This window comes from Rhea americana, unplaced genomic scaffold, assembly GCF_003343005.1.
Source record: "Rhea americana isolate MKP2758 unplaced genomic scaffold, rheAme1 scaffold_381, whole genome shotgun sequence".
NCBI classification, from domain to species: Eukaryota; Metazoa; Chordata; class Aves; order Rheiformes; family Rheidae; genus Rhea; species Rhea americana.
The window spans coordinates 61388-133476 of NW_028186514.1; the positions used below are offsets into that span (position 1 = coordinate 61388).

At 37.1% G+C, this 72089-nt stretch overlaps 1 protein-coding gene across 1 annotated transcript; it reads left to right on the top strand.

Moving 5' to 3' along the window:
* Positions 1-7868: 7868 nt before the first annotated feature.
* Positions 7869-35899, top strand: ITGB8 (integrin subunit beta 8). The gene is made up of 13 exons (XM_085313261.1): positions 7869-8006; positions 11201-11375; positions 13120-13366; positions 15258-15423; positions 18182-18340; positions 24390-24485; positions 24582-24671; positions 26522-26656; positions 29692-30097; positions 32280-32505; positions 33994-34097; positions 35265-35428; positions 35520-35899. The coding sequence occupies exons 2-13, from the start codon at positions 11255-11257 to the stop codon at positions 35640-35642; spliced, it is 2037 nt and encodes a 678-aa protein (XP_085169387.1). The 5' UTR covers positions 7869-8006; positions 11201-11254; the 3' UTR covers positions 35643-35899.
* The last annotated feature ends 36190 nt before the right edge of the window (positions 35900-72089 follow it).

The following is a 72089-nucleotide window of genomic DNA, read 5'->3' on the forward strand; positions in this document are numbered from 1 at the left end:
TCCTAGACAGATTTGATTGGTATTTTTCTGAATGTGTGTGAGCAATGCATATATCTCCTATTTTAGAAACCAAGTTATGTTTTGGAAGTTCTGTGTATTCATTAATTTTTGTTTTGTGTATTCAGGACTCATTGAAGGACTCATACTTCAGTTGTAATTATCAAACTGGATGTTAATAGGCTSTGATGCTATTTTATCATATAATTAGTTAAGATATGACAACTTAGAAATGTTTCTGCATTCAAAGAGTGGAAAACAAATAAAAATATCTTAAAAGAAGATCCCAGAAAATGTTTACCATGTTTCATTTGTCTCATGGCCACTGAACATGTTCTAAGATTTACAATTCTGTTGAAAAGCAAATTACCAAAATAACAAATACCAAATACTTTGTATTCCGTGATGCAATGACATTTTTAAGATAGCCCTGCTGAGTACGTCTTTTCCCAAGACTTGTGTATTAAATACTACAAGTCATTAAAGAGCAATGGTTACCCTCTCTGATACCTGTCTTCTCTTTGGTTTAATACTCTTGAAGTTTTCCAATTGTGACTGCAAACAACATATGTGTTTACTATTTTATTTTAACCCTGTAACGTCTTACTAATACATATGTACACACACACCGTTTTTGGTTTAGGGTCTGGGTTTTGTTTCAGGAAAAAATGCTGTAAGAGCGCAATTTAATTATCATTTTCTGTTTAGAACTGAGACACTGGTTCTTTTAGCAGGATAGTCTGAAGTATAGAATAATTACGTTCTAGTCACAGGATATGCAGATATAGATAAAGTAAGTATAGTCAGTTGTTTACACCGCTATGGACTGAGAAACCATGTCGAAGCAGTGAACAAGGATCAGCAAGCCTGTGGTAACGCATCTTGTGAAGAAGATGCAGTTACCACATTTTGAGCTGTTTCCCCTCCTCTGCACTCGTTCTGAGTTTCTTAATGAAAATGTAGCAGCAAGCGGAGGTAGTGCTCATGCAAAGTAGAAAGCAAGTTGGTAAAGACTCAACATGCAATCGAAAGCTTGACTAGGGAGGAGATGTAGTGTTGAGTTCCTGGTTGAGGAGGTGGAACTGTACAAGCTGATGGGAGATACACCTTGGGCTTGCCGTTTATTCAAGATCAAGCTTCTTTAAATAGGCAAAAAAAGTTATTTGTGTCTACCTTTGTATTCATCATCATCTTAAATCTAAGTAAATATTGTATATTATACCCAGGAATATAGTGATGATTCTAGGTTATTATTATGCTACTTGCTTGTATTGATTAATAATACACATGGAAATTAAACTAGCCATGAAATATGGCAGCAGCCATTCTAGGCTTTGCTATAGCAGTATTCAGTGTAGCAGACTGTATTCAAGCTGGCCAACTCCTAGCGAGATTCTAGCAGCTGGAAATGACTAGGGTATAATAATTCCCATGTTCATATTCCCACTTTGGAAACGAGAGAATTAACACAGCTCCACACATCCTGGAGTTTCTTTTATAATCATACAATCATAAGGTAAGGTTGGAAGGGACCTCTGGAGATCATCTAGTCCAACCCTCAGCATAGCCCGTATGGGGATTGAACCCACAACCTTGGCATTAGCAGCACCATGCTCTGACCAACTGAGCTAAACCTGCCAAATCAAGGGATTTAATAAAAAGAGATTTGAAGTTTGCGGTTTCATATGCTCTTCATTTCTATGGGTGCAAAGCTGTGCAAACAGGGTCATCAAACCTGTGACATAACAGCTGATGGCTGTGGGAAATGAGACCCTTCTAATGATATAATCAAAGTAAATTATCATATATGTTTTTATTTATAAAGAACAGGATAGGTTGGTTTCAGAAACTGAATAGTCTTTGACTCATGCAGGCATGGATTGCATCAACAAAATTGAACCATCCCCTGTAAAAGCAGGAAGTTTCATAGAAAGGAGAGGTTGCAAGTAGAGTTGGCCAAGAAACAAAAACTATATGTTATGAAAAATTCAAGGTTACTTTGCTTGTTTGCGTTCTGTATTGTGGCTTGGGAACAAAGTCAGTCTGAGGTAGTTGCTGCCCACATTCAAGGTCATATCTGAAGCTGTGATTTGAACATTGTATTTGTGTGTTCTAAGCTGCTCTACTGGTAGCTATTCTGTGGCAGTATCTTTTCCCAAAATGCACTATATGCACCTTTCTGTCAGGAAGAAAAAAAAAAGTCATCAAAAATGGATATATTTCCAAGAAAAACTTGAGTTTATGTGAAACAATACTTTCCCATGGAAAAAATGGTGAGACTTCTGTTCTCTAAGTTTTTGTCTTGAATAATGTCCAATATATAACTGACCAAACTTTTCGGAGAAATGAAGCAGAGAGAGACACATGTAGCCCCACAGGGGCTTCAGGAGTAGCTTTATGAAGCCTAGTGTCCGTATCATCTCTCAGTCACAAGAGTGTGCACAGTGTGTACACTGCTCGGGAACTCCACCTCTATATGCCATTAAATAACAGGTTTCTGCTATATTTGCTCTTCACCGCCACCAGCCATAAGTTATCCTTTTCCTAATGCTGTGTTGACAGAGGTCTCTCCCTTTCATCTTCAACCCACCAATACCTGATAATGAAAAGGGGGAATGATAACACTGTTTGTCTTGGTTAGCTGATATCCAGGATCACTTCTCTAGAATGTTGTTGCTTATACCTTATGAACTGTAAAAAAAAGGAAAGTCTTAATTATTTCACTGCACAGTTTGCAAAGTCGTGAACTCTGGTACACTGAGGCAGTAGATATTTTGATGGCTTTTCAAACTAATTTCTGTCACTATCAGTAATAACCCTCATGTTCATAGGGCAATTTTTTCCTATGATAATTGTTTTTCACTCTTTAGGACTCAAAATGAATTTTAAGTTTTGTTGCCATTTTCATTTCCCCTTCAAATGCAGTTTAACTGAGATATTCCAAAACAATCCGTGAGACCGTGGCAGAGTTAGGAGTGGGAACCCATATTGGTCATCAGGACTTGTTCACTAGTGATACTTTTCATGGTATTTATTTAGATGTGCATGTTTACTTTTTATTTATGCCTTATTTACATGTTTTATTTTGTTTATAACCACATTATGGTTTTATCTCTTTCAGTAAGCCCCACTTTTCTTTTAAGGAATGCTAACTTTTTTTTGAATGATTAATTGGAAAAGAACGTCTTTTTTATGGGAAGGTGTTTTTATTCACTTGCCATTTTTAAAGATCTATTTTTCATGGGCTCAGTTTTTAATAATGACGCTCATGTTTTGCACTTCATTTTGTTCATCGTCTTCTTTTTAGCAAATATGTATGTCTCTTACTTACTCAGTTTGGGTTTGCTGCTTCTTTTGCTGGTAAACAGTATTTTCAAGTCAGTATATAGCTTAACTCCTGTCTGAATAGTGAAACCGAAGTGGGTAACCATAAATACAACAGTGAAATGGATTAACAAATCAAGTATATGACAGGAAAGGGGGGAAGGAGGACAGTTGTTTGGAATTTCTGTTCAAGCAATTTAGGAATTTGTTAAGCATAATAGATGTACAATTTTCAAGTCAAAATCTCATTTTCTAGATGAGGAGAATGGCCTCTAAAATGCAGTTTGGGGGTATAGCTATGTCTTGGAAAAACTGAGTATGACAAAGCATGTTTTTAGAGCATGACATTGTGCACAAAGAGTAGAGAGCTTAGTGCTTGTTTGCTAAAGGCTGGGGGGAAACYCTAATACCAGGATTAAGGGTTAGAACTGGCAGTTAAAGAGCAGTCTCATGGTTTTTCCCCTGTAATCTGAGCAAGTAGTGTCAGACACAATAATCACGGAAAAAATTCCCCCTCGGTAATATTTTTACAATGCGTTTCATTGTATTTGCACTCTCAGACAAAATGTATTGAGAAGCTGTGTGTTACCTGGGACAGTTACTGACTGTCCCCTCTGCAGGAATCACGTGGTTTAGCTTCTCAAGAGAGAAGGCTGAAGGTAACTGCWGTGTACTGAATACAAGTTAAGTGATGCTACACCTGAGTTATTGACATTATCTATGGAGACAGATTGGTTGCCTGTTTCCRTAGAAGACAACTGGATGTAGAATTTAAGGGGAAAAAAAAGAGCTTTGTAGAGGCTAGATAATTTTAAACCTTCTTGCTTTAAATTCTGTTCCACTATGTGAGGACCATCATCAGGCAGTGTGAGCTGCTGGTTATATTTTGGCTTTCTGTTTTAAAAAARCAAAAGGTGCACCCTCCAAAAACAGCACAAACATGTACCAACAGCGAAATTAATATAAATCCAAATTCTTGGCTGTGCTTCGACAAAGTGCTGTCTGTTTGAAAACCTGTTTAACATCCACTCTTGGCTCCCTGTGTGCACTGTTATTATTCCATCTCTGAGATAAATACTCTGATCATGATAAAGCTGTTTTCATATGAGGGAGGTAGGAAGGATACGATTATAACTTACATGATTTTCGTCCAGTCTTGATCTTGTTACTGAGCCTTGAGCCTTGTTGCTGAGAATTTAGGCTTGCGACACCTGTATTCCTTGTAAATAGCTGGAGTAGTTGGAATGCAGTTCTCYTTTTGTGGGGAAAGCTGGAAAAGTGTAGTGTAACCTACTGGACTTACTTTTTATCATATGTGTACGCCTGTGCAGTTCCCAGCACAAAATTTGGGCCTTCTTTTTGAAAATACTTTTTGGCATACATCAGTTATAACTAAGCCAGTAGAAACTTGCCCTTAGCTTTGGCTGAATAGTAACTTAGTCTTGTCTGGACTCTGTTTTTGGTGAAGTGGCAGGAAAAATCCTTCTTTMTTGAGCCAACTCATAAAAATGTTTCTTGCTTTAGTGTATGATTTTTAAAAGAAACTGAGAAGTTTATACTAAATCAATATGGGTTTAGAGTAGACTTATAACTAAATAATAAATATTTGGTGAATGAAAGCATGTCCGTAAATGTTACTGCTCTAAGGGACTGTGTACTTGGGAACTATGGTAGTAATGTAGCCAGAATGTGTCTCGAGTATTAATAAACCTTTTTGAAGTTTCTCTTTATTCCAAAAAAATCAAAATTTTGAGCCAGTGGTACCAAGTTTGTCAATTGCCAATCAGTGACTTCATGTTGTGAGAACGGAACTCTTGAGACTGGAGAGTTATCAGCAGAGATTTGCATCCAGCAATATTATACATCTCGTTTGTTAAAGCATTTCATCTCCCATGATCACATTGAAAATCCARAATGGATTTTAAGATCGTATTTCCTTCTGCCTTAGCAGACACAGAAAGAACCTATGTTTTCCAATACTGACTCTATTAATTGAAATAGACTTCAAATAGATTTGGTACCTAAACTAAACRTACTGAAAAATATCTGGGACAATTGTTTTGCAAATTCAGTTTTATCATGCATCTGGAAATAAGCACTTATGCCTGTCAGAGACACTTGTTATTCCTTTTAGCATGTGTGTAGTGCAACACACTAATACAATTTTGTTACATATTCATAATACAGTTTTGTAATAGGTAGTACAGTATAACAGATAATACAGTTTTGTTACATATTTAAAGGCATTTAATTTAGGAAAGGGACAATTTGAGAGAGTTTATTGCCTGTGTTAAGTAGCTATGATTCTGCATTTTAAGCAAGGATACTCAGAAATTACTGTGGGAAATGAATTAGGCCGAATGCCATTGTTGGTTTACTTTGGTTTACTGTTGGAAGTAATGACCAGGAATTAATTTGATTAAGTATCATCTTGTTTAGCTAGAGACAGAGGTCTGTCATTTCCTCCTGTCAACTATTTATTCTAGGAATATCTCCATCCCTTCAAGGTGGATGTTACTTTATGAGTTCCCTTTTATTTTTTTCTCCTTCAGTATGAAGGAGGGAAACAACTTGTCTTCATACTCTGTCTTTATTCTTTACAAATAACATCCAGAAATAGGCCTACAGCAAACTCTACAACCCTGTGCATGATTTTACCAACCTGGCATCCTTATTCTCATTCTTATCTCTTGGGGTTGGCATGGACTTTTTCTGTCAGCTCCAAGTCTGGTCCTTCAGAGTACATTATATAAAATGCTGCTAAAAAAAATCTTATAAATGCAAAAAAGTTTTATTGTGTCAAAGAGTAGTGGTGAATGAACTTGCTCTCATTTCACATCCAAGTCAAACTTGCTGTGTTTGTTTTTATAATAAACAAACAAAAACCTTTTGGATTTTGTCTTGTTCTTTTTACTCTCCTTAGCAACTCCTCCTTTATTTATCCGTGTCCATGTCTCCCACCCTTTAATCAGTCTTTCCTCTGTTCCAGCACCTTTCTGGGCTGCTTTTCAGCTTATTCTTTCACATCTGTAATGATTTTTCTCCCTTTCATATACTTATTTCTTTTCACATTGACTGCATGACAAAAATTGTAAACAGCATTTATGTGAAAGMGAAATACAGGTTTGACCTTTGAAATTAATGGAATTCCTACCAACCTAAAATGTTACTAGTATAACACTGAAAGTGTGCTGTATTAAACRCTGTCTTGTTTATATCAATAATGATATATATATTGGAGATGATGATAACTTGCAAGCTGTGATTAGTTCTGTGGATCACCTGTTAGTCAGAGTGATTTAGAGGACTAGCTGTTCATGTAATGCTGGGTGTCCTCTTTGAATCCCTATCTGAAATCAGTAAAACAGAGATTAAAAGATATTTTAGTAAATGTTTTCCTAATACTGCTTTTCAGTGTGAGAAACTGCTGTCATTAGTATAAAAAGAGAGATGGTTTGCATTATTGCTGATTGGAAAGAAAGAATCTGACACAGCATCTCTAGTCAAAACTTCAGATGAAAAGCAAACCACTCCTCAAACTGTTGTGATTTGAGGATATGCACATTATAATAATCAACCAGTTAAGAGATGCAGACTTTCCAGTATACAGTAACTCATTTTTTCCCAGCATATTTTATAATCATAAGACTTGAATATAGCATGCTGAATATGCCACTAAGCAGTGTTGTTAAAACACTACCACTACTGTTCTGTCTACTGAAGGGTCAAATTATGTACCTTCCTTATAACTCTCAGAGGCAGATTCTGCCTTGTAGAGAAACACACTGATGTGAAAGATACTTGCRCTGAATGTCCTGAAAGAATACACTAACACTGACATTCAAGTCGAGCTGACTGAAACCCTTGAAAAGGATATCTCTTTTTCTCACCTTTTGACAGCCAAGTTGTGTAGCAAAGCTTTTTAAATAGTGGTAACTCAAGGAGTGACCTATAGCGGTGACCTGTAAAACAAAGTGAAAAGGATATAAGGTAGTTTGCTCGTGGCTCTGTTAGTAGGAGCAATTTCTGCAGTAGTTTAGTACACAATTATAAGAGTCCTCAATCTATGTCACACTTAATCCTGGATAAATTTGTATTTGCTCCTGAAAAAAAAAAAAAAAAAAAAAATATGCTTCTGGCTACAATTCTGTCCAGCAAATGCAGAGAGGGAATATTTATAGAAAGTAAGAAAACATTTTGGGTTCCATACAGAGTGAATAATAAATAACTTGTTACGGGCAAATGACTTAAAAGAAAGAATCTACAAAGAGATAAACTACATGGTAAATGTTTTCTGTTAGGCAGTTAATCAGCAAGGTCCATACCAAAAGATAATTTTTTACTTCAAAATTATGCTAAATCAGGATTTTAGAAATTTGGACTGGATAATGGATTTTATTGTAGCTATACAAAGAGTTCTAGGCTATAGTTGCAAAAACTTCTGCAAATGCCTTTATTCTGTTTTACTTCTGTTTTGCTCTGTTGTCGTCACTGTTAGTCTGGTGAAATCATTTCTGAAATCTTAGTTTAAAATTAGGTATTTACAATTCCCACATATCATCGTGAATCATGAATATTTGGTTTTATATTTCACTGCAGCAGAAAACAGATGTGCCACTTCAAATGCAGTAACATGCACAAAGTGCCTTGCTTTGGGTCCAGAGTGTGGATGGTGTGCTCAAGAGGTATGGCATATTGCTTATTTATTTTTGACCTTATATTTTAGATATCTCTGATCTTTATAAAGAAAAAATATTTTAAACTATAAAAGCTATACAGAGAAATATCAGAAAAATCTTTTTAGACAACCTTTGGAGACAGCACCTGAGAAATCATGTGAAATATATTTAGTTTCCAAAAGAGAAAATACAATATTTTATTTGGAAAATAGCAGTAATTTTAAATAAAGTGAGAACTTTTTAATGTCTTCCATCTGCTTTGTAGGCAGCTTTGGCAGACATAGTAACTTTGAGAGTTCAACCATTTTTGGCTTCAGAATCAAATTACTTATCAATAATTTACATTAAGCCCTCATTTGATACCAGAGTTAGTCTATACATATATGCCTATTGCAGTTCTGCAAAAGGTTTTACTAACAGTGGATTTAACTTTGACTTCATTGTATATTACAACCTCTGTCACAAATGGAAAAAAATGATATTCTTCTATTTTGACAATTAAAATTGTCAGTTCTGAGGCTTGTCACAAAAGATTTATCATTTTAGGGTGAATTACTCTGGAATTGTTAACRTTTTGGGAACTGTAAAAATAGGAGAGTTTCTGAGTTTGTTTGAAGGAGAAAACCAGTTGGTTACATGGCTTTGAGTAAAGCACTCATTTTAAGCACTTCAGAGGAGCAACGATTTTAAGATTGTTTCTTGACAATTAAGAGCTTTTGAAGGTCACCTGAAAATTATCTCTAGTAGCTTTCAGGTTAGCAAAAAAGGCAGATAAGGTCCTAGGGCGTGCCCAGAAGAGATAAGGAGTTACAAGGCACTAGTGTGACTTTATCTGAGATTCTGAGTCTTGGAATGATTAACTTAGTCTGAAACAAGTTTAAGGCAAGTAATTCAAGGATGATTAGAGGCATGGAGAGCCTGTTTTACAAGAGAAGTCTTAGGAAATGTGTATATGGCCCAAASGATTASGATGTAGAGTGAGCCATTACTGTGATCTCATATCCTGTGTTACAAAGGAACAGTTTTATCCAGCTACATCTGTATTTATCATGGAACAGCACTTCTTAGCTTTCTAGCACTAAAGACATAATAGGTTTCCTTCTAACCAGGCACTCAGATCACTCCGCTGACCTGGTTTGACTTCTCCTCTAGCTCTCTTGTCTCACTTGTTATGTCAGTCCTGCAAGTTGTTTGTGGAAGTCAATGATATGTCAAACTATCCTTTAAAAGTAAGTTCACATACTCAGCATCAACATTTGTGGAATGGCAAAACCTGTATTAATTCAGACAGAACTTTTCCAGAGCAAAGGTTAAAGGGATAGGTTTTCAGCATAGCGTGACTGCTTCATCTGATCAATATTTTTAATAGGAAAAGCAGACTTGAGGAACACCTGATATGTGATGACTTTATACCACCACACAATAAACTACAAAATGTTGCATATGTATTAGTTGCCAGTGATACCAGCAGAGCAGCTAACTTTGCACATTTAAAAAAATCTGTATTTTTGAAACCTGTGTGCATCTAAAAGGATATATAAATAGCAGTCAACTCAAAAAGCGATCTCTGTCGTCTACATTGAAGAAGGTTATGGAAGTACTATGTCAGAGGTAGACCAGAAGAATGAATTGGAACATGGAAAATAGGACTTAATGCCCAGAACTTAAGTGGAGTTATTCAGCTTATGGTTATATTCAGTTGTATGGTTTAAMTCTTTTGTATGAAGAAAAGATAGAGCAAATGTTGGCAAGGAGAGCAGAGAGAATATCTATCAGCCTTTCTGGCAAAAGAAATATAAAACCAAATGATGAAACAAATTCAATCTTTAAACAGGACAAGATTTCCTGCCTGTTAGAAGGAGTACCTATTGGAATATTTTATTAGTGATTTGAATTTACCAGATCCTTATCATTTTCTGGAATTTTATATGTGAGATTAGATAGCTTTCAAAATTCCAAAGACTGACTAAGCAAAAACATTTCCTCTGAAAGATATCTGCAGTTTGAATGAGCAAGGGGATGGTGGTGGTAGCAGTTGGCATCTGTGCAATGAAATCCTGTGTTTATCCCATAGCTCTGTAGGTGTTGGGGACTACAGGACGGCCAGAATCATAAACAGTGTGTTTGCAGCACTTTCAGCTGTGTTTTTAAGGCATACATGACTATCCAGTCTCATTTTTCAGGGGCTATCTCTGGTCCTTTTAGAGTCTGAATGATTATTTATTCCCTAATGCACAGTTGGCTCCCTGCAATTTTTGTTTGTTTATTTTCCCCATCTGCCTCTGAAATATTAGAGATTGTCCATTGTTTGGTCTCCAGCTGTGGCTGAGATGGACCAAGGCTTTGAAAGAGCACAAAGGATCTTATTAAGTTTTTTTTTTTTTTTTCCCTGCATGATCGGGATCTTACTAATCACCAGATTTGTGGTCAGGATTTGTGGTCAGGAAGAAATTTTGCATTGGATCATGTTGGCACAATCTTGGCAACTAGCCGTTTCACTGGAACAAAGGACATGCTGGTTATTCTGAGATCATCTTTCAGCTAATCAATTTTCTTTTGTTACAGAGGCTTCTTATGTAGGTGGCATCTTAAACTCTACAGTCTTGTAGTACATAGCTTCCTCTTTCTAGGGACTGAAAAGCTATATTCCAGTTAGTCTTTGGACTGGATTTAGGGTATAAGATAAAACCTAAATTTTTGTGGTAGACAAATTCAGGTTAGATAAAGCTAAAGCTCACTTCTGCTTCTACTTTTAAGAATTAGCTTAAGTAAAATTACTGGTAGATTCCTCTGAAAACTAATATGTTTTGAAGTAGTGCGAATGACATTTTCCTGGTGGAACTAATTCAGTGAACATAGCATAAAACTTTTTGTAGTGTCATAAATATAGTACATGATTTCCTTTTCTCCAAAGTCAGTTCATTCTGGTTGTGCAAGATCCTCTTTCTCACACAAAAGTTTTGTCMTTTGTAGAAAAGAATCATTGTAGCAATTAGGTTTAACTTCTAATTTAAATATTTTGTCATTGTCCTTATTAAAAACATATGGCTTCCATGAACTAGTCCTACAATTTATGCAATTATGTTAGCATATTTTATTGTTTGAAAGACTGTTATTTTGTTTCTTGCATGCCTTTGAAGATGCTACAGTTGTTTTTTTCAGCTCAGATTGTTTTGTACTTTTTGTCTCTTATAAAACAGGATTTCACGGCTGACACAACACAGACGGGACGCTGTGACACTGTTTTTAACTTAATGAAAAGAGGCTGCCAATCAGATTTTGTAGAAAATCCCACAGTTCATGTAGCAATACCGAGTGACCATGAAACAAATACACAAGTGATACCGGGAGAAGTTTCAGTCCAACTGCGTCCAGGTTGAGTTGTCTCTAACACATTGATCTTATACTCAGTGTAAACTAAATAGAATAATATTTAAGTACAGTTTGTGCCAAAATGGTTGGAATACTTATTTTGAAGAATGATGCTATAACATCATATTGTAGGACTATGATGGTGTTGCTCCCAAACTCAAGGACAGCTTTCAGCAAGAAGTGGTTCTGACAAACACAGATGAAGATCAGAATAATGCAGGCAATAAGTGGAAACAAGATTTTAACAGTCTTCTGTTTTTCTTTCTGTTGTGGTTTCTTGATTCTTTTTATTTAGCCACTCATAAAAATCATTTTCCCTTAAGTGCCTATAAATTGCTTTCCTTACAAACCTTTACTGTAAGTAAATGGAGCTAGAATTCCTAAATTCACCATTTGATAAGCTTTTTGATCATTTGGTCACTTTTAAATGCATTGACTAGACAACTGTGATGGTACCAAAGTCCATATGAAAGAAAGAGCTGGATTCTTAAAGGAGACTTAGCTATTCAGTGCCTAAAATTTCATTTACAAAGACTAAGTGAAAACCTGATTCCCCTAGGAGGAAAGCAGTAGAGATAGGTATACATCTACAAATGGTATCCTCAAGCTGGGGAGCTGTCTCATAGCCATTAAGAAATGTCAAGTGCCTGCTTTGGGGCTGTGCAGTTCATAAAACTTAACGTTCTTGAACCCTCTCCTATATATATATGTCTATTCTCCTTCTTTAAAAAGGCCTGATATTAAGACCACTCTTCTTTCAAAAGGAAGGGTGAAAAAAATGATAATACATCCAGTGGAGTGACTTTGGGACACATGTCCCTTCTCTCAATTAAATGAGAATAATCCATAAAGTCATTCTTGCTTTTTTTGCACTCTCTTTACCAGTGAACATTTAACAATGTCAAGTCCTACTTGACAAGAAGGATAAAATACACTGAAGTACCTTTGTACGAGGGCACTTTCTTGAAAAGTAGGTAAACTTAGATGCAGAGAAGAGAATCAGTCTGAGTTCTGCCAGGATCTTGGTAAATGTTTTGAAGCGCTGTGTAAAATGGAGCKGCTGCACACTCCCGTGCGGCGCGGGGCAAGGGCTGTCCCGTCAGGCCCATCGTGGTCAGATCTGACAGTCCAGACAGCCAGCAGAGCACTTCGTTTACGAAAACCAACTGAGCTGAGCTGACCTGTTTATCAAATTTACTTTATTTTTCTTTTATCCTRCTAAATATTCCCATTGAATCTTTAGAAGCGGACTGATATAAACTTGAAGCATAACTGACTTGAGTTTTTTGGGTTTTGGTTTCTTTGTGGTACGCATATGTAGTTTTAGACATATAYGATAAATACGTTGCAATGTGAGTTAATATACTTAAAACTGTAGTCTTGAAGTAACTGACCACGATTTATATGCAAATCTATGTACTTTTTTAGTCATTGCTGCTGTTGGGTATAATGCTAAAGGGTTTGCATAACCAGGAATTTAAAAGAGAATGGGGAAAAGACAAACTTTTTACAATAAATCATACAATACTCTTTCAGGGGAAGAAAAGCAATATATTTTACAGGGAGCCTCTTTACAGCTTGTTTTTGATCTATGCTTCACATTTTTATTTACTCTTAGGAGTTTTTCTTGTTTATTTGTTTGGGCACAAACAGCTTTATGCTGATGTTCCTGCAAGAATAAATGTAAGGTATTTTTAAGTGTACATTCAAAAATTGTAAATAAACTTATTTGTTTCTTTTGCATCAGGAAGCGAAACAAACTTTATATTAAAAGTCCGTCCTCTAGAGAAATACCCTGTGGACCTCTATTACCTAGTTGATGTCTCAGCCTCTATGCACAACAATATAGAAAAATTAAATTCGGTTGGATTTGCTCTATCTAAAAAAATGGAGAATATTTCTCTTGATTTTCGACTTGGATTTGGATCATATGTGGATAAAACTGTGTCACCCTATATTAGCATTCACCCAGGTAGAATCCATAACCAATGCAGGTATGTAGTGTTTCTGTTTACTTTAGTACTGAGAAGTTATCATACATTTTTGTTTTCAAAGCTCTTGAAAATCTGTATCTGTTTGATTAGACTTTGGTTCTCCAGCAAGATCCTTAAGAAAATGCTAAAAGTTATTATACAGTGATTACTTTTGAAATATCTGAAGAGTGATTTTAGAAGAACAGAGTTGATTGCTGTATCAGAAAAAATGTGCAATTTTTGATTTATAAAAACAAACCAAACAATATAGATATAACTTTCCAAACTCTAGGTAGAAGTGCATCTTTGGTATACTTGAGCCTGTTTTACATTTGGTTGTATAATCAACTGATATGTTCTAAGTTATTTGGGATATCTGTTGTATAGATTTTGTTACAAATTTTTGTCCTTTATAACCTAGGACTTCTCTTTCTGGTATATGGTCTTGTATTCATTAAGACTTTTGTTAGAATTTCTACTTCTGTAAATGTGATGCATTTTCTTTCTTTTAGCTTATTTAATGAACAAAAGCAATCCTTTGATCTAATTCTGAAGTTGTTACATGAACAAACTCCCATTTTAAATGAGTAAGATGTTCTGGATTGCATTTCTTTTTTTCATGTTATGTCTTTTATACATTATTTCAATGCTTTGGGAAGTGAGGGATCACCTCCTAAACCTATTAGAGGGCAAGATTACTCACAACAAATTCAAATATGCATAAACTATAATATTTTTTTTAAATGAATATTAACACTGTTCACATCTCCTTGCTAATTATAATCTTCCCAGAAGAGGTTTGATCCAAAATTCTGTTAAGTCCATAATCATCTTTTTTAATTTCAGTGAGTTTTGAATTGGACATTGGTGGAATTCATCCGATAAATACAAATGACTATTTCCAAAACGATCATCTAGACTACCTATCTATATAGTCAATAGCAGTAAATTTGCACTTCTGAGACATGAGTCATTTTGCCCTAAAGTTGATATCTACAGATGTATTACTTCTTACAGTGCCAATTTCCCTTCAATGCTTGTAAACTGAGTCCAAGGAGAATAGATTACTCCGGAGAGAGTTACTATGGAGAATAGAATACTGTGGATTTACTACACTCTGTGAAACAGAAGTTAAGTGAGATGAAGCCTGTTTAGCATCTCTAAATCAGCGGAGCACTTCAGCTTGTGCCATAAATGCCACTGCTGTAAATGGATCACAGAGCAACAACCTATATAAGTGCTACTGTACTAGCTTGCTTATGTCAAACTTAATGCTTTCTTCCTTCATACGTCATTCCAAAAAGTAATGTTTAACAACTCTAGATACTGAAAGTCTAGTTTCCCATCCATATAATGAGATAACAATCATTAATCTCAGCATGAGTTTTGTGATTTTTACATCCTAATAGTGGATGTAAGAACTTAAATTTGATTATTTTAGATTTAAATCCTGTAGCCTATGCATCAAGCATAGGATCGTAATGTTATTGTGTAGTTGCCCTTTCTCAATATAACAAAAAGTGAATCTGCATCATTTTATAGACATTCCAAAAGGCATAATATATTCTGTGAGATCACACTGTCTCCCATGTTGTATTCCTTCTCATTCTGCATAGAAATACTACATATCTACCTTACTATATTAATGACATTTATATTGTATAAATTTATGCAAAATGCCAGAAAAATCTGTTGTTCAAAAAAGATAACAGAACTGGTTCCCACTGAAATTAATTTCATGTGGAGTTATTTTTGTTTCTTTAAATATTTATTTCACTGTGTGTGTATACATCTTCATTAGTAACTTGGTTTAATGGGTTGATAGGAAATACATCTCTTTCAAATGGAAAATATGGAATTTAATGGACATATTTTTATTTTTGTGTTTGTTTGTTTGGGGTTTTTTGTGCAGTGATTATAATTTAGATTGTATGCCTCCTCATGGTTATATTCATGTGCTATCCCTGACTGACAACATAGGAGAATTCAGAAATGCAGTGAATAAACAAAAAATTTCTGGGAATATTGATACACCCGAAGGGGGTTTTGATGCAATGCTCCAAGCAGCTGTATGCCAGGTAAGGAGTTTATGAACAAAAGACCAAGTGGTAACTCAGGCATGGATAAATATGTCAGTACATCTATGTTCATTGTTCTTGAATTCAGAATGTCAGTTCAGTGCCTGATAACAGTAAGATTTCTTCTTCTTTTCTAATTATTTTCTGCTTTAGCTCCATATGTCTGTTTCCAGTTGAAACTGAAAAGACCAGGAAGTCTTTTTCAACACTAGTTAATGATGTCCTTTATAGTGTGGCTTTTTTGAAGCATGTTTGTCTAAAATTGATGCTTTTACTCCCAAAGTTTATTTTTATCCTTTTTGGTTCAACCAATCCAGCAGATCACTAGCATCRTGAAATAACCATTTCTTGCTTAAACAAGCACATATATTACTTTCAGTCAATTACAAAATTCAAAAAATCATTAAAGCCTTCTTTGTCTTCTTAAGTACGGACATACAATTTGACATTTCTGATATCTTCTACTTAAAAATGTTTTTGAAAACTGAAGAGTCAATTATTTATCTTCTTGTGCAGAAGCTGAAAATAAATGCACTTAAGCGTTATTTCTGCTTTTAAAGAGTACATACAAAAAAATCAACTAAAATTTAACTTTCCTATACTGATAAAGTTGCATCACCATCCTGCCCATGCAGAAAGGGATGGAAAATATCTGCACCAGTAATTCCCAAGCTGTAATCATATTAAGTAGTAAGAATCTGCTCAGAAGGGCTCTTTTGAATGTCATTTTCCTTGTATGCCTAGTAGTGCAATAGAATTTTGTACATTGATTGATTTTTTGGTTAAGTAGTGCTTTATAAAATACTCTTTTTGATCCTGTTGCATTAAGTGGTTCAACTCCTGTCTGAATTACAGGATTTTGTGGTGTTTCTAGTCTCTTGGGATGATGTCAGGATAATTCCTTTATCTTGTCCATCTTCATATTCTCTTTTGGAGTGGCAGGATGGGTCAAGACCAAAAAGGAATCCAAACGATGCAAAAAATGAATGATTTGGCCACAATTTTATTTTTAAAATTTGATGAGCTGTAAAACAGGTGAATAAAAGTCATTCTTCACAGACACTGATCACAGCTGCTATAAAAATTATGCTGAAGCACTAGAAATACTCCTTAAAATTTAGTGTTCCACACTTATGACATTCAAGTTAGAGAATAACATATACTTCCAAAAACAGTAAAATGGAAACATTCATGAGTGGGGAGGCTTTCCTGCTAATTGAATTGTGAACCAAAATGGATAAGAACAATGTGCAATTCATAACTACCATCATGAATGACAATTTATATTAATGTACATTCATTTTGCCTACAATAGAACTGTATAACTTGCTTCAACTTGCTGTAACCAATACATCCCTGTTGCAAGCAATAGCAGGTAAGGACATGAAGCTACTTAAACTTTTGGTTGCCATGGTGCATGTAGGTAGGAGCGTTGAACTGGCAAAGTGAAATGGTGGAGACTTAGGAGCAAGCAGGTTCTACATTTCTGGAGGAGAATTCAGTGCAGGATTTGGGATTATTTAAGGTATAATCTATTTATAAATAAAATGTAAAATACTCCTTTAGGGTAATACTGTCTAGGCTTGGCTGAATCAGGCTGGTGGCTTGATATGCAAGCTGGAAAGGACATCACACTGTTCTGCACCTAGTACCCCTACTGTTGTTCCCCAATCAGAGCTAGCAAGTAATGAGTCTGAAAAAAAAGGAGATAAAGCCCTTTCTGCAAAGCAAAGAAAGGAAGGGTAGCAAATAATTTGTGCAGCCTGGCTGAATACATGAGCTACATTGCAGACACATTTCACATGAGAAGAATGATACCTGATAAGGTGAATGGCAGAGATGCAACAGAGTCACAGGAAGGAGAAGCAAGGCAGAAGAAAAAAGGAGGATGAAATGGGATCACAGAAGAAGAAAATGGAGTAATGAGAAGAAGAATAGAAAAGCATATGAGGTTCATGTGACCCTCCCTGAAGTTTGTTTTTAAAACAGCCATTTATTCCTTGCAGGAAAATAAATGTTGTGGAAATACAAGTTGGCACCCAACCCAATTTARATATAAGCTTGCCCTGCTAGTTCCTCCACATTACTAACTTGCACATTAAATCACCCTTACTTTTGACACGATGTCATTAATCTCTTAAGAGTGGTGGATATGCACAGTCTTTTGGTACCTAATAAGAAATTTCTCAATTTGTAGATGGATGAAGATACTCAGGCTTTAGTTTATTTATTGGTTAATCGTATGTAAGTGTCCTTTCTGGAAACCTGTATAGAAGGAGAAAATCATAGGATGACAAGAATATCAAAAAAACAAATAGCAAGGAAAATAAAAGAGAGCACTAAATAATGATCTTAATAAAGATCTTTATATCTATAAAGCTGTGCTTTATAGCTCCTAGAGAATTATGCAAATGCTATGCAGTTGCATTTGTATATAATGGAGACACACGTGAAGTGGCAGCTGTTGTCCAAGCCCACTATATAATGCATAACTTGTATATATTTTAAGGGATCTTTCTTCAAAAAGGAAAGAAAGTAGTAAATGGGCCTCACAGAAGTAGTTTGCAGACTTAGGGCATGATAAACATACAATAAAAAAGAAAAAAAGAATGCTTTAAATACCCCTGTTTAAACTATGTGCTTCTAAGCAGTGCAAATCTTAAAATAGACTTTTTCATTAATCTTTCATATTGTTCTTTATTATTTTAGAAAATTGGTGGTTACTGCTTTCTTATGCTTATTTTTGATTTGTTTTCAGAGTCATATTGGATGGCGCAAAGAAGCCAAGCGACTACTTCTTGTGATGACAGATCAAACTTCCCATCTGGCCCTGGATAGTAAACTAGCAGGGATAGTAATTCCTCATGATGGGAACTGCCATCTGAAAGATAATGTGTACGTCAAAGCTACGAGTATGGTAAGGTATATGTCATGTTCTGCCTTCAGGGAAGCAGTCTTAAAATGTAGAAAAAGTGTAGACTGGTGTTAATGCATTACTTTTACTTCAGTTGTTAGAATAATATTAGCCTGGTAGGCAAGAAATGAAGAATCAGTTGCCTGGAAATACTGGTATTCTTTTTATCTGGGATAAAGTATTTTCGAGTCGAAATCAGCAGTACACAGCAAGGAGAATGTATTCCTGGGTTTTGGTGTTTTTTAGTATTACCATATCATAAAAATCATGTGTATTTCTAACAAAATGTGTGTAGGAATTCTCTGTTGTGATATTTTCCATGATATAAAGCTGGTAATATGCAAGAATTGCATGGTTCTGCAAGTAAGGCAAAAGTCACAATTATGCTTTATGGTCAGAAGATGCATAGTTTAATTAATGGAAAAGACTTTTTTTTTGTAAAATAGATGTACAATAGCAATGAACTAAAACAGCTTTGAAGGGCTAGAAAATATTCCTTTGCTACAGAGCTTTGCTGTGTTAATGTAATATCAAACACAGTTGAATCTCACACTATAACATTTCATTACTATATAGTAATGAAAAACCAATGACTGATAATATATATCTGTACAAAAAAAGTCATCAAATCTGTGCTTGCAAAATTATATCAGCAGATTTTTTAGCTTTCAGAAGAATTTCTTCAAGAAGGGTAAAATAGTCATGAGTGGCTTAAGAAAGGAATTTTTCCTAAGATTTGTAATATTTAATTACATTGACTATTTTTATTAAGTCACAAGAAATGTGAATCATTACTTATTTGCTATACCAAATAATCAGAAGAGAGATATATAAATTATGATATCAGTGAGAGGACATTGCAGCTTTCTTCCCAGTGCTAACTTCACTTTGTTAAAGGCCACCGCCTGCGTTCAGTTCYGATGCAAGCCGGGAACGTGCTGTTGCAGCCAGTGAGGGTTACGTGCAAGTTAGGTTAGGCCTGAATTTAGTCCAAACAACTGGTGTTTACGAGGATGGTGAGGCAGCAGTAAGCAGCTGCTGTGTGGTGTGTGATCATGAAATACGGAAGGTTTCCTGGAATAGATGCRTGTTGAGAACCTTTCGGAAAGGAGCAGGGAGTTCAGCAGAAGCTGACAGGAAGGTTGTTTGGATTTCTGATTATCATCTGATGTTCTGCATTAATATGCTCCCTCTGGCACCTTGCGGGTATTCCCTTTTAGGCGTCGGTATTATTTATTTCCCTCTAGCTAGTCTGTTCGGTTTCAGTGTTGTTACAGTGTTCCAGTGATGAAAGCAGCCATGCCTTTATTCTTCTTAAAGCAAGTAATCCAGAAACTTCCCTTTCCCAAAGTGGGGCCTACTTATCGGTCTCCCTAACCTTTTTCTTCCTTCTTTTAAAGAGTTACTGGTGCAATCTTTTTCTTTTTCTTTTCCTTTTTTCTTTTTTTTCCACTTCAGAGGAGTTGCAATACTCTCAGTTGCAGAGAGGAATTTGGCTCTGATTATTAAACACTTGCTGTGGATACAAATCTTTCTCTGGTGTTCAGGATTCCTTTGATAATAAAGATACTGACTGTTTCAAAACAAATTGTTTCTATTTTCTGTCCAGCTTGAGAAATAAACTTCTGTCTCAACTGGAAAAAAAATGAATTATTCTCTATGTAAGCAACCATGAGGAAAATTCAAAATGATTTTCTAGATTCAGGGCTGAGGGATCATGATTTTATTGTCCCATATAGAATAAGAAAGCTTCATGATTATTGCTATGATGCTTTCTGTGAAATTAGGTAGACCTTTTAGCCATCCAGGTAGATGAAAAAGGTAGAGATCTATGCTGGCACATTTTGGCCAATGGGTTTGTTGGCTGCTAGCCTCTATTTCTTTTCTGCCACAGGATAATTCTTGTGTGCTCATATGTAATGTTTGGTAATACATACAGAGCAGAACAGCACTCTTTCTCAATACTAGATATTTTCTGGAGCTCTTTTGGTATGATAATACAGAAGAGCCTAGAAGGGTGGTTGTACTGGTTTCCTGCTGACTTTTTTTTTCTTCTTGGTGTCATATATCCTGTAATTATTTTAGTCATATTCTCATTAGCTAGAGATCTTTAAAGAAACAGAAAAAACCTTGAGTTTCAAATGAACAAGCAAAAAACAAAACAAAACAAAAATCTATTTAAACAATATGTCATTTCCTGTGCTACAGAGCTTTGCTGTGTTAATGTAATATCAAACACATTTGAATCTCGCACTATAACATTTCATTACTATATAGTAATGAAAAACCAATGACTGATAATATATATCAGCCATGGAGAACTGGGCAGAGAGAAACCTCCTGAGGTTCAACAAGGCCAAGTGCAGAGTCCTGAACCTAGGGGAAAATAACYCTAGGCACCAGKACAAGCTCGGGGCTGACCTGCTGGAGAGCAGCTCTGCAGAGAAGGACCTGGGAGTGCTGGTGGATGACAGGTTGAGCATGAGCCAGCAGTGTGCCCTTGTGGCCAAGAAGACCAATGGTCTCCTGGGGTGCACTGGGAAGTCTGTTGTCAGTAGGCCAAGGGAGGTGATCCTGCCCCTCTACTCAGCCCTCGTGAGGCCTCCTCTCGAGTCCTGTATCCAGTTCTGGGCTCCACAGGACAAGAGAGACATGGAGCTACTGGAGGGAGTCCAGCATAGGGCTACGAAGATGATCAGAGGGCTGGAGCACCTGCCCTGTGAGGAACGGCTGYGAGAGCTGGGCCTCTTTAGCCTGGGGAAGAGAAGACTGAGGGGGGATCTTACCAATGTGTATAAGTACCGGAAGGGAGGGTGTCAAGGGGACGGGGACAAACTCTTTCCAGTTGTCCCGTGTGACAGGACAAGAGGCAATGGGCAGAAATTGAAGCACAGGAAGTTCCGCCTGACCGTGAGGGGGAATTTCNGAGCCCTGGACCAGGTTGCCCAGAGAGGTGGTGGAGTCTCCTTGTCTGGAGATCTTCAAGGCCTGCCTGGATGAAACCCTGTCTACCATGCTTTAGGTGACCCTGCTTAGCAGAGGGGTTGGACTAGACGATCTCTGGAGGTCCCTTCCAACCTTACTGATTCTATGATTCTATGAAAGGTTGTCATCTTTTTTAAAAATATAAGCGAGACATAAAGAATAAAAATTTATTTTTGCTTTTTTATTTATCAGTGTAATTTTGATTTGATATACTGAATTAAAGAGCTGTCTATAATCATATTATATTCCTACTTTCATTCTTAGTTTCTGCTGCTATAGATCAGATGGCATTTTGATACATTTTTGCATCCTCTTTGTTCTACCAGTTAAGAGGACTTTGCTTTACCTTTGCATAAACTTAACTTTTAAGATAGAAAAGTTTCTAGTTAGTCACTTTTACGGCTGTCTTCTTTCTAGCTTTTGTTAAGTAGTCATCCAAAGGTCAGTAAAAAAGCATAAGACAGGAAAGAAATCTAGTCCATTTTAATTAGATATGTGCTTGGTTCACTCACCCTTCTGAAAAACTTAACATCTGTATTAGTTATCGTCTCAGCTTAAGAACAAGTTGACTAAAATAGTAACTGGAAGAAAAAAGATCATCAATAACAGGAATACATTCTTCTGCATAGTAGTGGGAAAAGATAAGATAAAAACAGATAAAGCACAGCAAGATTTTTTCAGCAAGGAAAATGAGGCCCTTTCAGTGACCAGTAATCCATTAGGGCATCTCTGTACATGCTTAAAATGAAGAAGAAAGTGTGGATAGTTCTATTGATTAAATTTTTCAACTCTCTTCTAATAAAATGTTAAATTTTCTTTTTCATCTGAAATAAGGTTTTAATGTACTGTTAGCTAAACTGGATACTGCAGTGAGTTCTATTTGACAAGTAGATGAAAGTTTCTTCAGTTGTACTTGTAAAATACTAGGTAGTTTGCATATCTACTCCCTATGACCCTTTCTATTCTTTGCATATCACCTCTTGACTTCAGTGAGCTCCATCAGAATACAGAGTACATCAGAATACTTTTTTTCATCAGGGCTTGGAAACCCATTTCTGATACCGCTCATCTCAAGACTTTTGCCATCAGACATAGAGATGTTGAAGAGTCACTTTTCTGGAATGCAGACATATCTACTGTCATGCATTAAGCAGGAGACTTATTTATTTGACTACCATCTAATGATCCCTCAGTGCTGCCCCTGTTTTTTACACATTTACAATGCAGGAGGTAGTTGCAGAACATCTGGCTTTGCTAGTCTGTGCTCTAGGATGCATTTGCTTCATCTGTGAACTGCCGAAGAGATGCATGCTGTATGGAGGGTTACAGTGCACAAATGGGGCCCCAGCTCTGTGTTTTGTGGTCATGGAGAAGGAAGTCTCAGTTGTAGCACATTGAGAATGGCAACAAGGCAACTACACATCATCTATAATTGTGCTGTGTAATAGGACTGTATTCTCAGTTGACCTTGGTGAATGGCATATGCCCCAGTTGCAACCTTAAGAAGGCCCATTTATCACTATGTTACCTAACTTTAACCACTCTTCTACCAAAGGGTGAGAAACATGTGTGGACCCTGGCTAAGATCAAACTGCAGTAAGAGACTCTTTAGTTCTTTTAGGCTATATTTAGGCTTATATTCTAGGCTATATTTAATGGTGGAATGTGATGGAAAGTAGATTTTACCTCCTTGCATAACTTTCTCTCTGCTGCCCTGACACTTGAATTATGGTTAGGATAGCAGCTGACTTGCAGAGTGCCTTGAATAAYAAGTGGCGCTCTGAGGATTAATGAATTGTTCAGGAAAATGGAGAGAGAGTGTGTGTGTGTGGCTGTGTGTCTGTGTGTCTGTGTGTCTCTGTCTGTGTGTGCAAAAGACAGGGTGGGGGGGGAAAGAATAGGGGATCAATGATAGAGAAAATCAGAAACAGAAGGACAGCAGAAGTATATGGGCTGGAAGGAGGTTGAAGAACCTGGCACAARTGGATAGGTGTCTAGATGACATCTCTGTAAGGGGAGATATTGTCCAAAGCCTGGACTACTACTCTGCATTCAGTCATGAATTGTGAGTGTTGAATTTCCTTCCTGAGAAGCATTCACAGATGTATAGTAAAGCAATGATAACTTGCAGGTGTAGTTTATTTTAGAATACTGGAATTGGAAATATCTCACATGGCCCAGATGTACAAAGCCCACTGGGACCACACAGACACCTTTGTGCTTCCCCATACGCTTGGATGAGGTGATTGTAGCATACCTCTTGTTCTGAATCCGTGTCAGATCTCTCATTCCAGCAGCAAAYGAACAGCAGGTCACACCACTGTCACTGGCCTAGGACATATTATCTTAGACACKTCACCAAATAAGAGAAAATACTGGGAGAGACATGAAACTTATGCTGCCTCTTTCAAGCACCAAGCAAAACKGTTGTTCAGAAAATAGCAGACACATACTTGGGGGACTTGAAGGCATCACTGCTAAGGCAGGTCTTATATAGAGTAGGAAAAAAGTGTCAGTCGCAAATAAGATTAGAATCTTGAGATTGCTAGAACGTGCACCACAGCATACGCTGAATTGCTGTGTCTCATCCCCCAYGCCAAAATACGTATGTCTGGCAAACAAACTCTAATTACTCTACCACTCAGTAGCATTGCCATTCCCCAAGATATACCTCATATCAGTGCCCCTGTGTCATTCTTTCTCTCTGTTGTTAGCACAAGAGCCCTCCTGCTGTTCTCAGGAGTCCTGTCATAATTCTAGACAGATCACAGGCAATATCATATCCAGTTGATGTTTCATAAACACCAGACTCAACACCAACAAAATGGTAACAAAATGGTTCAGTGGGTCCTCCAAGCATGCAGCGCCACTACATAGCTGGCAACAGATAGGCCAGTCACAGTCTAACCTATGCCTTAATCCTTCTCTTGGATGTAGGCCTAGCATTCTTCTGTAAATTTAAAAAGAAGGATGGGAGTGGTTTTGTAATCCTGTATAGCATAATATATCAAATGTCAGATTTTTTCCTACTAAACTACAGTCTTCTCTGGTCTGTTATATTTTGCAGGAGCATCCATCGCTTGGGCAGCTTTCTGAAAAGTTGATTGACAATAACATCAATGTTATTTTTGCAGTTCAAGGAAACCAGTTTCATTGGTATAAAGTAGGTTAGAAACCTGATTTTTTCCCCCTTGATTTTAAAAGAACAGTATTTATATTAAAAATAAAAACTATACATAAATGATTGTATTTTTCATAGGATCTGTTACCGCTGTTGCCTGGTACTGTTGCAAGACAGATAGAATCACAAGCAGCAAATCTCAATGATYTGGTGGTGGAAGCCTATCAGGTATGGTCAGAACAACAATGTTATATAATGTATTTGTACAAGGATTTTTCACCATTAGTAATATAAAGCCTGAAATTGGAATTTTCATGGATGCCTAGAAGGGTCTTGACTCCTATTCAGAAAAGTAGGGACTATCATGGATTTCAGAGTCCATGTGGATAGGCTYCCTACATTCCTTCTGAATGTCCAGGTTGGTGGGTGACACTGTCTCATGATGTCTGTCAAATCCCCTGACTGTTGACTTCTCAAAGCCAAGAATTAGCACTCCTTTCCTAAGTAAGGCTGCTCCTAAATATGCTGTTTGATTCTCTGCGCTTTTGTCACATTACTTCACAGAAATCTCTGACTTACTTATTTGTATTTTGGCATCTCAGATCTGTAGTTAGGGGCCATACACCACTGTCTAGGCAATATATGTGTGAAATGTATGAAATACTACTGGTTCCATTTTTTGAAGATTGTGGTCCTTTTGCATGCTATAGGATGAATGCATTATTTCTTRTTAAAGTGCCACTGACCATCCCATTCCCATTTCTAGAGGACAACCCAGGGCAAACATTCAAGGAAAGGAAAGGAAAATTTATAAAATAATCACTTAGTTATATAGAAGATTCTTTGGGACTTTCCTGCTTTGGCCACCCACACTCTTTGTTCTTGCCTTATTTTCATTTTTTAGACATCATCTTCCTTCTCAACCCCAATTTTGTTGCATTTGATATTTAGATTTTTTTTTCCATGGTTTTAGTGACCTGTAATTTACAAACACAAGGTTAACTGGGCTTCAATGCTTTGCTCTTTTGAAAGCAAAAGTACTTACATAAGAAAAGAAGTTTAGTGTTGGTGTTAGATGATAGTGGGCCTCTTGCACTTTTGTTCTAAACAGGGAAACCTATTGGCTTAGTTGCGGAAAACCCTGGCTGAAAATCCCTGGCTAAAAAGCCAAAGATGAGTCACTACTTTTCAAAAAGTCAGTAAGATAAATATGTGTTCAGACTCATGTAATTAAATTTCCATTTGTAAAAGTAAAAATATACCACTAACCTGATATTTTTAATTCTAAAATGTAAGGWATTTTAGTAATTTCATTGTGCAATTTTCAGCTCACTAGCTTGTACAAGTTTTAATAAATTTGTAAGAGGTCAAGAAATAATACTTCTGTCATAATTCATAAGTTGGATTTTAGAGGACACAGCAAATATTATTCACAGAGTTTTCATTATTTTATGTTGTAACAAGCCCTAATGGATATCAACCACTTGTTGATTTATACAGTCGTAGTTTTTACCTGAATAAATCACTAATAAGAATAATCCTGTAGCCTTTAGATCTCCCTGAGGTTTGTTCAGAGGAAATTTTTCCAAGGTAGATGTAAAATATCAGAAGTTTAAAGTATCAAGTCAATCAGGAATCTTTTCTGCTGGTTAAGAATAGCTCTGCTATTGTACATATAATTGTACATTGTACATAGAATTGTACGTTATATTGTTGTAATGCTACAATATTTACTGTTTCATTTTAAATGTATGGCTAAAGGACAATATTCCCTCTCAAACAATAACCAGTTTTTGTTGCACATTGTTTTTAGAATAAGTTTTTAAATTATTAAAAAAAAAGCCCCAAAATCACTTAAAATAGCTGATAATTTCAGAATTACCAGTTCACTGGTCGTATATATCTGGAATGTTACTGGGTCTTTTTATGGAATACAATAGTTGAATTCAGTCCCTTATTCAGATAGACAAGCTTTCTTCATTTTTAATCAGATGTAGTAGCAGTACTTAGTATTAGCCACTAATGCATATTATATGTTGAGAAGCAATGCAACTAAAAGTTGGGGTTTTTTGTTACAGAAACTAATCTCTGAAGTGAAAATTCAAGTGGATAACCAGATCCAAGATCTTAATTTCAATATCACTGCAATCTGTCCTGATGGAAGTAAAAAAACAGGCATGGAAGGATGTAAAAATGTGGGATATAATGAAGAAGTATGTTGAGATTTCTCRTTCTTTAAGGAATTCAAATGCTATTTTTTTCTCTTTGATTGGTTTTCAATAGTGTGAAATCTTATAGGATTTATTTCAACTGAAAATGGAATTTTGTGATTTATGGTCACAGACTCTCTATTATTCTCTTCTGTTCTGTTTTTCCTGAGTCTTATTTTAATTCTCACTAATCTCATGGAACTAAGACTCAAAGCTTTACCCAAAAGCTAATGTCCATTAAAACTCTCCTCTGTAGTCCATCACCAGACACAATGGTCGTGTTCATTGTGACGAGATTTGTATTTTAAGAGGTTGAAAGATGATCACCAAGTGGAAAAGAATCATTGGAATTCTTGCTCCTTGGCTCTGCATGAGACTCTACCTTTAACTCTCCTTGTCTTATGAAGGAGTCTTCTATGCAGATAATCAGTGTATTTTCTAAATTAATAAAATGCTTTATCCCCGTTTGGGCCAGTGCCACCTACTGAATAAAGCTAATTTTAAAACTGGAGCATCACACCAAGAAAATGCAGGGGAAGATAATGTCTAGCTAATATAAAGAACATGGTTTTCTTCCCAGAACAACTTCTCTTGTTCTGTTGATATATTTATTTGATTGCTTGGCCTAGCAGAGTAACTCGTTTTGCTTGCCAGGAAGAGGGCTGTGTTTCTGGAGTGTAGGGTCAAGGAGCTTTTTCCTTCTTGCCATGTACACGTGGCTCAGCTGACGTGATGTTATTTGTGTCTATGTGTAGAAACAACCTCACAAATAAGTAGATTAAATGTGTGAATTTTGAATATGTTAATTTAAACGTATTTTATGCGTTTCTAAATTTGTCTGCATGATTTGCTGCTGTTTGGCTCATATGGTTTAAGGAGAATTGCTATGTTTTTCTTCTTAATTCATCTTTTCTACAGTATTGTGTCCTGTGCAAGTCATAAGAAATAGGACTGGAATTTGTTGTGTTTAATGAAAAGAAAAATATTTATATCTGTTTCTTTTTAATAAAAAGCCAAGCCAGTTGATTATAAAAGATTACATGTGGTTCTAAAGCTAACAGCAGTTGAAAGTGAGCCATCCTCAAGAGATTAATTTATTTTTAACCGTAAATCCTCCTTTCAGTATTTGTTTACAGGCAAAATGCTTTTCCTTAATTCTAACATTCCTTTCATTGTCTAATCCTTCTTCCTTCCTTTTCTAACCAAAGCACAAAAGTGTATTATATTCTAGAAGAGTCCTACARCCTCTTTAGGGGTTGCAAAACTAAKTTTGGCTATTAGTGAGTGTCAGTATTCACATTGTCATAACTGTATAGTTGTAATATGTTTAATCTTTCTGCTACTGTGTTCAGACCTGCAAAATTTCATGGTTTATGTGCAAGATATTATTTGCATTTCCCTCCCATTTCCTGGCCATTCCTCCAGTACTGTGTTGTACTTGAAGACTGTGTTCTCTAGCAGCGTTCTGTGTTGAATAAAAAGGATATTCTCTAGCTGCAGGCTTTTCTCCCCACACGATGTGCACCTGCCATATGAATTAGTGCATATCCACACTTTTGCCCTGTAACCTAATGGAGGAAGTCTGATGCACAAGGATTCTAGGGCAGCTGAGAGGTATGTGCATAGGGACGCATTTTAACAAAAAGAAGAAAAGGGAGTGACAAAACCTTTATGTACACTCAATACTACAGTTAACGAAGTGCATGCCTTTCTGCACAGCAGTCTTCTGCTGTTGTTCATGTATGCTGCCACGGCCCGGCTCGTCACAAAGATGCCATTGTCAAACAAGAGGTTGGCTATTCTAGTGTGGGGGCGCAGCGGGAGGGGGAGAAGGCTGCCAGAAATGAATGGGCTTAGTCTTTGCGGATAGTTTCAACCTCTTCTGTAATCAGTTCCTATGTTTCCGTATCTGCTGTATGATTTGGAAAATCTTTGTCCTTAGATGATAAAGAGTAGAGTGAAAATACTCACTTCTCTTGGGCTTTCTTATCACCTTTTTTTTTTTCCTTTTTTTTTCTTGATTATATTGCTCTGTGAGGAGTCTAAGAAAAATAAAAATCGTTTTCAGTCAGCAGGCTAAAAGGCTGTAGTGAGAAGATCCTTTAAAAAGCCTACCAGTCCCCCCCCTCAAAAAAAGACCCACCAAAAACAAACAAAAAAACCTAAGTACCAAATACAAAGACTACTCTGCCGTGAACATATTACAGATGTCAAAGATGTCAAAGAGTTTTGGTAGTGATTGATACTAGCTTGATGGAATTTGCCTAGAGCTCCAAAATCATCCGAGATCCCATGCCAGAATAGCAGAAAGCTAAGGGGGCTGGTGGCAGTAGCTGTAGAAGGGGGACGTGGCTAGGRAATAGGCACTGGATTCACCCAGAGCAGCACTCGCTATGCCCAGGGCTGCACCCAGAGCAGCAAGGCCAGCTAATTGCTCTTGATTCCTATTCACCCTGTGACCTCTTCTTCTTACTCTCTAAGTGGCAAAAACTCAGTGGCAAAAATAAACTGCTGATTCAGCCTGAGCCATTCCTCTGTTTTAGTAGAAGTAGAGAGAACTGGCCTAAARATCTGGTGTATTTTACATTGGCATGGTTTGTTTCTGCAACAGGACCATTCATTATAGAGTCCCTTTATTAGGAGTATCTCTCCTTCTGTGTGCGTATTGTCTTGTACAATCTAGCCCCGGTTCTGATCAGAGTACTTCTCTACACATAACAGACATGTTAAATTAAAACAGGATAATGATAATGATAATTCTGTGAGTATTTAATATGTACTTAACTTGTCTTCTGCAGCCATGCCTCCTTAACGTGAAATGTAGACTGTTATCATTCTTTTACTATTAGGGTTTTAACTCCATTTGTGATCCCTGCAGTTACTAATGTGTCATATTTCTCAAATAGCCACCATGTGTTTGGTCCTTACTACCTAGTACACATAACTACATAATGTAAAATTCTGATTTACTTATGAGTTAAAAATGTTAAGCAATTTATAGGAAATAATAATGATGTAAAATCTGTATTTCTTCTTAGGTGCTTTTCAATGTCTCGCTTACAATGAAAGGATGTCATACAACTGGAGGAAGAAAATATGCGATACTTAAGCCTATTGGTTTCAATGAAACCACCATCATTAATGTACATAAAAACTGTGCCTGTCAGTGTGGAGACAGTGCAAGGCATAAAAGGGTTTGTGTTGATGAAACTTTTCCTGATGGTGAACAGTCCCGTTGCAGTGACACTAACTGTAATCCCAATAGAGATACATTTTCTTCTGAGAGGTGCAGACGACACCAGGATGAGCCCATCTGCAGTGGCCAAGGAGACTGCGTAGGTGGAAAATGTTTCTGTTACAAAAACAAGCTGGGCAAGGTGTATGGCAAGTACTGTGAAATGGATGATTTTTCCTGCCCATATCACCATGGAAACTTGTGTTCTGGTAAGCTGCAGAATTTAGGTGGATTTTTTGTTTTGTTTTTGTTTTGTTTTGTTTCTCTAGCTTGTATTATATACAGTATATACAGCTGAAAATCATGATATAAGGCTGCCAAGGACAAGATTTCTATTGCAAGAGCACACTCCTGGGCTTTTTTCTAAATTTTGGCACTGTGTTTTAAGGGTTTTACTGAGATTGTCTCTAATCTTAGCCATTTCAACACTTCAGTCTCAAATTTCTTCAAAGGTTAACGATACTGATATCTTGGGTAARACAGTTATATTATTCCAGAAAATGAATTGATCCATTTCAGTCTTATTGGGAAAATAAGATAGTAGATTATGAGGACTAACTTCCAAATGAGGTTATGATTTTTTAACATCCTAAATCAATCTCATTAGAGATAGATTAACACTTGATTTCAAATATTAAAATATATGTTAACACTGTCCAGAATATCTGCTCTAAGTATAACTGGCACATAAACAAGGAGAGTTATTAGAAATGCTTATTCCTTTTGTGGCCTACTTCCTATTCATAAACAAAAGCATGCAAATGAAAATTGTGTGAGACAAGTACAACACATGTACTTTTCAGTTAATATTACTTAGAAAAATGGGACTGAATCAGCATCACTACTATATTTCTACTAGAATATACATATTTTTCCTTTTGAAGTAATATTTTAAAGTATTTTAAAATCTGCACTACTTTCTTGCGTCACTGTATTTACCAAGGAGTAAATTGCGGAACAGGTTTTTTAGTTACAGTAGGATAAATTTAGAGTAATGCTATTGACTTTAGTAGAGTTGTTTGCTCTGCTCTGCTTGTGACTGTGAACTTTGAGTAGAAGGAAGAGAAGTAATGTTACGTAATCTTTTAAATGCTTCATTATAGCACAAAGAGTTATGGTTTGTGTTCTCACTCTTCTAGGTTTGCAACTAGGTTGCAAATTTAATGTTTCTTAACATAAACAGACCTTTCAAATTTATAAACCGGTAAAGCCTGATATGTGGTGCCTGGGTCAAAAGATGAGACAGGGGAATCTTTGTATAAGATGTATTGGAAATCCTCATGCATGAGGTAGTCCTGCCTAGCAGAAACACAAGGGGAACCTGCGCCGCAACTGAGCAATGGGCCTCTCAGCGGGGTGTTTTTCAGAGCAGAGCCTTGCTGTGAGATGTCCTATGAGACTCTTCCTCCCCAGCCAAAAAAGGGGTGGCCTACACTTTGGCTTCACTCCTTCATTCCTGTTTGGGGGATCCTGTGTGTTAGATTCAACTGTCTATCTGCAGTTGGCCTGCGAATCCCTGGAGCACAAGACCATCACACTGTGTCTGAAATTTGGGTACGGCCAAGGCATAGTGGAGGTCTCATGAGGTTTGCTAGATCCACATGTGTTTCATGTGCTATTTCTGTATTTCCTGAAGGTGCTTTCCCACCCTGTGAAAAATGTGTATAAACATTATCAGCCTGTCGCTTGTACACCTACTTAAATGTAATAGAACATGGAAAAATATGGACTTCATCCTAAAGCTCCCACTGCTTTGCCTGGAAAGATATAGAGGCTACCAGGGACTTTTTATAGCTTTTAAACCCTTGAGGCTGTGCATTTTAAATTCTTATTGAACAACCTACAGTTCATAAATACAACACATCCACTTATACAGCTCAGTCTTCTTTTCTTTGAATAGTAGAAAGATATTGTTATAATGCATGTTCCTAAGAAGAAAAAAAAAATCCAAACTGGCATGTGCATGTGAACTTGAAACTCCTTCCTCCTCAAATCTTGTAGTTTATTTGAATTGAATGCTTTCTTGCTAAAGAGGAGAACTTTGTTTAGTTTGCTTGAAGACTGTTTTCCTGATAGTTGTGTAATTTTTAATCTCAGCTGCTTTGATGCAAGTGCAACCGGGAAAATTCTAGTAAAACATTTTACAATGAGATAAGGTAACGACTTTAGCTTAAATTAACAACAACCAGCAGGCATAAATCTGTATCATTCTGGAAATTTCAGTCTAAAATGGTAACACTTAAAAGGTTATTAGCAAGCCAAAGTCTGAGTTAGCTCTGTTAGCTAAGTTACCTTAAGACTCAAGCAGTAATATTACAAATATATGCATATAAAAACTGACTTTCTATATTTTCATAAAAGCATATGATTTAAGATTATCTGATGTTGCAGGTAATGGCGAATGTGAAGCTGGTAAATGTAGATGCTTTGCTGGCTGGGAAGGTGACCGTTGTCAGTGTTCGTCGCAATTAGCAAAACAGTGCCTGAATTCAAAGGGGCAGGTTTGCAGTGGAAGAGGAAATTGTGTATGTGGAAAGTGTGAATGCACTGATCCAAGAAGCTTTGGCCGTTTGTGTGAATATTGCCCTAGTTGTAACAGTGCCTGTGAAGAAAACTGGTATGTTTCTTGTGCTACACTTGACTTTTTGACTATATACTTCAAAGAGAAGGAATATTCCTGGTGGCCTAAGTGCGTACTGTATTTCTTAGATGTTTAGCCTGTGTGAAGTTGAAACAGAATTCCTACTTGAGAGATTTTTCATGTGTTTGAGGGATTTGCACTAGCAATCAAGYGAGTTGCATGTCCACACGTATTCACCAATCTGTGTTCAACTTTCAGCTTTCTACAGTTAAAGGAGGTGCGTCTTTAGAAATATGACTTTTTTATATTATCGTCTCATCATATATATTTAATGATGATTCTTTATACAAAATCCTCTGGGTAGGAATTAAAGCTCATAAATTTGGAGTTTTAAAGGTGGACACTAGATCCTACTCTTGTATGCCACAAAGTCCAAAAGTATTTTTCTATTTGTTTTTGCATACAGGTCATTCATGATTCCACTCCTTGTGCTTCCTAAATGAAGCAAGGAGTTTTGGAACAAGAGTGGTGCCTGCTCATTGCCACTCTCATGGGTCAGCAGAGCAGAACTAGTCTTACCCAGAGAACAACACTGTCTGTTACTCAGTTTCAAACCAATTAGTCTTTACTGTGTAAGTTTTAAAATGCATCATTTTTCTTTATCCCTGCCCAGGAAGGGGCAATGTGGAGGCAGAAGCCAGCAGCCAGAGAAGTTCAGACTGCTCTGTTGGTGGTCCACTGATGGGTGCTGATTTAAAGAGCACACGAAACTTTCTCCCTGGGCACAGTTCTAGGCTCTCCCGTGCGAGCACGTAATCTTCTGAACCTCACTGTGGTCAAGAAGGTGACAGATCAGCTTTTAGTTGGAAAGGGAAGCATGATCAAAGTCGAATTATTTATTAGTACTCAACTGAATTACGGTTCATCTGGTAAATACAACTGGGGAGAAAAGCTGGACCACGTCTAAAAAAGTAACTGCTAAGACCTCAGTAGATAAAATGCATTTAGGCTTGCTGGCTCTGATTTGTTCAAAGTCACTGTGAAATACGTGCCCTTAATAAATTCAGAAGATGGCATATCTTCATTAAAAAATCATTTTCAATTTAATTTGTTATGTCCATCTTCTGCAGAGCTGTAAGGTGAAATTAGTAAGAATGAATCCTATAGATAAGAGGGAGCCCTAAAACTGAATTGGAGGCTGACAGTTGAAGAAGASGTGCATCCTGAGCTACACCCCCTGAAAAACACACATCATAAAATGTAGAGCAGAGACCAGATGAAGGTGGCTAAAAGCCAAAGATATTTGTGTTATTCTACTACTTTTCACCAGTTGGTTTTGAGAAGTATCACAGGGAGAAAATGCTGAGAGAGGCATCACATTTCAGAAAAAGATAAATAAAAGTCATACTGTTTTTACTAACAAAAGGAAAACAATGTGCAAATGATACTTCAGCCTGTTGATATAATCTTTCAAGGCAAATGCAGATGAAGACAAGGGTTTTTAAATACATTTTTCTTTTACAGGAATTGTGTTCAGTGCCATCATCCTAACAATGCATCTCAAGCTATACTTGACCAGTGTAAAACCTCATGCAGTTATATGTTGCATTATATTGACCAAACTTCAGGTATGTGACATTTTCTAGATAATTTTAGTAAGAGATTAAAATCTGTCAGGATTAATAATAGAATTCACTACTGTTTTTCAAAAGTGTATTAGTATTAATGCAATAACAAAGCAGGAAAAAGAATAAAACCACTCTTAGCTTCAGGGAAAGTGAAAGATAAATAATAACAGGAAATATGATTGGCAAGCATTGCTACATCAGATTTCCCAGCTCCTTGAGAAGTCACATCTAATAATAATGAATCCTGCTGGAGCAATGCTTAAAGAAATATTTATAAAAATCTATTATGGCATCTGTATGTTTTATTACTTTGGATATGTTTACATTATTTGACATTACCAGAAACAAAGAATAATAAAGTAGAATGCTTACTTCACTTTCAGTAATGTTTAAATATGCTTTTCAAGTACACACAACTGTACATTTACGAGAGCTGTGAAAGAATATGGTCATTTTTAATAAAATCTTGTAAATCTTAATCAGGTCCAGACTGGAACAAAAATGTAGATATATGGGCACTTTTTGTTAGCTAACATTTTTCTRTGTTTTTCATTTTACAGAAGCTCATAAATGATAATACATATTGAGAATACTAGTTTCATGACCTTAGTATTAATTAGAGAAAAGYGTATTGTGTGAGGCCAATGAAGAGAGCACTGGACAAGGAATCAAGGAAATCTGTTCTCTTCCATACAATGCCTGTGATTTGCTCTGTAACTTTGTGAAAATTAAACTGTCTTGGCTCCTTACCTCTAGAACAATTTGTGTTTTTTTTATTTTTTAAGCTGTAAACTCATAGTTTTACAGATAATTTATGGTGGCTGCCACAATGAAGCTTTAATCTTAGTTCTGTAGAGTAAAGAAGTAATAGTGTTTGATCTTCTTTCTACAGCTCATCTTAATTGAAATTACATTTCTTTAAACATACTAATTTTAAAGCCTCTATATGGCAACATGTGTTTTTTTTTCCCCCTTAACTTTTAACATGATCTTGTTATATTTAAGTTAACRTGAAATGTAATTTAGATTTTAGTTAATTGAAATTAAATGCAATTTAAATTTCAGTTAATTTGATAAATTAATGTGCAGCGAGAAATACAAAAGTATTTTAGGACTGTGTCTATTCCATATTTTAGACTTTACATTTGTGTTTTCCTTTTGTTGCAGAATGTTTCTCTGGACGAAGCTACTTTAGAATCTTTTCCATAATCTTTATAGTTACATTTCTGATTGGATTGCTTACTGTACTTATCATCAGGCAGATAATTCTGCAGTGGAATAGCAATAAAGTTAAGTCTTCAGCTGGTTACAGAGTATCTACAACAAAGAAGGTAATTGATTTCAGACCCATCACATTCAGTATTTTTTCTTGCACATAAAAGTTAGCTAATTGTTGATAAAAATTGTATCTTCTCCTTCAAGGATAAGATGTTTTTGCCTACTGTTTGTACCAGAACGGTAACATACAGACGTGACAAACCAGAAGAAATAAATATCGACATCAGCAAGTTACGATTAAACGAAACCTTCAAGTGTGAATTCTGAAGACAGTGTTTCCTGCAAATGTCTATTTCCATCATTTTCTACTTTTAAAAAGTACTTTTGTACTCTGTAAGAGTCTTGACTGTTGCTATTTGATTTTGTGTCATGTATTTTGTTAAATACTGTAACAAAGTGACATGCAAACATAGTCACATAATGTGACTCTGTTTGAAGTGATAGCTGCTGTTTTTTGGGGGGTTTTTTGTTTTTGTTTTTTTGTTGTTGTTGTTTTTTGTTGTTTTTTTTTTAAGAGAAATGTGCATTACTACTGTTCCAGAACATTAGTGTTGATGTAGCACTTTAATGTATTCTAATTTATTTAGTTATGGCATAGAATGTAGATTTGAACAGGTCTGACAAAGCACTGATCTCACTCTACATGTAGCTAGTACTGATATGCTCTGTGGGAATGGACAAAAACTGTGACTGAACTAATAATATTGCTGTATATTGTGGCAATAGATGAAACTTCAAATACTCTTAAATAGAGTAAATGGTACTTTTATAGTTCTCTCATTTGACTAAATTCCATTAATTTGTTTGTTTTAGCCTCTTAGGTTTTTCTCATTACTAAATRAAAATGACTAGATTAAATGAGTCCTTAGTTATACTGATGTGTGTATAGTTGTGTGTATGTGTAGATACATACATACACATACACACATGCACACAAATACAGATAAATATGTATATTATACCATTTTTAATCTCTACATGATGGTGTCCGTTATAGTTTCTCTCTGATAAAGAGAATAATTTTTAGCCTTTTACTTATTTCAAAATAAAAAATTTTAGATATATGAAAACTGAGTGCATATAAAAAATGAGAGAGTTCCTCTTACCAGCTGCATGATCTACAGAGTAATCACTGCTGGYTAACTTCACCTCCAGAGTTAGCAGCATCAACTCTATTGCAATCAGATAAATTACACCAGAGATGTGTTTGGTTTTGCTAGCTACATGTCAGTGTTTTGCCAAATAAGGGCTCTGTTCTTTTTGAATGTCAGACATAAGTGTGATTTTCCACATGGGCTCTTTTTTCTGTGTAAAATTAGTTGACAGAATTAGTTTTCTTGAATCCTTACTTAACCACTTCAATTTTTTTGACTGTGCATTGAGAAATGTGTCGCGTTTGGTATGAAAAGGTAACTGCAATTCAAAAGGAGGTGTGGAAAATAGGAGTCTCTTTTCTCAAGAGAACATGTTAGTTAACTTCRTAAGTGTAGTATCAAATTCTACCTTCAGAAGTGAGCAAAAACTCTTCAAAACACAGTGGGACCAATATAAGCTTATCTGAAAGCAGAATTTAAGCTACAAGGTCAGCCAGAAACATTTTTTTACCCTGAAGCAGGCTGTAGTGCTGCAAGACATGTTATTGCCATATGCTATTTGGAARGGTCAACTAACAATTTGATTGACTTATTTTATGCTGCCAAAACCATAGGAATTCTGATCAGCCTTTTGGAAATACGCACTAAGATCTAGCTGGCGAAAAAATCATCTCAGAAGACAGTATGCAGTATATAATTTTAGCAGTGTTAATTACTGAAACTAAATATTGATCTGTATTTGTTACAGGTAAGAGTTACAGAAACATCTTTATATGCAATTTCTACAAATGTATAATATTACTATTTCCTATTCTGTACCTTTTCTATACTGTAAATTCCCACTGTAATCTGAGGAGTATATGTGCGAAAAGAAGGCAGGATGTAGAACAGATACTGTGTGTTATACAGGGGTTCACAGTGAATTGCTTGGGCTAAGGATAAAGTGACTGATTAAGAAAAATAATATAGAGACAGTTGGCTTTCCACTGAATTTTCCTCAAAGATTTAGATTTTAGGATTTGTTTTTAATAATTTTATAAACTGCACCATGAAATGTTTCTAAAGCAGTCACAGTTCACAGTAGAACCTGAGCTTCTTACCATATGGTTAAAATTGTCTCATTTAAAGAAAAGAGGAGTTCCTTACACAGACACTGATTTCAGTGGTAGCCTCACTGTCATGTTATTTATAGATTAATTCAGTATGAAGAATTATTCTGTAATGTATCAACTTTATTTTAAACTTTATTTTATTTTTAAAACAGAACAGCATAGAACAATTTTCTTCCTATGGAAATTAAGAGATTCCAGACCATTGGTTCCAGTGGGATTAAGATGATAAACTATCTGTAAGAGATTACTTAATATTGTCCTTGTCACAATTGGTATTTTTAAGTGAGTATAAAACAGAGTGCCTGGTTGTCTGGTCAGCGTAACAACAACAACAAAAATATTAAAAGCTCAACTGAAAATAAGTCAGTTTAATAAAAGATGTAGCTGTGTTCTTCAAACAATGGGATACCAATTTTTTAGCAAAAAAGACTCCTCAGAATTGTACATCTCTCATAGCCCTTAGACCAATTAGTGAAGTGATAGCTATTGTTTGTCTTTAAAATTATTTTTCATCATTAGACTTAAATGGGGGGGGGGAACCTGCCTGAACATGTCATAGGCTCTGGTAAGTGGAGCTGGCTTACGGGGCAAACTGCGCTGTAAGCTACTTGCTGTCCTGATTTTTTTTTTTTTTAAGGAAAGGAAAGGAAAGAAAAACAAAGAAAAGAAAAGGAAAGGAAAGGAAAAGGCAGCGGGTGGGGGAGGTTCTTGCATCTCCCTCATTGCTCTGCTATATTGTGGAGGGGGTGATGAGTGGGCTAGTGAGAAAGAATAAGCTGCTGCTAATGTGACAGGTCAAGGCTTTTAGAAGGCCCATGGGGAGCTTACACAGAGCAGAGTCCTTGGGAGAAGCTTTGTTTCTATGGATGGAATCTCTCCATGAGAAACTGTGGCTTTACTTGGTACTTGTTTCTCTCTGCCTTTGACCATGTTTTTTAGAAGAGCTGCTGCAGGAGATGAATAGCCCAACAAAAACCTCACTATTTAGGGAGCTGTGTTCCCTCAGCACATGACCTTAAATGAGAAAGCAGCCTGTAATTCACAAGGAATTTGCTCAGCAATTGCAGAATGACTGCGCTTCCTATAGTGCTTAATATAGGAGATGTTACAGACAAATTAGTTCGTATTAGTTTTCAGTGTATTCTGCATCAAAGATGCTCATAAAAACAGGAGGTGGAGGAACCTAGCATCTAGCCTCAGAATAGATTGCTCTAAAGTTTTTAAATAAAACTTTTAATACTAGGCTCCTACAAAAAATGAGGGGAGAAAAAAAAGAATAATTTGACTACATGCCTATACCCCAAAATATAGCACCATACAGTGTGGTACTTCATTGTTGTTTTGTTTTGTTTTGTTTTGTTTTTAAAGATTTTCATCCCACAAGCCAGAACATTTACATACCTCTTGTAAATGGTAAAAAGTGTAGGTAAAATTTTCTAATTCTAATTCTTTTTTTTTTTTTTTTTTTTTTTTTTTTTTTTTTTNGTATAACATTTCAGAAATGGCACAGGTTCATACAATGAAAATGTGCTTTCTGGTTCAGATTTTTAAAAAGATACAGAACTGAAGAAATACTATGAATTGATTATATCCAAGCATCATGGACACATTAAAAACATCACTACAGATGGGTGTGGGAAAATAGCTATTTCATCTAGAAAACGTGCATATGGTATGCAAGGAATTTTCATTGTGCCCGGCTGAAATTCCCTTACGTTCACAAGCAATGTTGAAAGTGGGCTTAAAAAGGAAGGACTTTTCTATAGGCATAGTTTACATTTTACCCATTATTTTCAACTGGATTCATTTTTTCCTCTCTATGGTGTCATGAAAGTCTGCTATGTGAAGTATTCTTCAAACTACATAGGAAGAAATAGTTTTCCCAGTCTGATCAAATATAATATTTACTTACTGCTTAGTGTATATACATAAATGTACACGTATTGCAAACTGTGGGAGAGAAGCTGCTTCAGTCAACCCTTAGTCCTGGAAGCAGCCACCAGGACTAGTGATGCCCAAGACTGAGAGAGGTACAAGGACCTACTGCTGCCTTTGCAGGAACCTGAAAAGCGATGGCATCTTAAGCAGGCATAATACATCCTAGAGTGCATCCTAGGTAGCATCCTTAAAGAGATCACACTCTGAGGCCATACTTCTCTATTTGTCAGGACAGGAAACCTGTTGAAAGCAGGCTGGCTTGACAGAGGTGACACCTTGTCTACCCTAGGTGCTTAGCCAACCATTGGAAATGAATTATATGCAGTCTSTATTCCTCAGCCATGGAGGCTTTTTGCATCTTTTCTGCTCATTGACTCCCTCCACCTCCCCAGAATCTGCACTGGCCATAGGTAATGTGAGCTGTAGCTGGGAAAAGGTACTTATAGACGAATCTGCTTGGAATTTTTTTGGAAAATATGAAGGGATAGAAGCTTAGGGAACTTTTTCCTAATTAAGTAGAATATGGTAAATCAATGCTGAATGGTCTAATTATATGAAATGTAGTTACGGTGTTCTTGYAGTACATTGGAAATGGAGATTTATGTGGTAAGCAGGAATAGAGCAGTAGTTAAGAAGAACACTACTTTTTAATCATGATCTTGACACTGCTCAGTGGACAGAACTCTTATGGATATTACATAGAACTGAAATTCATGAGGAGGAAAAAAGGTTAAAMTTAGTCAGCATGAATAAATTTCCATAGTGAGCCAAATTAATGGAGTTTCAATGAGTACAAGCCAGCTTTGAATGATTGGTATTTCTAAAATAAATAGAATTAAATTAAACTAAGACATTCTTAAGCTTTAGAAATGGGTTACATGTTCTCTTTGTTTTCTTTTGTGCATACTCTTGAAAAAAGTACCTGCTTATTAAAAAAAAATACTAAAATGCCTGGCACTTGTTAAAAAAATGTATTCAACACAGATCTTAAAGTTTGTCCTGATGTCTATCTTGTTTTGAGGCTGTTTCAGTTATATTTTGAAAGGAGATGGTGAAATAAGAAAGATTAAATTGGGAAGGCATTAGTGTTGGATGAATCCTCCATGCTAACATCTTTTTCATTTTTACCTACTACTGCTTCAGAAAACAAAACTACTTTAACATGTCTTATTTAGCAATGGTGTGACAACTATTAATAATACTACATATTTTGTTTTTAACTTTCTGTTTAACATATACTACCTTTTGTAAGAAAATATATGCAGATAAATAATGTTTCTCTAGATTTTTATGCATAGAGAATGTTAGTAAGGGAARAGGTTTTAACTAAATGTATAGCTTCTTACTGTTCTTTTCCCGTTTTAAGTGATACTTTTAAATCACTACTTTTGTTTGTCTGGAAATATACTGAATATTTTATTATTTAAAATAGTATACTTTTATAGCTGTTTATTAATTTTGGTTGACTACTAACTTCTATTTTGATATTTATTAATGAGTTGACACTGTAGTATATTGAGATGTTTATTTTTCTATCATCAGAGCTGTAACAACTATGACATGGCATTATTTTAATGCAACATCATTGTACTTGCTCTCTAAAAAATAAAATTGATATTTAATCCATGTGGAATTTTCATATTTTTAATGCTTAGTATATCTGTGATAACTTACTTAAGAAAAAGATGTTGGCCTCTTTTTTGTACTGTAAAGCTGTTTCAGTAAGGTGTGTAAATATGTCCACAAGAAGAAATATAATGARGTATATGATTACAGCAGTTTTAAAGTGAAATAAGACTATCAGGAGAGATGAATCAAAATATGGAAAAGTCCTATGTTTATCAGATGTAGGTAAGCAGGTGAATGTATGTTCAGGACAAACTTTGAAAAATTGAGAAAAATAGGCTAGCAGTGAGCACTTTGGAAGCACAGCTGCTTTACTTTGTGCTACCTAATGGACACATTAATGCACCTTTTAGGGGACAAGAATATCCTTCTTATAGAAATATTCTATGAATTAATAGGTAGTTACAGTATCCTTTCTTCTGCTTTGCTCTGACTGGGCRGTAGAGGAGCTAGTGCTCTGGGAATGAGTGAATTTCTGAGCAGATACCTCATCTCTGCCACCTACTGCAGCCTTACATTGCTTTATGAGTACTGGTGGAAAGGCATCAACAAATTGGGAAGGCACCTGCATTCTCGTCTTGTGTAGAATCAGCCATACCAGTTGCTTTACACAAATTGCCGTGAAATTTCTCATGAAAATGACTTCAGAAGTACTGTGTGTCAGGACATCCAGTTTGTGCTATAAGAACATGCTGCATCACTAAGAGACAGCTGTGGCACTAAGAACATGCTCCACTTCCAAACTCCTAAGTTACATCACGGGTAATGCTAGCTGTTTGGACTCTCTGGTGCAGAGGAAAATTCATATTTTTAACATGATCTAGCTTTTGCTCTGGGGATGAGAGTTAGAATCAAGTGACAACTAACATATGTGCAGTCATTAGGTCACTTAGTCTCCAGCACTTACCAGTACAATAGAAAAACCTAGGAAAAGAAGTACAGCAAAACTAGGAAGAAAAAATAAATACATATTTTGACAACAGCCTGTGCATCCTTATTGCTTTTTCTATCAAAACAAGGAACATCATCTCAGTATATGAGACATGTCCTTTCATGTCCTTGTCACAGAGACAAGAGATCCATAAGCGTTCACCGACACACAGAATAAGCACGTATATCCAGGTCCACTGACTGAGAAGTAAACACATTTTCCCATGAAAGCTCTGTGTAGAGGGAACGTTAATATTTTCACCAACTCAGGGTAAACGTAGGCCCAAATTTGAATTTCAGACATGTAGTTTAAGCATGCAACTTGAGCTACAGACATAGAGCTTCTTCTCTGCCAGTTGGTATGTAATCCTGAAGAAGCCAGTGTTAAGATTAATCTTAAGTTCCTATAAACTGTGATCCTGGCACCAAGCTATGTTGCATACCCTGTATGTTGTGGAATAATGGTAAGTGAGCTGTATGAAGTCTTCCTTTATTCCTGTGTCCTGAAATCCAGTTATTAAAACATACCTATATACTTTAATATGTCTAGGTAGTGAGGGTTTTTGGCACTATCCAGTGATCCCTTGTCTTGAACCAATTTTCATTCACTTCCATGAAGTTGTCAAGTGAGGGCACAGCAATGCCCTCATTTGGCTCTGGTGTAATGCAAGTACTATTTTATTGCAGATACCATTGACAAGAAAAAGTCTTGCTGCTCAAGCTCTCAGAAGAGGAATGAAACCTAAATTACAGCCTCTAGAGCTGGAAAAGGAAAGAAATCCTGATTTCGGAGACTTTTTGACAGTAGTCATGTAGGTGAACACTATTACAAATTTTTTTCCCTGCGTGAAAATTTCTTCCCTGTGCACCCCTTGTGCTGGGTGCACAATTTGATCTGATATACAGAGAGGATGGGAGGAGAAAGAAAGGTTTGGCATTTGGGACCATTGTGCRTAAGCTAGCTGCTCAGTTTTAAGTGAAGATCTGAATATGCATGATGACAACCAAAATGTGATTATTAGAATTAGGAATKAAGACTTTGTTAACAGGCAGATCTTAACTAGTAAAATGTTAATCTGAAAGACGGGTGGTTCTTTTCCTTCCAGGTCTACAATGAAGACAAGAATATTGGAAATACACTCCTGCTATCCTGGATCTAAAACAGAACTGTTTAAGTATACTGAATGAATTAAATAAAAAATCGAGTTTTTCAAAAAACCTAAATAGTCTGAAGCTGTGTTTGGAGCAATGATATCATTAGTGTGGTGCTGGAGCTTCTRACTGCTCTGTTTTGTTTGGGAGTTTTGATGTTGGTCCAAATTCTGATTGTTCAGTATTCACATTATATAGACATAGGCTGCAAGTCTTATTTATTAGGTCTAGAAAGCAAACACTATCAACTCCTGGCCTTTCACCCTGAAGAAACTGTGCTGGATGGCAGAAAGCAGGTTTTTCCTTTTTTTTACAAATCATCTGTCATCTACTTAGCCCAGAGCGTAATGTGGCCTGTAATTGTTTTCTGGCCTTGTACTGCATGATTCATAAAGAACAGTTGCTGTTTAATTGATAAATTAAGTTGATAAAGTTAATAAAGTTGATAAAACTAAATGATTAACCACAAAAACATAACACTGCCAAATTATGTCACATTATGCTTACTGAAATCAGTGTATGTGGTGTGTTTCATTCAGCTTTGCAGCTTGACAAGTCTTCTTCTTGACTCCTAACCAAAATTACATCCCAAGCTTCTGTTTTATGCTTCTGAAATTTGAATTCTGAAGCCTGGGACCTGTCCCTCTTTGGGGTTCCAGTGCCCTCAGAACTGCTTGCAGGACCAGTCCTTCCCACAAATCCACCTCTGATTCCTTAGCCTGTGATCATAGCCCTAACTCAGTCTTTCTGAAAGCATCACTGAGGGTTCAAAATATGTGGTTTAACTGCTAAGGAGCAGGACACATCAGCTGATAGGTTTTACACAGAATTTTTACGCATTCCTTTGCTTTACTTAACAGACAAAGCAGGGGTTTTAAAGACTTCTAAATCTTAAATACAGGGCTCTTTACCCTTGTCATTGGTGTCTTCAGACGTGTTTAAAAAGGTTGTAGTTTGTAGCTTGTAGTTTGACTTCTGTTCTTGAATCATTCTGCAGCTGCCCCAAGTGCAAAAAACCCCCCAAAACAACAACAAAAAAATAGTTAAAAATAAACACTTTACATCTTTCTCAGCTCCTTATGCATTTCTCCCTATCTAAATTGGGCTATTGGAGATTTCTCCCCCTGTGCCTTCTTGAAAAATTGTAGGCACTGAATCAGAGGACTTCTTCAGCAAACAGCTGATTTATTCTGAAGAGAACTTTTTTATTATTTTGGGACACACAGGAACAAGTTCAAAAAAAGTCTTAGAGCAAAGCTGAGCAGTGCATCTCCCAAAATTGTCAGATGCAGCCAGCAGTCACATTCCTCTGGTGCTTTCCAATATTAAGAAGTCAGAGTTATTTCTTGGTGAATTAGCCAATCCTGAAACACCCACAGGGATTCTCTGGCTCTAAATCTGGACCCCTCACAGCTTCTGCAATGTATATATAACAAAGGCATATTTCCTATCAAGTACCATCATTTTGATGACAAGTTTTATTTATAAATACTTCTATATGTAGGTTTTTATATGTGAGTTGTTGAGTGGGAATATATCATCCAAATCACCTTTTCTTCARTATCAAAGTGTCTGTCACACATTGCTAAGTAGCCTGTCAGAGGCTACAAGCTATATGACTTACTTTTTCTACATTTAAGATAATTGTTCTCCTACTTTCTCATGCATTATCAGATCTTTCTTTAAAAATTCCTTCACATTTTCAAGTTTCTTTTGTTGGATAGGCTGCTATCACAGCAAAACCATTATTTGAAGTGCTGTCCAAAATCCATCTCCTTGATTGCACTTTCCTGTTTCTTTTTTTKTTTGTTTGTTTGGTTGGTTGKTTTTTTTTGCCCGCTGTCTTGCATATTAAACCTAAATCATGGAAGACAGACAGCACCTTCACAGTACATTCTTGGTTCATGACCAGGTTCTAATCAKGACGTTACAGAGAATAAATGAATATGCCTTTAGCCAATTTATTGCTCATGTCTTTCTTTAAAAAAATGAAACAATCAAAAGAAAGAAAAGATAATGGCTAATGTGTCGAGTCATTTTGCAAATCAATAAAAAGTGACATTCTCAGAAGGGAGATTCATTGTCATATGACAGAATTTTTTGCTGCCTAGCATGAAAACCTGTTAGATCAATTTCCAGGCAAAAAATAGAAACCTTTGGTTTCAACACTTTTGTCTGAGGTTTGAGTCTTTAGAGTYGCAGGGCCCATGCAGTTCAGCTGAAGACCGTTACGAGGAAACATGATGAGCACCTTTGTGGATCAACTCCTTAAGCTCCCCTTTGAGAACAGGCGTAGCAGGTTYGGAAAGATAATGTTAGTAACACATCTTGTATCCCTCCACTGAAAAACTGATTATTTGTCTTACAGGACATATTTCACAAACCAAAACAGAAGAATTTCTATTTATTGTCTTAGCTGATGTTCCCTCTTGCCTCACAAAGAATTTATTCAAGTGACTATTGTATTCTTGTATTTTGTATTTATCCTCTTTCATTYACCAAGACTAGACTCTGGATTTGAACTGCTTGAAAATAATGCAGTGTGCAACTCACTGGGCTAGTCTTTCCTGAAAGAGTTTTGCTTACCTTGTTAGCTGTTTTCTGTTAAATGTGTTAGTGAAAAATGTACTTGATCTTTATGTGAAAAAATGAATATTTAACAAACAGCTCCTAATATAACTTCAAACATCTTGAAAGAAAGTGTATTACTGACCTTAATTGCTATCATTCAAGTGGAATTCAAATGTTTTTATCTTGCCAAATTTTACTCCCTACTTGTTCAGTGCTCCGTTGCCATTGCCCTTGTGTAGGGCAATGCTGGTGGTTGCCAACAAAGTGAAGCTTGCAATGTTCTTTGAACTAGTGAGATAACAGAACTAAGCTTGAGTAAGCTTTGGCAGAGATGACTATTATAATTTTTTTAGATTATAACACCTGGATTATTGCAGTTTTATCTAATATAAAATTAATAGTGGAATTTTTATCCAGCTACTCCTAAAGTCACCAGTACAATATATCTGAAATCTTGCTAATTCTAAGGATTATTGTTCAATGGGTAATTTACTTGAAGAGTCAAATTTTTTTTTTAAATTAAAGGCTTCTGAGATGTCCCTTGGAGTAATAATTCTCAAGTATTAGCATTAGTTTGATTGTAACAATGTATTTCATTTTCCCATAGTGCCCTCCTATAAGATCTTAAAATAAGATTTCATTTGCAATATTCACAAGGACAGTCAGAGGCATTGTGCCATCCATTAGGGATACATAAGTGACATTAGCTGAACCACGTTCTCCAACAGTGGAGAAAATGGATGCCATGAAAAAAGTAAGAAAGACCAGCACAATTGTACAATATTTTCAAGTTTCCTCAAGCCTCCAATCACTTTCAGCTCAGGGAATTTCCTAAATCTGATTAGTTTGTTTAATCAGTAACTCTCTCTTCTAAGTACTTGCCCTTGAACACACCTTTCTTTCTTTTCTTCTTCCCCCCCCCCCCCAATACATTGAGGTTAAAATAGCTGCATAAAGAACCACTTCTTTTCGTTTTGAACCTGRCACTTTGCTTGGTGGTCCCTACCTCCTGTGTTCAAATAAAATAGACATTGAGCCCTATCAACTCTATTCTTACAGAGCTGGTCAGACCTGTGCAAGGCATCTTTTCCAGACTGAAGAGTCCAAGCTTACAGAATCATTCTTCATAGTAAGACTTTTCCTTAACTTTGGCCATCTTCATTGCCCCTTTTCCAATGCTTTCCAGTCCTTGGTATTCTTTTTTTCCTTCCTTTAGGATGAGAAAGTAGAGCTATATACAGGATTTTAAATGTAGATGAAAGATTTATTTATGTATGGTTATACACATTTTTCACCCTTATTCCTTTTATAATAGATCCTAATACTAGTTTGATTAATGGCTTTAGGACACAGCTGATGTTTTTGTGGAACTATCATAACATCATGATCTCTTGCCAAAGTAAGAATGGGAAGTAATATGACCTAACCCTTTATTTTCCTCATTTAGCCCTGAAATTTCAATCCATGTTGCTTGTAGCGGTGATTAGATTGGTAATTTTATTGTAAGATCCTTTCAATTCTTTGTAGTATTCCAAGAACTTTCTCTGTCTTTCCTGTATTTTAATTAAGTGATATTACAGTAGGCCACTAATGGAAGCCTTTATTTTATAGTTTTCATGTCTTTCTCTCTGTCCCTCTCTCCATTACAGGCTCTCTTTGGTCTGCAGATAAACGAGTCCTAATGAATCAGACATCTTCTGCCACATACCATCCTCTTAGCCAGGCTTTAAAACTCTGTCTTTCTGCTTTATTCTCCAGTCCTGCATAGGATACGGTAAATATTTCAGAGAAAGTTATGACAAAGCAAAAGGTTTTGCCTTCAGAATTTCATACGTTCCCTCTTCTGTATGTAGCTGATGTTCACCCGAATAGTAACTAGAAGCTCCAACCCACGGTTTCTGAGGTTTATTGCCTTTGCACCAAGTAGGCAAWCCGTGTGAATCTCTGTAGGCACAAGCCCCAGCTATCTGTTTGTTGGATGACAGCATCTTCCACGTCTATACGCAGTCACTTCCTTCTTGCTGAACATCCTGACTCCAGAAGGGTACCTTCAGTAAGTGAGGGTACATAGCCACAACCCAGCCGAGAGAACCTTGTTGCTGCAGTTCCGTTTCCCTTCACTAGGCAGTACGATGTTYCTGGACATCTCTTCCATCAGCCTCGTTCTCAGCAGACGTAGGATGCTCTTTCTGAAAACTAAACTGCTCAGCAATGTAAAGTGTCYTCTATGAACATTTCCATAATCTTGGTTTTCTCTGGTCAGCTGTCCTACCCTGAATATTCAGAAATATGCATACACTTGCCGGTTTCTCTATAGGATAAGTTCTCATGTAAGTTTCCCTCTCTTGCTGCAAGAAAAGTACTTCTTCTAGAGCTTTCCCTTCCTTTTATCTTTCAGAATAGATGCAAGAGCAGCTCCCAACGCTGTCTTTTTGGCCAGTTGATCCTTCTTCCATTAATCTCCCTAGGCACAAAAAGCAAAGACTAGCCAACCTCTTCTGCTACTACTTCTTCACTAGAGCCAAAATTCTTGTTCAATTACTTCTCAAATCCTCCTCACTCCAAGCTAGAATTGTCCTTAACTGAAGAATACATCATTGCCTTGTCTCTGGCTTTATATCTGTAGCTCCGTGGCCTCTTCTCACTCACAGCTGACCCCAACCCCTGGATGCTTCCCTGACAGGGTTGCTCTCCCTTAATACCCTTGATTGGCTACCTGACTAGTTAAGGATGGGAAATTATGATTGTACTCCKAGGCTTTGTTCAAAAGCTAAAGCTCTGAACTTTTGCCACTTAAAAATGTTGGCAGAGATTTCTCCAACTTTTGGCACAGCACAGCACAGGTGCAAAACCACTTCTGTGTTGGTTGAATCCCAAGAAGCAGAAAATTTTATAACAAGAAAAGATTATTAGGACTGCTCTGAAAGTAAGGCTCTGCATCACAGAAATCTRTTTTGAGATTTTCCATAGCATTGATGTCTAAGAGCTTTTCTGCATGTGGGTGTTTATTTCAATTAAGGTAGACATCTTTACAGTCTGGAGCAACAAGCCAACTTGAACTTCATGAAACCCAACAAGGACAAGTGCCAGGTCCCACACCTGAGGCAGCCTAATGCATAGCACTGATCCAGGCTGGGAAGCTCCTCTGCTGAAAAGGGTCTGAGGGTACTGGTGTCAGGGAGCTGAACATGACCTAAGAGGGTCTCCTGGCAGCAAAAGAACKCTAACAAAATCTGACGCTGTTTTAACAGGAGGAAAGCCAGTACCTCAAGGAAAGTGGTTTTCCTTCTCTAATCCTTAGATGATATCTAGAACACAGCATCTGAGTTTTGAGACCTGCAAGACAAGAAAGACATTGATAAATTGGAGTGAATTCAACAGAGRGCCCTCAGGGTGATCAGATGCTGGAGCCCTTGCCTTGTGAGGAGAGGCTAGGGAAGCTGGGCTTGTTCAGCCTGGAGAAGAGGCAGCTTTGGGTGGACCTACCTGTAGGCTGACAGTGACTATGGGGAAGTTATCAAGAACACAGAGCACAAGCTCTTCACTGTGGTACATGGTGAGATACTGCACATTAGTTGAAACTGGAGGTTCAGACTGAATATAAGGAAAAAGGAATCATTAGGAGAGTAATTAAGGTTGCTCAGAGAGGATGTGGCATCTGTTCTTCAGTCCTCTCAGGAACCAACTGGCCGAATCCCTGAGCAACCTGATTCAATACAGTGTCAGCCCTGTTTTGAGCAGGGTGGTTAGAATAGAGACCCTGCAAGGTTCCTTCCAACCTGAATAGGTCCGTGAATCCATGATAAATATGGAGTCTAGTTAACTCTGAAGGGGACATTGTTGTGAGACCATCCCCTTCTGTATTACCTGAATTTCCTTCCAGAAGCCTGCTGTGTGGAAGTGAGCAACAGTACTGCAAGCAACAATTTACTAAGGATTTGTTAGGAAGAAAACAAACTTTCAAACTTCAGTAAAAAGCAGACAGCTCCTCTTCAGCTGAATGAATAGCTATGTTAGGAAATTTAATACATTGAAACTTATAGCATATGTTGATTTTTTAATGTATGTTTCTCATCTGGCTATGGGAGAGCTTTGTCATCTAAAGCAGGGGACCATATTCTGTTCTGAGGCATATACAAATCCCCTTAGCTTCAATGAGAATTGCATACACATAGCTGAGGGCATGGCTTGGCCCGTGGTCAATGTTCTCCTAAAAGCCAGCCAGCCTTCTTCCTGTCTTTTTTTTTTTTTCTTGTAGTATGCATCTTTTGCTTTCCAAAGGTTCTGATGTCATTTCTATTGCTGCAATTACAGAGTTCCTCTACTTCAGTGGGAATATCTTTGAAGTCTAATTAGATTTCTCGAGAAAGACCTTGGGTAATCTGAAATACGATTCCACATGATCACTTCAGGCCAAAAGTGTCACACAGCAGCATTAGATCAAATACTATGAGACTGCTCTGTAACTCATGCTCTCTTGCCACCCATGAGTTGGATTTGAAAAGCTTGTGGAATATATATGACATATCAGAGAAGTGCCAAATATTCTTCATATATTCCATACTCACATTTCATATGAAAAATTTCCCTTTCTGTGATCTTTCCTTCCCATATTAAAGTTTGTTTGTTACACTAGGGTTATATCATTGATGTCAACAAAGTTGCAAAGCATAACTTGGTTCACTGTAATTTATAAATACTAGGAAGGCTCTTTTAATTTATGAGCAATCTAAAGGGGATTTATTGCAGATGTAAGAGAAACAACAGACTGACATCCACCATATGTTAGCAAAGCATAAAGTACCAGGGTGGAAAATTTTCTATATAAGGTCAATACCGGCCAGAAGTGAAGACTATCACAAGGCATAAAGAAGTAACAACACTGGACAAAATGCTTTTAGGCCTTCTCTATCAGGGACCAGCTTCATAGACAGGATAGCTCCTGTGACTTTTCCAAGGAAAGCCTCGCATGCATCTGAGATCTGTTCTGATACTAGTGGTTCAAGGCCAGGTACACGCTACACCAACAGAACTAACCAGATAAAACAAAACAAAGTAAGCACAGCTGTAGTCTAAGCTCCTTTTCTGAGATATGCATAAATGATTATGCAGAATTATTCGTATACTTAAAAGTCAATCTTACAGCCTTTCTGAACCAGTACTGCCTTGTCTGTCTGTCACAGTGTTTACAGTGGGTCTGAAATTAGATGTGATTTGCCTTTGGAGGCAAGGAAGGAGTTCAGGGAGAGGAGGTGTACATGACCATGCTTTAATCAGGTGGCCTATCACAAGGCACATGGGAAAATCCTGTGGAGTGGGGAGAGATGCTATACCCTGTCTTCAGGTATCTTACAACTTTCCTCATGCCCAATATATAAGTGCCTCTGCTTTGCAATGCAGAAGGAATCCTGCATTGGATTCCTGGACTGTTTGTGGTTGTTTGTTTTTATATATTATAGCGACATTTTGTTTACAGTGATGATATTTTCAGCTCAGAAAAAAACAATGTGTATTTATAAACCTCGAGTTAAAATTTATTCTTAATAGTTTACTGTTAAGCCATAGTTATTCCTTCTTCAGTGGAATAATGATAGCAAAGCTTGAGTCAGGCTTGTCCCGAGAAACCTAATTGCTGAGCATAGCCATTGAAACACCACAGCTGTTTAATGCAAGTTAACACTCCACTGAGACTTAGGAGAGGGTGCTATAAATAAATTCCCTAACGTCCCACCTGATTGCAACTGCTGAAAGAATTTAATTAGCCAAAATGTAATGGCACACACTGAACTACAGCTGACACAGTGGCTTTAATAGCCCTACAGCTGAAGAGAGCACCAAGGCATCTTGGTGCAGGGGGTAAGTATTTGGGGTTATTCCTGTCTCCTCAGTATGTCCCCCACAGCTCTGCTAGGGACCAGGGTGTCACCTACACCTGTGCCACTTCCCACCAAAGCCTCAATTTCCTTGGAGGTTTCTCCYCGAGGCCCTGAGCAAGCGTGACCCTAATACAACATTACGAGAGCGTAGCCTGGGGTTGTATGGCCATAAGCCGTTACTAACATGCATTGAACAGACTAGGAAAAAACAGTTTAGTTTTTCCATGTGAAGACCTTGAACCAGATACAATAGGAACCATAAAATGAGTATGCGTGTTGCTCAAGGTCATAGAGATTTTTTTTTTCCTTTTTGCTTTTCTTCCCCCCCTCTGGGCTTCTATAGTATTGCTTAAACTATTGTGATGTAGCAGTTATATTTTTCTTATTAAATTGGAATCCTAAAGGGAAAATTCTTCTCTTCTAAATTTCTGAGGTGAAAACAACTGTATGGATGCCTGTAACTGAAGGGAGTCCTTAGCTGCTGACTGATAGTTTGTAAAAAAAAAAAAAAAAAAAGTAGACTTTGGCACGAAAAAGTCYAAGTACAAGAAAGCTTAATCCACTGTAGAATATTGTATTACTTTTTAGAATCAAATTGCAGTCTCCAAGCTCTTTTAAATATTGAACAGAGGAATATAACAAAGTGATGCTATAAACTAGGTAAAATGTAATACCACTCACTATAACTTTAGACAGGAAAGGCATTCTGATACCACAACAGTGAAGGTAATTTCATTTCATAGGCAAAAGTACTAGATGCATTTTTTATTAACGATTTTATTTTATTTTCCTGCAAAAAGATAGGCTAATTGACAATCTAAAGTAAGACTATGCTAATGTTGATGTTTTGGAAAAAAGAAATGAGTGAAGTTTGGATACCTCAGTTTAATATTTAATGTTAATTTCCTATATTGTGCAAAAAAATGTCAAGATTATGGTGAAGTTTTACTGAGTTTTACTTAACTCATGTGCCTTTTTTGATGTTGCTTTTTAACTTAATAAACAAGAGCAAAGGTAGAAGTTTGAGATACAAACTCAGCATATTCTAAAAATATGCATTACTAGCTTGATTTGTAAAAGATGTATTTCTATAGCTCTAATAAAATGTTCTGTAAAAGAACCTCTAAAACCATACATATTCCTTCAGTCTTTCTTGAAATTCAAGATGTAATGTACTATATATGTGCAGGAACTGACTCTAAGAAAAAAATGAGCTACAATTAACTTTGCTATGGTTAAAGTTAAAATTAAACAAAACTGCTTTCAGTTGCTTTCTAGATTATATAATCATGGAAACACAACTCATTAACTTATTGTCTTGTATTTTCCCACATTTTCAAGGATGGGTGCAGCAGATATATCTGAACAAAAAACTTTATGTCTTTGCAAGTATTCCTGACTAATGGGCCAATGTATACTTCCTTGGACAAGGTCTGCRAATGTGAAACTTAGACAGATGACCAGTAATGATGATGGCAAACCATGTGCCAGCAGTCCACAATACTTGCTTTTTTTCTTTAACTTGAACATATAAGGAAATTCAAGAATCCCAGGTGAGATACTTGAAGCTGGGGTAGTGTATCTTAAAAACAAACAAGAAAACACTTCTTTTTCATAACCTGAGCTCTTGTGTAGGGCTCTCCCTTATGCTTTAAATCTGTAGTAGGTTAGTTACCAGCCTGGGAACAGTAGATACAAACCACTCGTGGCATCCTGAAACCAATACCCTTTGTATTAGAAAGGTATAGGTTCTGGTGTTTAAGTTGCTTGCTTTACATCGAAATAATAAAAGAGAAGGGTGAGATCTGGCATGGCTTAAGCCGATAGCATATCTCTTATATTAATAGCACTATGCTGGCACCAAGGCTTACAATAAACTCGGTCAATGTTGCAGCCTCGTAAGACTGTCCTATTAAGGACAGCTCGTACCAGTTTCTTCTGCACTATTGTGTCATTGGTGTCAGAAGAACCCTTGCTTCTGAGGCCAAGATGTAGACATAGCACAGACAGGTCACTTTGACGCTGTAGGAAAGCCWACAGTAGTGTGCCATGAACAAGACTCTGTTTCCCTGCCTAGGGAGCCACTTGACTTCTTTCCAYAGGGGTGCCATCCAACAACGTGGATGCACTTTGAGTGACCAAGCAAATATGACATCAGAGCAAAAAATGAAAGACACCAACATGTCAGTACAAACTCCCTATCTATTTGCCTCCCTGTACAACTATCACACATTTGAGTTTTCATAAGAGAGATTAGCACACTAAGAAAAAAGGAGGCAAAGTATTTGGCACCCTGCCAAATATATTGCCCAGTGTTTCTGTTTTATAACATATTCCAATTCTTGGTCTGTAGTCATAGTCCGTTTCTCTGATAACTGCAGGAGACCTTCTAGTAGGCTCGTGGAAGTGAAAGTTACATTCAGCCATTATTTTTTCAACAGGTAATAACTGCCAGTTAAAGCAAAACAAACTATTAAAACATTAAACAGCCAGATTCATCCAAATAGTATTCTAATGTTACTATAAAGTAAATGCCATTTATAAAATTGGAGTTGTGCCATAATGAATCAGACCCCAAAACTATGCATTGTAAACAGATGGTTGTAACTCAATATAAATTTTAATTCGCGTAAAGGGATCTGTTGCTGTTTGTGGTTTTGTGGCATCAGCAAAGCTCTGAGAATAAATTAGAGACCTACAGTATATTTATTCTATGTGCTCTATTCTCTTGACAATTGTTTTAGAATTCTTTATGAGAAATAAGCACTAAATGTACAGAAAGGAAGGCTTCTATCCTCAGAGCTTTAATTGCAGAGACACCAAAAACTTGCGATTTTGCCTGTGGAATCGGTAGGTCCAAATAGTTCTACATGTATTTTTAATTCAGTACAAAATATCTTTGTTACTTGCACCACAGGAGCACCCCAAATCCTGGTTATTCACTCATGTTGCTCAATACAAGCCCAGAACAATATGACAAATTCTCCCTCAAGGAGGGTCCATCTAAGTCAGGATGATCCATTTGGGACACTATGGACTGGAGCAGCTGCAAATTTAGGCGCATTTTGTGGGTGCCCTTCTTAACTTACTTTCTTCCCCACCTTCTACAGYGACCATTTTATAAGTCAAGATGGGGGTGAGATCAGTATCACAGTGCCTCTGGAAAGCAGCAGCAGCTGTTCCCCCGGACCTGAGGGGTTCCCCTCTTTGCAGCAGCCTTCCCAGAGGGCTGGTGCTGGCCAGTGGGCAGCAGCAAAAGGTCATGGTGGGACAATTAGGATCTTGAGCTAATTTGTCTTCTACAGGAGATCCAAATTGCACACTAGTTATTAATGGTGTGCTACCATTTCTTTTTCTCTTTTTTTCTTTTTTTATTTTMTTTATTTATTTTTTCWTTTTTTTTTACAGAGAAGCAAGCTCTTCCTTCATGGTAATGCCTTGGATCTGTGTAGGAGTCTTTGGTAGTATTCAGTACGTGCATTTTTTCAGTTTTATCCAGTGGTTTTGGGTCTCAAGGGTACTACTCCTCTTCCCCATCAAGGGGATCCCTCCTCCACACATGAACTGGTCAGCTATTCATACAAATATTGTTTATTCTTCTGTTTTTGAATTATGCCTATTAAAGAATTTGCTTTGCTGCAAGACTGGAGTCTCTGGGATTCTGAGCTGGCCACAAGCCATGGTTTCCACATGTAAACTCTTTGAGCTACTCTCACTCTTTCCATAGATGCTTTTTGCTTCTATAGCTTTCGTGGGTATAACTGTTTATTTATTTCTTCCTTTTTTTTTTCAGTGCCTGTCTGAAATTAGGCATCCGATTGTGTCTTTAAAGATTTTAAATTAAAAATAAATAAATAAATAAATAAATAAATAAATAAAGTATGAGCAGTGGAATCGATGAAGTCTAGTTTCCCACAGATTACTATCTCCATCCACCTAAACCCTCCCCATGTTTTCCCGATAATCTCGGTATGGTCTCTCATGTCCCTTTCAGTTTGGCTGGGCAGATCAGAGGTAGAGGCAATGCATGCRCTCACTTGCAAACTAGTGTGTTGACAAGCCAACAACAGCAGGCTTTTGGAAAGAGTAATGAGACCCTGTTATTTCCTTGTCTGCTTCTGTACCATGCACCATTTTATTCCTCCCAACACTGGGAGAAACCTCGTAAGTTTAAGAATTTCATCCTGCTGTTATCTTCCAGAAATTATTGGAGGCAGGCAACCAAGTAACAAGTGATGTGATCATGTAGATCTCTTTCTCTCTCTCCCGTTTTTTTTTTTTTTTTTTTTTTTTTAGGAAACCACAATAAAAGTTACATCAGCAATTCTTAAGCTTTATTCCTTATTTGGTTTGGACAAACAATGGTGCCCACCCAGGTTGCCCACCTAGTTGCTGGTCTTATATCTACCCATGAAATAACAATTGAGATCAGCTGAAAATTAAAATAAATTCTGAGAAGAGGTCCAATATGAGTAATTGGCTGCCAGTAAAGCCTATTTGAAGGATGCTGATGATCTGTAGTTGTATTACTACGGTTGAATGTCAGCCTTGTATGACTATTCTTTTCTTGAAAAACAAGAATCCAACCAATAATACATGTCATGGAAGGCTAGCATCGTATATCATAGCCTTCCATGCTGTAATTTGTAATATCTTTCCTATTTTTCCTCAAAAGAGGAGAAAAGGTGTGGATCCAAATAAAGTCATCAAGAAAAAAAAAAAAAAAAACTAAATAAAGTGTTATCCCTGACGTTATGAAATAGAGGCCTTAAAACAAACTGGGCAGTGATGTTCTCAATAACTCAACTGAGAAATTACAGCAATTTCTATGTGACCACTGTTTAGACCTATTARTTTTAATGTATTTTTAAAACACYAATTATTTGATTAAGAAGTCTAATTTCATTTTGTTAGGGTTTTTTTTTAACTAATCTGAAGACAGTGGCAATGCATAACATWAATGAAAGCAAAGTTTGGCATTGTGACAATTACTCAAATAATTGCTTTGTTTGATCTATTAAAGTAGTGCTGCTTGCAAGACGTTATAAATTATGCAATAACACATTATACTTCCTACTTGCTGCATGACTCTGATTTTGTACTTGTGTTTATTACACTGTGTGCAAGATAACTACTTTGTACCCCAACTAAGTTATTTATTCACTTACATCTAGAGGAAAAAAAAAAAAAAAAAACAGTTTTGCAATGGTTAAATAGAGCAATTGTGCCATCCAGTGGCTAGCTCAGTTAACTCCTCTGTTCTCTTTCCATAKGATTATTTGAGTATTTCTTGTTTCCCAAATAAAAATTTTTTAATTACTTTAATTTAAAATGTTAATTCCATTATGATATCCCATTAATACATGTAATTAAAAATTAATTCTATTCACAAGTTTTTTCTAATATGCTACTCAAGATGAGGGCCTAAAAGAGAAGAAAGATGTTTTGTATATCCTGCTATATCAATGAGAGGTAATTTACAGGTTACTACACATCCTATAATCAAATGTCATGTCATTCATGAGTAGTCTAATCCATTTGAAATAAAATCCTAGGCAATTCTTTTGCAACAGATGCTGGATTGATTTTAGCCATATTTTTACTACTTATTTGACTTCTGCTTGCTGTTTCCATGGGACCATCRACAGCAACAGGCCAAGAAAAACATAGCTCTCAGTCTTAGCTAGCGTTCAGTGTCCATGAACCATGGTAGAGGCTTGGATGAAGTGATGCTGATATAACTTTGTGTAATAACAACTATAATTAAGTTTATGAGCTAGTTCATGAAGCATTAGAATAAAAGTGTCRGAGGGAAGGACTATATGATTTATATACAGTGTGATTACATTCGTATATGATCAGTTGCAGTCACATCATCACCATAATTCTGATGTAATGCTTTGGAGTAAAGGTGAGAGGTCTTTAATGCCTGAGTCTGAACTGAACAGAATGCGAAATGAGGTCATGGGTCTCAGCTTGAAAAGGTGCTCTCATTTCCAAACCAACGTCTCTYGTGACACTTATGAGGAAGAAGCACCTTCCTGATTGCAACATTTAATTAGTGAATCATAAGCCTGGGTTTGGGGAAAGCAACATTGTGCACAATTGACTTAATATTGTTAAAAAGGTTTTGCTTCTCTATTTAGTGTTGTACCAAGGAGTAAAAGGGTCCAGGGTATCAAGGTACCTTGGCACCAAGGACCAATGGTTCTCATCTTTCTGAAGTCCATATGAAGCCTCTAACTTGAATAGAACCAACACTAGGACACAAAAAACCTTCCGTACCTTCTGTTACCCAGGGGAGACAAAAGTGCAAGGAAAAATGCTAACATTCAGATATACAATTTCTAAAATCCAATTTGGAAGAAAGGAAACTAATTCTGATGGMCTGTTCTGCTCTTTTGCCTACTTCTGTGTTTTGAAAAGTTCTGTAGCCCTGAAATAATAAGCTGGTGCAGATTTAGTCACACATCCCAGAGGGCTGTTGCCTGGAGAAATAGTACATCATTGAAATAGAGTGGTAAACTTGTGCTGTGGCTACAAAGTCATTAAGAAAAATCGCACAATCCCATCACACATTTACAGCCTGGTTCTTGTAGAAGAGCACTGCCCTGTTGTTGGTCCTGGAATGAATAGGTAGTGCCTGATAGCCTGTCTTACTCTTAACATGTAGCTTATTTGTTTTTGTGGGGGTTTAAATACAGTTTTTCAGCTTTTACGTCTCTGCACACGGTCCAGCTGTAGGGAGCCTGTCCAAGAGTGGCAGATACACGAGTAGTGACCCCACACAGTGCCCCTGCTGCATGTAAAGCAGCCAGTACAGCTCCCATTTTGGCATGTCCTCCCTGTTCACCTCCTATCCTAGAGTTCAACGTAGATTATGACTTAGTAAGTCATGGTGTAATTCCTTGTGAATTAAGTATTTCCGAAGCAATTGAAAACATATTTTCTTTAAAACAAGCTGTAACTGCACGTATGCCAAGTAGGACTTCCAGGGAAATCACTGTGTAATTCCGTACTGCCTTTCAGCAACATGTAACACTACATTATTGCCTTCTATATTCCATCATGCTGTGATATCAAAGTCTTGTTAACACATTTATAACCTTTTGCTATAGAGAAAAGGTAAGGCTTTCCTGTAAGGGAGTTTTTTGTGCTAAATAAAGTTGTATTTTGGCTTGAAGTTTACAAAGTGGAAAGAGATTTAGAGAGTGTCTTGAGTTCTAATAGACCAGASTAAGAGAGACTTAAAACAGCTTTTTACTTTGCAAAAATTCAATATTTCAAGGCTTGTTAAAAATAAAGCAGCAAAATCACTGGCCAATTTTTAAAACATTGTCTGAGGTATTTTGTCCCTGATGTACATACCCCACATTTACAAAATAGTGTTTGCYCATGCCACACCCAGAAAAAATACTCTTGCTATTGTTTTTTCATTTAGATATCTCCAGSTCGCCAGAAAAAATACATTTGTGTTTGTGTGCGTGCATGTGTGTGTGTGTGTGTGTATAATTTATTCAAAAAATTCTGAGATTTAGTCTCCAAACAGAAATGAATAACTTTACTAAATGCAGAAATATTCTGCTAGATTATTTCCTTCTTTTCTAAATTATATAAAAAAACCCAAAGCCTAGCATCAGGAGAGATGGAGGGACAAGAGCTTCTCAAGCCAGATTTCTTTTACCTTCTCAGTAGTGAAACTCTGTCCTGAAAAGACCAAATAGCAATTTTGAAGACTGTGACAAAACACTTTCCTAAGAAGAAAGCCTTCTGAGATGAAGAATTCACTGTTCTGAGACCTTCTGAGGAAGAAAAATGCTGACAGTCATCACTGTTTCTCTCCAAGTGAGTGTGTATCTGCTGGGCAGATCTCTGCTGCCCCTCCTGCATGGATTGCATTGACTGAATCCAGCTGAAGTCAGGGCCAGGTGTGGATACAGATTTGTGGCTGAGAAGACCATGGTTCAGATAATGGAGAAAAATATTCAGTTTGAGCTCTCCTGAAGAAACATTATTGAATTTTTACTGTAGAGGTGATTTAAGGTGGTCTGGGAAAGCTTAACTGTTTCTTACAGCCTAAATGGATGTTTCATGAGTTTATTGTAAACTGCAGTCCTCATATGAGAAGACAACAATATTGTCATTTTAATGTGTATTATTTAGAAATTCTAATATATAGCTAACAATGAGTCAAGGGAGAATAGTGTTGGTAGGGAGATTTTTCTGTCTGCACTGTATTGCTAAGAGTGATAGCACGGCTTTTTGAGACAAATCTGAACAAAAGGAGGTAAGGCTATGATGTCTGACTAGATACAGCAGGTCCCCCTCTCAGAAACTGTTACAGTGGCTTTCCAGTCCATATGAATTCCTGAATATCAGGTTGTTGGGGGAGATTTTTCTCAAAGGTTTGGGGAGTTTTGGGAACTTTCCCGTGGTATTTACTAACCAGAAGAAACTAAGGCTGGTCCCTTAATGGGACCTAGTGGTTTTCAAAATATTAATCCTCCATCCCAGAGCAGCTCACTCATCCAAGTTCCTTAACACTGATGAAGTCCCAGTGATTTCAGAGCAGCTGTGGTGACACAGCTGCTACATTTCACAGGGGTGAGCCATCTGCATCCCAGAAATACAGCACTTCTCACTGTAAGCCTCTGTACATCCTGCCGTACTGCAGTGCGAGCTCGCAGAGCTGACAGGCTTGGGCTGATTGCACTCACAAAGCCCATCAGTTCAGGTGGCAAAAAACCCTGCCTGGTAAATCCACCCTGTTAGTGCAAACATAGTGCTAGGCCAGACAAGATAGCAGTCACTGGAGCTGAGTTTTCAGCCCATCTTAGTATGAATGGCTTCAGTGTAGATTCACATGTATGGGGTTTCCAAGGTTTCCTAATTAAGCCCCGTAAATCCTTTTCTGTTTTTTGAGTTTTTTGGGTTTGGGTTGTCTTTTGTTTTTTGTTTTTGTTTTGTTTTGTTTTGTTTGCATTTCTAAGCCCAGCTGTCCATGTCCCTTCTCCTCAGGGAGCTCTTGGCTGTGCAGACAAGAACTCCAAGAACTGCCACAAAGCTAATTTGTGGCAGTTTTGTTATGCCCTGGCCTTGTTCCAGGGTCTTGCTCAGTAAAAGCAAAAGCACAAGCATGAGTCAGAAATTCAAGCTTTTGCCCCACCTACAGCTTATCTATAGAGGAAGATAACAGCCAAGCCTGACAGCCTATTAGGACACATTTATTAGCAAAGTGCTGAAGATCTTTTTCCTTTATTATAAAAAATGATCAGGATGATACCAAGTTGGTGAGGAAAACTTTGTCAAAAGCAACATGTCAGAGACAAATTCCAGCATGTCACCTTCCACCACGGATTTTGCTGCAGCATTGCTATTTGTAAGCTACTCTGAAATAAATTGCTCTTGATAATAATTTCAGCCTTAGTGGTTGCCACCAAGAGGAGGGTACCAAGCCTCTTTTTGTGTTGTCTCATTAGTCACAAGTAATGAGCATGTGCACTAATAACTCTAATTCCTAAAATTTCTGATGTGATGGCAGCATCAGGAATAAATTAGAGGCAGTCAGAAACAAATTATCATTGGCCACACTGTTTTGTGTTCATATCCAGACCTATGATTACTTGGTTACCTGCATTCTCTTGTGTCTTCTCGCCATCTGAGGTTACAGAAAACAGACTTTTTCCTCCTTTGTAGTTCTATGGTCCCATGTTTCATTCTCCCACTGTGATTTCCAGTGGATTGTTTGTGTCTAAGACACCCTTGTCTTAGGACTTGATGTTCATTTTTAGAGAAACCATACTTGTTTTACTTTAAAAGTCTTCAGTAAGCTGTTGCATCAAAAGATSAGGGCCTAGTTAGCAGTTATTTCCCAGTTTCTGTACTGGCAGGGAGTCTTTCAAATGCAACAGCTCTCCAAATTCTTTCTGATACTCGTTTCTTGTTTTTTCTGTATTTCAGTCCCCAYCACTGCTAATTTGTCATGAAATGAACGATGCAAAGGGAAGCAGACTAGCTGCAAGATAGTCTTGATTTATAAGAGATTATTTGACTGTAATCTTTCACAAAGCTGCTTCTAAAACTCTACATTCACAGATTCTTTGTCTTCTTCCATGTCTACAGCATCACTAACATTTGTAGGGGAAGCTGAATGATTAAATACAAAGCTGTGTTCTGTTAAAACATTTATAGTATTAAAAGGGATGGTCTTTTCTCYTTCACATATGGCTTTGGCATGAGAAGAGGATTTTAAAACGGTTTCCTCAGTTCCTCTGCTTCTGACAACCTCTGGTGTGTAAGAGTTGGCTCAAAGTTTTGTGTACATCTAACCAAGATGACTCATAAATGCACGTTTTCTGATTATAGCTGGAGTTACTAAWAAGGTAAGTAACTGATTACAAATGGTTGCAAGAGGTATAAATTCCAACTGAAAGAGATCATCCTGAGTCAACTGTAATAGCTACACATTGTGTAATACATTATCAAACTAGTTCCAGCACTGCTGTAGCTCTTATGGCTTCTAAAATAATTTCATACATTGAAAGTTCCCAGACTTTCTTTTAGCCTGATTTTGTTGGATTTGATTAATAATTTTTATTTGGTTGGTTTGACTTTTATTTTATTCTCAGGGAGTTTAATACAATTTCATATGGCACTTATCAGAAGTCTTTGTGGAAATGTCTTTGTCCCATTTGGGGATGATTCACCACAAGGCCCTCTTGCTCACAAGAGCAAAGTGCATCCAGGGTGTCTGCGGTCATCTAGGAACAGAACCACTTGTATACTGAATTGAGTGCCCAGGGAGAATGAGTGTTAGCAGCAAGGTAAACTGGGGGTCCAAAATTGGGATGAGGAAGGAGTATTTTCCCCTAATTGGTCTCCAGTGACTCAGAGAAGTTCATGCCAGTTTCTCCCTATAAAGAACTCTTGGATGAACCTCTAACACAGTATCCCATCAAAATAAACATGAGAATACGCAAATGAGTACTTTTCATGAGACTCCTTTTCCCTGAGTTTCTGGAAAATCAAATGAAGAACAGGTGAACGAGGGGGGGGATCAGCAGGGCAGTCTGAGAAAGTTTAGGAAAGGCTTCAGAAAGGGAGTGAGAGGAGAGGCAGAGACTTGGTAAAGCCACAGTCGCGTCCTGCGCTCCGCAGCTGGCAGCGGAGGCCCGCGAGCAGCAGGCAGCCCGAGGGCAGCCAGGTGCAGCGGGCAGCGGGCAGCGGGCAGCTGCAGAGCAGATGTGCGGCTGGCGTGCGCCACCGAGCTCAGGACCCAGATGGTCACTGTGCCAGCCGACTCGGTGGTGGGGAAGCAAGGCAGCGCGGGCCCTGCACGGGTGGAAAAATCAAAGGATGAAAAAAATCCACGTCAGGGAAGGAGCAAAGCTCTGTAGAAACCGATGAACGAAAAAGGCAAAAAAGGAAAAGGTGAATTAAGCTGAAAAGAATTGTGTGTTGAAAGAGAAACAGACATCTCTCTGCAATTCCCTTCCAAGGCGCTGGGAGCTCCTTCTGCCCAGATAGGCATTTCACCTTGATCCCAAAAACTAAAACCGATCACTATTAAATTACTAGGTCTGACAATCAGGCCACAACTATGATGGGAGACTAAAGCTTCAAGACAAAGCAATTTTATTGGTTCGGTTTGCATGTGATCACCTGGAATTGCTAACCTGAACAAAACACAGGCACACAAAGACGTCATGCAAAATTCAGTTGAAGTTTGATCTCTATAAAAATTGATTGTGTACATTCTGAATGGATTTTTAAATACAGCTTCCTTTTATAAACTAAAGTGGGCACAGAACAATTGCCAGCTTCTTCAGACTTACAAACTCGTGGTGATTTAATTGGTTATTCATTTACTTTTTCAATTATTTTTTAACAGGCTGCCTTAATTTCTTTCCAAAAAACAGAACAAAGACTTTTGCTGAGTGTTTGCTGGCAGGCTCTGGGAACTGGCAGTACCAGATTGAAAACTGCTGCTTAGAAATCCAACTGTCTTCTGTTGATGACAATGGAATTATGTTACTGTATTATCCTTATTTCTGTTAAAGTGGTCCAAAGAGGCCCTAAGTGACATCAAAYCTTTCTATGTTGGATGCTATGCATGAAGCTGTATGACTTAAATAAATCTGTCAGCAAAGGCTAGGAAAAGGATAGCGGCTTTGCTGGCAGAGGCTACACGCACTCCTGCCTGCTGCAGGGTAGGTTATAAGCCTCAGTGCTGTTCCCACTGTCCACACCATTGCTGTRTCTTAGAGCAAGTATTTCCAGAGGTGAGAGTGCTTCATTTCATAGGATTGAAAGGTCTGCCATGCAAGAAGCCCTCTCCTCCTCCCCTGCCGACACTGAACTTGTGAGTCTAAAGAAAAAAATACAGCCTTTCATGCAAGGTAGTGCAGACTGTTGAGCCTGTACAAAAGGCGCTTGCAAGTGTCTACGACAACGTTGACAAACGTACCTGCTCCTAAGCATAAGGTCAGATTTTGAGATGCTCACCACTTGGAAGCTATTAGTCAATTGGCACTTGAAAAAAAAATGTTTTCGTTAAGATGCCTCAGCTCTTCTTCCTTACTGAGTGTTTTATTAAACAATGAATTTATTTTAGCCTTTTTCTTCACAAATAGTGAAGGCCTCTAAAATGAAAAATGATTTTATAAAGAGCTCCAATAATCAAATTTTTCTTCTCCTTCTTTTCATTTGGATAATTACAATAAATGGTCTGAGTAAATAATTGAGTTTGGGGTCCAAAACAGATTGGGAGGTCTCTCATCAAAACTGCTCAGAAGATGAAAAGAAATAAGATATAAGAAATGTTTGCCTTTCTTTACTCAGAACAGACAGTCTGAGCATCATATTGAGGAAGGGAGAAAGATATTTCTTAAAGGTTAGAAGAAAAAATATAATAAGCTGTTACTCAGAATGAAAAAAATTTGAAATATCAATTTAATCATCTTTTGCCTTTTTCTCTTTTTGGCCAAAAGTAGGTACAGAATTTGGTAAAAACTTATAAACTGTTTCGGCCAGCAGGAAACTGCACTTTTCCATAGAAAAAAAACTAACAAMGAGTGCAACTGTGGTTCCAGGTCTCTTGTTTGTCGCTCCATGTTGTACAGGTAAAATTGTTTGTGGGTATGGTAAATGAATCAGATCAGGAACCTTACCAGATTTAACAAAAACCCTTTCACAAAGTGGTTGTTTTTAATCTGGGTTAGCACTCAGTTGTCAGACCTGCCCCAGTCAACCATGCTGGCAGGAGGCATTTACGAACTATATACCTTGCCACTCCTTGCTAATACAGAAATCTCCAGCTATACCCTCAGGATATTAGTGTAGGAAGGCAGAGTCCTATGGGCTAGCCTCTGTTTCTGGCTCTGCATTTGTATTTTAAATTCAATCAATAGATAAAATATAAGAACAATCTGAAGTAATTACTGGACTCCAGGACTTCAGTGCTACCCAGCAAGTGTCCGAACCTTGGAGAGAGCACAAGATTTGGTCTTGTCCTCTCGCTAGTCAGCTGCTTAATCCAAGAAAGAGTRGTTATGGTTTGGTGGGGTTAGAAGGCATACATATCCTTTGGGAAAACTCCAGGCCTCAAGTGGCACGGATACCCCTTCAATAGAAATGTACAAAGGGCCACAATGTGAGAAAAATGAAATTAGATTTTGTGTTGTTTCTTTTCAAATTCAATCCCATTCATATTTTCTGATCACAATTTCTATTTATTGCAGTGAGTTTATTTATACACCATTGGAAATTCTGATTGAAAATATAAGTTTCTTTTCCAGACTTACCGCTGTGTGCTAGACATGTTCCCCTGCTTAGAACTTCCACTTTTTTTTCCCCCCAATTTACTCCTCCTTACTTACATTACACAGCCTGGCTATTTCTGCATATACATAGYAAGCAATTTTGGTGAATTACTCGATTAGCTTTTACAGGCTGAAATCCAGTCAATGTATAAAAACAGTGAGCTTCATGTTTTTTGTTTTTTTCCCCTAATGATTAATCTGCAGCTCTTCATCTCTGCAACTTGAAGAGATAAGCCTTCTTTTTTTGGCAGAACGTTCTTTTTCCACCTTTATGTCTGGAGATTTCTCAAAAGTTGGTAGTAGGCAAGCTGATTTAACCAAATGATAGCTTCTTTCTTTAAATGTGTCTGTAAGTTTAATGTCTAATTAAAAGAAGCCTATGCTTAAGTTTTTCCATGAAGTATTGCATAGTATCAGATAACATACACTAAATATTATCTCAAGCTGATCAAGACATGAAAACTGTCACATTACAGTATTTTCCAACACTTTCTAGGCAGTTTAATGAGCTTTGAAAAACTTAGGAAATACGTCTTTGAAATGGCTAATGCTACACATGGGAGGGTAAACAGTCGCTAGCTTTCCTCTGGCTGCAATGCTAAATGCATGAGCTGACAAGACTGCTCATATCAACCCCCGTCACATTGATCCTCTGCTGCTACCCACGAAACTGTGCAGCTTTCCTCTGCGCAGCAGCAGTGCTCGTCTCCTCTTCCTCCTCAGCTATAACACCCAGCCATTCCTTACTTTAGTTCCCTATGTGCTAGGTGGATTGTGTGGTTTCCCTTTAAAAAGAAACAAAAATCACTTACAGAAACATCAGTCCCGATAAGATAAAGTACATAAAGTTTTCAGATATGCTCACTACCTACCATTATATTTTCCTCAGTGTTAATAACCTCAGCCTCTTTCTTTAATCGCATAGTGCACAGTATCCTTTAACAATCCTATCGGTGTCAGCTGGACCACCGCACAGGCTCAAGTAGGTTTAACAGTTTTTTCTATAGCAACATAGGAGACATCAGAGTTTGGCTGAAATGTAGTATGCTACATTTACAATTTTGAATTTGTTACTATGAGGCAATTTWAAAATTGTTTGTGTGGTTGCTTGGATTTGATTGTCTCTGTGGATGTAACTTCAATGGCAGGACTAATACACTCACCTTTAGAGATATGCTTCCTTGGTACCTTTACATGATTGGCTTTCTCGTCTTCTTGGATGTACACAGAAAGAAGAATTGTGAATACTGCAGCTTGGATCACTTAAATTATGAAGGATTTTTTAAAGACTATTTTATATTTTTCTGTTCCTCTCAATTGGTGTTAGAATAAAGAAAAATCCTTACTAAATAATATAGGCATGGAATTACACTGTGAATTGCAGTGCAAGTTGGAAAATGCTCGTAAATGGACAACTTCAAGTTATAAATGGAGGCTTTACTTTTCCAAAACAATCTTCCTTAAGAGATTTAACTGTGCTCCCTGAATTAGAAATAATATGAGCATAATTTTTCCAACAGCAGTTTGGCCTTTCTACTTGTAGTCCCAGCTGGGTCCTTCAATTTTAAGATAAGTAGATATGAAAAATAAACTTTTCTAAGACAGTCAGCTTGAGTGGATACTGAGTTTGGGACAAATCCAAATACATTCTTTTGTATCAGCCAATTCTCTTAATCGAAATTGGAGTGGTGCATCAAAANAAAAGAAAAGCAGATTTCAGTAAAGATAGCAGCAGATAATAAACAGTGGTAAAGATAATAGTTAACTTTCAGGACTATCTACCTAACCATCTGCTTTTGAGTTTCTGGGCCATTGTTTTTGGCTTTTTTCCCACCTCCTTTGGTTATATAAGTTTTTATTAGTTTCCTGAAAGTGTGCAGTTTGCCTGCAGATTCTCCCAGTACTCTAAATTCTCTGAATTGACCATCTCCCCATGACATAACCTGTAGAGTGGAGTCATTTKTCCATGTTTTTCATCTTCTTTAGGTATTGAGCACCATATATAAGCAGTTAAAAGCCCAATGATTTTTTCAGTGCCAGTGAGGTCTCACATGATTAACCTGCTGAGTGGGGCATGAAATGTGAAGAAACAAATGTTCCATGAGACAGGAACTGCACAGAGTAAATGGAGCAAACATGTTTTAATGCTTTATATGAATGCTTATGTTTTGTTTTCCCAAGGGTAAATGAATATTTTATTCTTGGTTGATACACTGAAACTGATAAATACACACATGCCAATTACTGGTGATTACAAAAACTGAGGGAAAAGTCAAAGATATGAGTATCAAGCTTGGCTAAGTAGCCTGAACATTCTATTTCGTTTACATATCAAGGCCTTCTCCATTGGTCTATCAAGCTGATTCAGTAGAAGTTTGGTTATTTGCAAATAATACTTACATTTAGGTCTGTTACAGTGCCTCCAATAAATACAGTTGCAAGTTGCAGCTAAAACCACACTCTTCCATAAAGATTTTGCTTTGGAGCCTAAAGATCCACCAGCTGGGAAACACTCATCAGTTTTTTAGAGCTGTCAAAAGCTTATTCTACCCTGGTACCCTCTGGACAGAGTACTCATGGTGCCTGAAGGCTCTCATGAYCGCGTGGTTAGTGCACCTCGCCTCCCACACTTGTCTCTCCCTGAGCACCCATGTCAGCTGCTYCTGGAGAATTTTTTCACTTCATATTTGACTTTTTTCTTCCAGCAAAGCCTGATGCTGCTTTTCTTTGTTTGCTCAGTTATTCCTTCACAATATTTGTGCAAATCTTCATCTGCTCTAGTATGACCAATACTTTGCCATGTAATATCATAGGAAATGATTAAACGGAATGCAACAGCATTCCAGGTACTCTAGGACAAATGCCTCAACTAATAAATCAGTGATCTAATCCAGAAAGGTCATCAACCTTAGAAAGAGCTCATTGCATTTTGTCCTACTTTCCATTTGCTAAAGAATTTGCCACATACTTAGTTCATCTAACCCTGGATAAAAATTGGTTCTAGTGACTRTATGGCTGAGAGACCTATACAAGCAAACTCTGTCACAAAGTCTTTGAATTGTCTTCCTCTTCTTAATGCCTTTTATCATAACACATTCTATAAGAAGCAAAAGTCAAAAGGTCATAACAAAAATTGGTGTGTTAATCTAAGATTAAAGCACTTTGAGAATGATTATATCAGTGTCGCTCTGTAGTTACCACATCACTTAGGATCATAGCTGAGAGTGACAATGAAGCAAGTATCAGATAATGTCTTGTCCCTTAACAAGTCTCATTGTATGCACCTATAATGAAGTTGGTCCCTAGAATTAAACGTTAACAGACGATTTTATTTTCTCAAGCTCCTAAAAATTGAAGAAAAAAATAGTATTTCTTACTGGAGAGACAGTTTTTTTTGTAGAACATATGGTAACATTTATATTCAAACTCTTTTTTATTTTCTTGAAATGAATTTAATGTTGGAGAGAGAAGCCGAGATTCCCAAAGCAAGTGTGATAAATATTTCATTTTTTATGAGTGCCTTTGAAGAGAGAACTGAGATATATAGAAGGAATTCTCAGTGGCTCACAATAGCTTTTGGAAGACACTTAAAGTCTATGAGGTGAAAATAATAAATATACCTCTGGTTATTTGTTTTTTCAAGAAATGACACATATTTCAGATATCCTTTGTCTAGAAACTCTGCCATTTTAAAGGTGTTTTAACAGTAAGGTCAGCCTTACTGCCTTACAGGTAAGATTCTGCCAACTTAGACATCAGAAATTACAAAGAATATAAGCATCAGGATAATTTGAGAAAGAAGTGTTAATGTTTGGAAAACTCTAGTTGAAATGCCATACCGATAGGAAAAATGTTTCAAGTTTTATAAAGCAGACATAAAATCTGCCTGGAAGCTGATTCAGATATGTTGGCAGGACAATAGGGAATTGGTACTTTTTTTAAGGAGTGGAAGATACAGCTTTGGGGATCCCTTCTGGGTCATCATTATACAGTTCTAATTTTCCTATCATTTCCTCCAGCACCTGGAAAAACCTAGCATAGAAAACTTTTTTGTTATCTATTCCAGACTCACATTTCTTAAGCACAGACATATAGGATTATATAGAGATTGGATCATTTAGATGTAAATTATAATGCTTATCCTKATAGACAGTAAATTATATGACAAATAAAGATTTAACATTTTGTGGCAGGTCATTTTGTAGGAAAGTAATTTATAATTTTTGTTACATTTCTGCAGGACAGGCATTCACACACTATCACTAAAATGGGAAAAGTTCCTTTTTTGATATGAAATGGATGATAAYTTTCCAATATTATTTATGACTTCTGTGAAAATAGCCTGATGTTGCTGAGAAGGAAAACATTAGTTTTCATAGAAAGTTTTGGAGTTTTTGTTTTGCTTTTAAGAAGTTGGACAACTTTCAAAATTTAAAGCTGAAATATTATTTTCCCCATTTTTCAAAAGATTTGTAAGCCACTGCACAAGAACGTGTCCATATCAGCTAAACTACATCTGCYAAAAATTTAGAAAAGTACTTTCTAGAAAGAAAACGTCTGAGATAGATGAATTTACACATCTAAACTTATGACATGCCTTTGTCATAGAAAGTTCTTTAAAGACTGTCTGTCTGTCTGTCTGTCTTAAAAGATGGGGAAAGATAAAGACACTCTTCCACTGAGAAGAGCGTAAGGGTACTCCCCCTCGGGAAGACTAATAGCTAAATTATAATCCAAAGAAATCCAGTACAGGGTGAAGATTGTCCTTTGACTTTTCTGTCCATTAGTTTATATTAAATTTGTAATATATAAAATCTTCTGAGTGGTACCCAATAATAATCAGTTTCTAGATTTCRGTCTTGTGCGTGATACTGCCTATCTGCATCTTCTGTGCAAGCAGGTTTCCTCCCACCTGCCTCCTTTGCCAGTGACGTTTCTTTAGATAAGTGAGTTAACATTAGAAAGGGAAGTGTCCTACTCACCACAATGTCTCACTATGACTGTTCGTTATTATAGACCAAGTATGACAAAGGGCGTCTTTCTTATGATGAAAACTGAGCTGAAAATAACTCCTCCACTCCTCCTCCCTGTTTCTGTCACCTTGCAGGAACCCAGGGACGAGTTCCCAGTTCACAACCTTTCCACCTGGTCAACCACCCACAAAGGTCTCTGGTACATAAAGATAGTGCATTTTGCAGGTGCGTTGTAGAGCAGACAAGGCTGTTCAGAGAAGTGACTTAAACTCTTCTCTCTGACTCGTGGAAAGTTCGGGCTGCGTGTTTACAAAATGATGTCTGTACGCCCGGCAGCGTATGGAGCAGTAGCAAAGGCAAGGTGAAGAAATCATCTGTCCTTGGTGACCCTTGAGGAGAGGCGCAAAACGGGGGCAAATGCGTCTGAGATCCGCCTGTAGACGCCCAAGAAAGCTGATGAGGCCAGTGGTGGCAGAAAGGAGGAGTTATCCGGCGTTAGGAAGGACAGAGGGGAGAAAGAACAGCCCTGGAAATTAGAGCAGTTGCCAGAGCGTCTTTCTATAGGGCTGTTTATGACCATATAGCGTGTGATAAAAGGGTGTGCACGTCCTTTACAGCGAGAGGCTAACAGAAATGACCTCAGTGCAGCATTTCAAGCTTTTTTTAATTAGATTGCCCTTCACATTTTTATCGCATGTTTCAGCTAGAGTACGGACGGCAAATGTTGGCTGCTGCAAAGTCAGGCTGAGTGTTTTTGTACTCGCGTGTGTTTCTGCATACTGATAATTCACCAACTTGTTCAGGTTTTTCTTACAGTGTTTCAACAGGTGTATCCTCACTATTTTACTATCGTGACAGTATTATTACTGAGATAAAGAACAGTCTTGACTTTAGTACCTGRGATCTTTTTCTTTTCTTTTAAATACATGTCTTAACACACAAAAAAGTGAGGGAAGGATGGAAAGTGACTTTTTAACAAAATAGTAGCTCTTCCACAGTCCATAATATACACAAGGCTTTACAAATAACCCAAGCCTTAAATAGAAAATTTGTCCTGCTGTAATTTTCTAAATTTTCCAGGGTTTTCCTGATCTCTTTCTTTACATTCCCTACTTTCTTGGGAGAGGCCAGTGCCTTCTTTCATATACAGTAACACTCAGCAAAAAGTAAACACGGGGAACTCATATGCATAAGTTCTGCTCAACAAAAAAGTTAACTTCAGCTTTTACACGCCAGCTAATGGTAAAGAAATGGTAGATTAACTTTTGTGGGGAATAGCCATCCCAATTAAAAACTTGTAATTTAGACCCTTAACCTATAYATTAACTCTCTCAGAAGTAAATAATATTTTAATGGGTTTCTTATTGCATTATTTAGTTATTTTGCATTTACCACCTGTGTTTTTGTAGTATTCGAACAGACTGYGGTTAGAATCCTAATGCTATCAAGGCCTTCTCAACCTTACAGTCTGGAAGCATATACAACATAAATAGACATAAGGCAGGAGTGAGGAAAGATAAACAATTTCACTGACATTGCTAATCAAAGCTAAYGATCTGTTTAGTAGTAGATACTTAGCTGACTTTTCTGGCTGTAAAACCTCAGGAATTTCACACTTTCTT